This window comes from Prunus avium, chromosome 7 (assembly GCF_965620075.1).
Source record: "Prunus avium chromosome 7, drPruAviu1.hap1.1, whole genome shotgun sequence".
In the NCBI taxonomy this organism is placed as follows: domain Eukaryota; kingdom Viridiplantae; phylum Streptophyta; class Magnoliopsida; order Rosales; family Rosaceae; genus Prunus; species Prunus avium.
The window spans coordinates 8,549,175-8,621,263 of record NC_142290.1 but is presented as its reverse complement, the minus strand read 5'-3'; the positions used below and the strand labels follow the sequence as shown (position 1 = coordinate 8,621,263).

Here is a 72,089-nt window from a genome sequence, read left to right as displayed (position 1 = left end):
TGGGTTTTATGACATTTTTCAGAATTTTTTTATTTTTTGATTTTATTTTATTTTTTGGTTGAGAAAAACAAAACGAAAACAAAACAAACAACAAAATAAAAACTAAAAGTTGAAAGGAATTGAAAATCAATAAACAAAACTGCAGTTCTGACCCAGGCGCAAAGAATTACACGTATCTCACAAAATACTTGGCCAAAGTTTACGTTCTTTATATGGTTGGATTCAGAACGAAAAAACAAAGAATATAGCGCGGGCCAAAATACAAAAACAGCAGCAGAAAAGAACAGAATTGAAAACAAAGACAGAGGACTGCTGCATGCATTATGAAACCAATGAACTCAATCACCCACAACTTAAAACAAACATTGTCCTCAATGTTTAACACAAAGAAAACTAAGTCATGCAAAATCAATTAAAGAGAGAGAGAGGGGGTGAGAACTTCCCGGGTTTGTGTAGGTGTATGGATGAGCAAAGCGTAGAATATGTCGAAGTGAGAGAGAATAGACAATGCGACGAACTTAAACACCCACAACTTGCTTCTTGGCATGTCACGGACCCGTAATAGGTCCTAAGAGTCTCGGAATGCGATGAAATTGGAACGAATTTGAGCTGGATATGTAATCATAAAAAATCTGGAAATCCAACTTTTAGCGACGAAAAATCTTATGAACACTGCTGCTAAAACCTCTTTGATGACGAAAAATCCGATGAACACTGTCGCTAAAAGCTCTTTGGTGACGAAAATCTTCAAATTCTGGGCAAAACAGCAGCTGCCTTTTTTTTGTGTTTTAGGTCCTTTTTTGAGCTTCAAATCGTCCTAAAACATAATGTAGGCCACCAGAGACCCCCAAAACTGGTCCAAACATCATAATAACCATTCTAAACACGTCGGTGGCTTCAGATGGACCTGAAAAACAACAAAAATGACATTAGGAAGAAATTTTGATTTGGACCAAAATAAGAACCTACTAAGCTATTTTGCTATTTTCTGGCATTTAACTTCAACCAATGACCAAAAAAACTTCTGGAACACATCTGAAACGCGCTGCAAACATCCTAGGGCTAGAAAAATGCGAAAATTTTTCTTTGGAACACAAAATCCTATGTTTGATGATGCAAAACTTAACAAAAACAACAAAAACAAAAACATGAAAAATGCAAGAGAAATCACAGAGAAACTAAAGACCAAAACAAATGAAAACAAAGGTGAGAATGCTTGGGTTGCCTCCCAAGAAGCGCTTCTTTATAGTCATGAGCTAGACTTTTCGAATGTCTATGGTGGTGCGGAAGTAGCAAAGAATGCTACTTCTTCCATGTAGTGCTTGGGCTGTTGTCCAAACTTCTTGCGAACAATAGCCTTGCCATGCAATGTCTTGGTGTGATCCTTGGCAAGGAGATGCCATAAGAGCTAGCTCATCTTGGAAAAGCTTTTGATAAAACATTGATAAATTCCGGCATGTCCAAGAGAAGTGGGTATCCCCAAAGGTTCTTTCTGAACTCTCTAACTTCCTCAGCTTTCTCTCTTTTATTCTGAAAATCTTTCCCTTGTTTAGTGGTCTCTCGCTCGTAGACACAGATGTTTCTTTCTACCGTTCAAAAATTCTCGAGCCTTCAGTCGATTCCTGGGCTTCCAGTTTCGATTGCTGGGTTTTATCTTCGTTCTTCCATCAACCCTTCCCCTTCAATTTTAATCCGCTCTAATGACCTCTACAGCGGCCTCTCCAAGGCCGGGACCAGGCCCTACCCGCTGAACCTCGCGGCGTCCAGATGGCCCCTCTTCCCCCGCTGTCCACCAACCGTCTCTCGTCTTGGAAAGCCAATGTGAGCCAAGGTCATGATGTGGCCGAGATTTCTTCCCAGCCCCGGAGGGGGATGACCTTTCTCTCTTTGAGGTCGTGGAGAAGCTGCAATGCAATTGATGAAGATGGACAAGAGTCCCACCGGGTGCGCCAAAATGTGTTTGGCTATAGCAAATCTCACGGCCTGGTGCTCCGGGCCGAGGGGATATGCGACGACACGTGACGTCCTTCTTTTGGATGCAGTGCAGTTGTGCGCGAGCGTGCCAGAATGGTCTACCCTGCGTTGAGAGGGTGATGTGTTTGGGTAAATGGTTAAGTGGTGCGCCTGTTTGAGTTCGACTTCTAATCAAACGATTGTGGCCGAGAGAGGAACTGATCTCGGCCGTCAGGTTCATGGCCTGAGCTACAAGGCCGTTTAGTGGTGGTGTTGATAGTGGGTTTTGGGCGGTGCTCCGGCGCGATGCTCAGAGAGCGACGGTCGTATGATATATGGGGTGGATGAGAGAGTAATAGAGATGGTGCTCCAGCGCCTTGAAGATCAAGGGTCGTATGATATATTGATGAATGGATTTTCCTTACAATCTATCACTACTCCTAGGAAAGCAAGTAAAGGTATTGAAAGTGCATTACAAGAAGATAAATGACAGGAAAATGTAAATTGCTCCGTCGGAGGCTTTTGGTTTGGTGTTTCAACCCTTTGAATGTTGTTCGAGCTTGGTATTTATAGGAAGAGCTCTGGAGGAGTGATCGAGGCTGAAAATTTGCATGGTGGAGCCTGATCAGAGCAAGTGGATAGTCAAATCGGCATTTGGGATCGTGAAGCATGGTGGTGAGACCTCATAAATCCCGGTTAATCTCGGCCACCGCCCTGATCGTGGGTTCTGCACCCTTGGCCGTGGAGACGCATTTAATGCTCTGATAGCTGGTGACCTAATCTCTCAAGCTGTACGAATATTTGTGAGAATGTTTGTGCCTAACCACTCTGATTTCCATCACCAAAACCCTGACTTCAATCACTTCCCATCTTCCTTCGTGCATTAAATGTTTTTTTGCGGCTAGTGGGTTTGCTGCCATAATCAGAGGCATTACTTCATTAAATGAAGTGTGGGACCCTGTCGCCCACGTGGCGATCTATCCTCAATCTCTCTGGCCGTGTCTCTTTCGCCCCTCAGTCTCGCCCTATAAAACCGCGGTCGCAAGGCCGAGAGGAAGTTCTTTCGGTCAGTCCACGACCGAGATTTCTTAGGCACAAAGAAAAGGGAGTGGTTGGTGTATTTCATAGTTTTAGCGATTACATTTCACTCAAAACTCAACGAATGACTCCTCCCACCATATGATGATGTTGCCCAAGTTTTGGGCTCGATCCGAAATCAATAGGTGTAAGAAATTGGACAGTTCAAGTTCGTACTCAGTTTGTGCCTTAAATGGAGTGGTTGGTGTATTGCATAGTTTAAGCGATTGGATTTCACTCAAAACTCACCAAATGACTCCACCCACCATATTATGATGTTGCCCAAGTTTCTGGCTCAATCTGATATCCATAGGCCATAGATATTGGACAATTCAAGTTTGTACTCATTTTGTGCCTTACATGGAGTGGTTGGTGTATTGCATAGTCTTGGCGATTGGATTTCACTCAAAACTCAATGAATGACTCCTCCCACCATATTATGATGTTGCCCAAGTTTTGGGCTCCATCCGAAATCAATAGGTGCAAGAAATTGGACAATTCAAGTTCGTACTCAGTTTGTGCCTTACATGGAGTAGTTGGTGTATTTCATAGTTTTAGCGATTGGATTTCACTCAAAACTCACCGAATGACTCCTCCCACCATATATGATGTTGCCCAAATTTTGGGCTCGATCCGATGTCCATAGGCCATAGAAATTGGAGAATTCAAGTTCGTACTCAGTTTGTGCCTTAAATGGAGTGGTTGGTGTATTGCATAGTTTTAGCGATTGGATTTCACTCAAAACTCACCGAATGACTCCTCCCACCATATTATGATGTGGCCCAAGTTTTGGGCTCGATCCGAAATCAATAGGTGTAAGAAATAGGACAATTCAAGTTCGTACTTAGTTTGTGCCTTACACGGACTGGTTGGTGTATTGCATAGTTTTAGCGATTGGATTTCACTCAAAACTCAATGAATGACTCCTCCCACCATATTATGATGTTGCCCAAGTTTTGGGCTCCATTCGAAATCAATAGGTGCAAGAAATTGGACAATTCAAGTTCGTACTCAGTTTGTGCCTTGCATGGAGTAGTTGGTGTATTTCATAGTTTTAGCGATTGGATTTCACTCAAAACTCACCGAATGACTCCACCCACCATATATGATGTTGCCCAAATTTTGGGCTCGATCCGATGTCCATTGGCCATAGAAATTGGAGAATTCAAGTTCGTACTCAGTTTGTGCCTTAAATGGAGTGGTTGGTGTATTGCATAGTTTTAGCGATTGGATTTCACTCAAAACTCACCGAATGACTCCTCCCACCGTATTATGATGTTGCCCAAGTTTTGGGCTCGATCCGAAGTCAATAGGTGTAAGAAATTGGACAATTCAACACTACTACAATTATTCAAAAAGACAACGCTGAATTTACAATGGTTGGCTCCAAAACCGTCGTAGTTGTTTCTTCCACAACGTTTATTCCGTAACCGTTGTTAAAGGGGGTTTTTAAGCGTTGTGGGTTAGGGTATGTGGTTTTATTTATTTATTTGACAACCTTACACAACGGTTTTCATTTCAACCGTTGTAATTGAAGCTGTAAAAAAAAAAAACCACGGAGTGAACAGTGACTTAATATTTTTTCTTAAGCCTCGATAGTTGTCATTCTCTCTTATCTCTCTTCTATCTCTTGTCGCTAGCGTCTCCCTCTCTCCACAGTCTTGTTCTTCCCACCTCGTCTCCTTGCCTTCGCCACGGCCATAGACAGAGAGACTCTGTCTCTCGCGTCTCCCTCTCTCTCTCTCTCTCTCTCTCTCTCTCTCTCTCTCTCTCCTCCCTCCTTCTAGTTCAGAGAGATTTGGGTTTTAATTTTAGGGTTACTGATTTGGGGTTACTGATTTGGGTTTTAATCTAACCATTTGGGTGTTGGCTTGTGGTCGCTCTCCCTCGATCAACAAAGGGAAAGAAAAAAAATATTTAGGGTTTCAATTTATTTCGACACTGTTGTGATTTGGGTGTTAACCATCTCTCTTTGTTTCCTTTGCAGGTGCTTAGCTTTTCCATCTCTCTTGCCCTCTACAACTGTTGCGCTCACACTGAAGCTTTGATAGGTGTTTACACCCGAATTAAACAGCCAATGAGAGCAAGACACCTGGAGGAAATTGGGCTAGGTCAGAGGCGCCCTCGGCACTCTACCTACCGATCTCTCCATTAGGGCATCACCCTCACCTGGGACACGTGGCACGCTCCCGAGCGACGTCCACAGTCCCACATCGAAATTATCAACAAAATGCACACCTCCCAAGGCCTATAAAAGGAGGCCAACTATCCCAAAATAGAGGTAATCAGAACTTACGGCATACAAGCCTATTGATCTGTTAGTTGAACTTTCTATTCCCGAACTTACTTAAGCATCGGAGAGCCTTCGGCCGGTACCACACCGGTGCCCTAGGTCCTACCGTGCATTTGCTTTTATTGCAGATCGCACAGTCTACCGAAGCATCAAGGCTACCGAAGACACAAATTTACTAAGTTGACCCTCAAAGCTAGGAAACCACTTTTTGGCGTCAACAGTTTGGCGCCGTCTGTGGGAAATCGATAAAATCGACCCTTTATCCCGAACATATGGGGACCACTGAAAAAACTATGTTCGTACAACGAGAGGGGATGCCGTTCGGCATGCCAAGCGGGGTTAGCCCTGCGCCAGCCCCTTACACACCGGCAACTAATCCCCCTGTGATCCAATCCGCCGAAAACGCGGAGCTTTTAGCCCAAGTTGTGTCCCTTCGGCAGGACATGGCTAGGATGCAAGAACACAATAATCTCCTCTCGACCAGAGTGGAAGAAACACAACTGCTGTTGAACCAGCAGCAAACGCAAAACATGCCGACAGATCGATCGTCCGAAAGCCTACAGACCCCTCGCCGGCAGAAGAAGGGAAAGAGGGCGGCAAAGGCAATGCCTGCGCCGGCGCCTGCGCCATCTAAACAATTGGTGGTCCCGGCACCCAAAAATAGGCCCATGTGCCGAAGAAGGTCTATTCCGATTGCCGACACAGGCTGCTGGAGCGGGAAGTCGAACGGCAGTCCGAACGGCAGGAGTCGCCGATCAGGATCAACGCCCGCCTGGACGATCCCCGACTGAGGAGCATGGGGAGGAAGTCTCCGATACGGAGGATATCGGTCCTGGAATCCACGGCAGAGTCTGACCAAGAGTACACTCCTTCCACCAACCGGTCATCTTCCTACCGTTCGGCAACCCCGACGAAGTTCTCGGAGGTCAATCCTGTTAGATCCCAGCAGCGATCGGCACATCAGATTTCAGAGGAGATACCGGACAGGGACCCTATCATTCGCCTCCTCCTTCAAAGGGTACAGAAGATGGAGGACGATCGGACTCGTTCACAGGAGCCAGACTGGGGAAGGCTTCGGCCAGGACCCTTCACCGAGCGCATAAGGCACTCACGGCAGGATAGGGACGTACAGCCCCTCAGCATAACCCCTTACACAGGGGTGGAGGATCCACTGACACACCTTCATTCTTTTCAATCGGCAGTGGGGTACCGAGGGCTAAGCGACGAAGGCCTGTGCCTTATGTTCCCTTCCTCACTCACGGAAGCAGCTCTGAATTGGTTCTACCGTTTGGAACCGGGGACAGTCGATTCCTTCGACGAGCTGAAGCAAATCTTCCTGAACCACTTCATGATTCAGACGGACAGACTGTACTCTGCCGATGACCTGTATACCATCCGGCAGAGGGATGACGAACCATTGCGTGAATATGCCGCACGATTCAGCCATGAATACTCGAGATGTCCGGATACCGATGACAGGGCAGCCTACGGCGCCTTCAAGAGTGGCCTACGGTCCTCACACTTTCGGTATCTGGTGCACAGCAGCAATTGGCGAACGCCAGCAGTATGTCAGGGCGGCACAGTACCCCCAAGTCCTCGGCATTGAAAGCAGCCGGCATACAAAGATGCCGAAAGTTAGGTGGGAACCCATCACCTTCTCCGAGGAAGAAGAGGAAGGGATCATCTACCCGCATAACGACCCTATGATCATTCGAGCCGAGATTGCCGAATTCGATGTCGGCCGAATCCTAATCGACAGTGGGAGTTCGGTAAACGTCATCTTCGCCGATGCATTTAAAGAGCTCGGAATGGATGACAGCCAGGTCAATCGGCAACTCTCGACCCTCCTTAGCTTTTCAGGGGACCTGGTCCAGCCAATCGGCAGTGTCAGCTTGCCAATCGCCTTCGGCACAGCCCCACGAAGGACCATGGTCTACGACCAGTTCCTTGTGGTAGACTGTCCTACGGCGTACAACGTTATTGTCGGCCGAACGACGCTCACGGCAATAAAGGCCCACTTATCCCCCCACATGCTACTCATGAAGTTCCCAACCTGCTACGGCACGGGGGCAATCAGGGGCGATCAGTTGAGCGCTCGGAACTGCTACGCCACAGTGTTGAAATCGGCAGCTTCGCACAAGCAAAAGGAAACCTTCACGGTCGCAGACTTGCCGAACGGCAATGAACCAGTGGACGATCCAAGGGAGGAAACGCCCACTCCAGTGGCACAACCTGCTGAAGATCTCGAAACGGTGGTGCTGGACGAGAGCCAACCGGACCGGTGTGTAAGAATCGGTACCATGTTGAACGCCACCCTCCGTGCCGAATTCATCCAGTTCCTTCGGCAGAACTCAGAAGTCTTTGCTTGGTCCTACAACAACATGCCGGGCATATCCCCCGACATCATCAGCCACAAACTGAGCATCTCGCTAGCATTCAAACCTATCAGGCAAAAGCGCCGATCCTATGATGCCGAACGGTATGAGGCCATGAAGAACGAAGTGGACAAACTAATGACCATCGGTTTCATACGGGAAGCCATATACCCGGAATGGCTGGCAAACTCAGTCATGGTTCGGAAGGCAAAGGGCGGATGGCGAATGTGCCAGGACTATACCGACCTCAATAAGGCCTGTCCAAAGGATAGCTTCCCGTTGCCACGCATCGATCAGCTGGTTGACGCCACTGTCGATCATGAGCTGCTCAGCTTCATGGACGCATACTCTGGATACAACCAGATCTTCATGCACCCTGCCGATAGCGAACACACGGCGTTCATAACTGACAAAGGCCTATATTGCTATAACGTCATGCCGTTCGGCTTGAAGAATGCAGGGGCAACGTACCAGAGGCTGGTCAATCGAATCTTCGCTGAGCAGATCGGCAGTACCATGGAGGTCTACGTGGATGACATGCTAGTAAAGAGCCGAACGGCAGGAGAGCATCTGAAAAACCTATCGCTCATGTTCGGCATCTTGAAGGATTACCGAATGCGACTCAACCCGACGAAGTGTGCCTTCGGCGTATCTTCCGGAAGATTCCTCGGTTTCATGATCAGCCAGAGGGGTATTGAGGCAAACCCCGATAAAATCAAGGCCATAATCGACATGGAGGTGCCAAAGACACAGAAGGACATCCAGAGCCTTACCGGACGAGTAGCGGCCCTCACTCGTTTCATCTCCAAAGCCACAGACAAGTGTGCACCGTTCTTCAAAGCCTTGAAAGGGGGCAAGCACCATATAGAGTGGACTGCCGAATGCGATAAGGCGTTTCAAGACTTGAAGGACTACATGGGCCGAGCACCGCTACTGTCAAAACCCCTCCCTGGAGAAACACTCTCTCTATATCTATCGGTATCCAGCACTGCCGTCAGCTCAGTACTGATACGGATCCCAGAGAAGGCAGAGCTGCCGATCTTCTACGTCAGTAAGGCCCTTCAAGAGGCAGAGTCTCGGTACCCCCCACTCGAGCAGCTGGCTTTAGCTCTGGTCGTTTCTGCCCGGCGGTTGAGGCCCTATTTTCAGGCCCACACCATCGTCGTTCTGACCAACCAGCCCCTTCGGCAAGTTTTTCAAAAACCAGAAACATCCGGAAAGCTGGTGAAATGGGCGATCGAGCTAGGAGAATTCGACGTGCTGTTCAAACCTAGGCCTGCCGAAAAGGGACAAGTCGTAGCGGACTTCATCGCTGAACTGACACCTTCGGAGGTTTCAGAAACTGAGAAAACCCCTCCACAGGGAGACCTACCGAACGGCAGTCGTCTCAACCAGTCAGTTCCCTCCTGGATCCTACACGTTGATGGCTCGGCAAACCAACAAGGATGCGGAGCTGGTCTGGTACTCACCGCTCCCGATGGAGCCAAAATTGAATATGCCATTAGTTTTGGCTTCCGAACGTCCAATAACGAGGCCGAATACGAAGCGCTTCTGGCCGGCCTATGGCTCGCCAGAAGCATGGGGGCAATTCAGATCAGCATCTACAGCGACTCGCAGCTAATAGTGAACCAGGTGATTGCCGATTTCGCAACAAAGGACGCGTCAATGACGGCGTATCTCACGGCAGCGCACCAGCTGTTAAACAAATTCCAAGCCTATGAAATTCGGTAGATACCAAGAAACGAGAACAGTCATGCCGACGCCCTCGCCAGACTGGCTTCGGCAATCAACGACAAGGTAGGTCGAAGGGTCCCCGTTGAGATACTGGCCCTTCCGAGCACCGCCATCGCCGAGATCTGCGCTGTAGAGTACAACGACACATGGATGTCGCCTATTCATGCTTACCTAACGAACGGCACCCTCCCTGCGGAGAAGGCCAAGGCCAGACAGCTGCGCTACCGATCGACGAGGTACATTGTCATCAACAACATTCTGTACAAACGTGGCTACTCGACCCCCTACATGAAATGCATCACTGAAGAGCAGGGCGAATATGTCCTTTGGGAGATCCACAGTGGTGTCTGCGGTGATCACTCCTGTTCTAAATCCCTGGCCCACAAAGCCTTTCGGCAGGGCTACTATTGGCCATCCATGCACAGGGATGCAATCGCGATGGTAAAGAAGTGCGACAAATGCCAGAGGTTCGGTAACATCCCGCACCTACCTGCCGAACCCCTCACGCCGATCGTAAGCCCATGGCCATTCGCCTAATGGGGACTCGACCTAATTGGGCCAATGCCGCAAGGCAAAGGACAGGTCAAATACGCGATCGTTGCCGTGGACTACTTCACGAAATGGGTTGAGGCCAAAGCCTTAGCCACCATAACGGCAGCAAGAGTCGAAGAATTTATCTGGACCAACATCTGTTGCCGCTTCGGCATTCCCTACGCCATCATCACTGATAACGGCAGACAGTTCGATTCGGAACTCTTCAGGCAGTTCTGCACTCGCCTCAAAGTCAACCTGTTTTTCGCCTCGCCAGCTCACCCTCAATCGAACGGCCAGGTTGAGGCCGTAAACAAAATCATCAAGAAGCTCTTGAAACGGCAACTCAACCATGCCAAGGGCGCTTGGCCAGAGAAGCTTTCCGAAGCTCTGTGGGCCATACGAACATCCTACCGGACCTCCACGGGGGAAACTCCCTTCAGCCTTGCGTTCGGCTCAGAGGCCGTTGTCCCAGTTGAGATCGGTGAGTCTTCTTACCGAACGGAAAGCTTCAAGCCGAAGGCAAATGAGGCGGCACTCACATTAAGCCTGGATTTGGTCGAGGAGCGCCGAGCGGTAGCCAACCTTCGGAATGAAGCATACAAACAGCGCGTCTCTCGGTACTACGACTCAAGGGTCAAACCGCGCTCTTTCAGAATCGGGGACTGGGTTATGCGCAAGGTCTCGCTTGCAACCAAAAACCCAACGGAAGGAACCCTCGGACCTTCCTGGGAAGGACCCTATGAAATCATCGGCATCCTACGTTCCGGTACTTACAGACTCAGAGGCACAGATGGGAAGACCCTCGGTCACCCATGGAATGTGGACCATCTCAAGAGTTATTTTAAATAAAGCCCCCTAGCCAACGGCAGGGAGGAATTTGTATTTTTGCCTACGGCACTTATATATAAAATGAGATTATTCAGTTATGTTTGAAACATCATAGCCTAAACGGCACCCTTTTCAAAAAAAATGTTTCGGTAAGGGCTCATTAGTCACGAGCCACAGCAACATTGCCTACGGCAATCAAAAGCTACACTCTTTACTATAACTACCGATTCAGAGATGCCTTGTCCATTTTTTACATTTTTGGCAACAAGCATTGGGTACGAGCCAACGGCAGTACCACGCTCTGGAATTACCTACGGTATTCTCATCAAGCAGACTACAAAGCTATACGGTATCCTAGACATGCCCACGGCATCTCCATAGACGAAAGGCTATTGGGACCTTGTTCCTACCGATGCGCGTAATACTTGGGTTCTGGCAAATAGTTATGAGCCAACGGCAGTATTGCTACTTTGGTTTGTATACCGAAGGTAAGGGCACTTTGGCTAAATCCAAAGCAAACAAATTCCTAAGTGGCCAACGGCCCAAATCGGTAATTATCCTAAAAACGGTTATTAGCCTACGGCAGTAACAAACATGGATAAAATTCAAGTAAAACAAACAAAAGGTAACTTGAATTAAAAAGATGCCCTCGGCACCAATATGTTCATACATTTTGCCAACGGCAATTAAAATACATAAAAAAATTATTACAAAAAACGCAGCTCAAGCGTCGGCAGCACGACCTCCCTGGTCTTCGGTATCCTCAACCACGGCATCGATGTTGGCGTCAGGGGCATCCTCGGCATCAGGACCCTCGGCATCTTCAGGGGCATCTTCCCCCTCATATTCCTCGATCATCTCTTCTGTGATGCCTTCCGGCAGGGGAGGAGGATCGGCAGCGAAGTTCAGGTTCAGCTTCTGGCCCGGATTAAACCGCTTGAAACGGTAGATGAGGTCCGCCATCTCCGAAGCCACTTCATTATCCACCAAGGAGGTGAACTCAGAGGAGGAACGGTATCCCCCGATGGCTTCGTTAACGGCAGCCTCTATCTCTGCTGCCTTCGACCTCTCGGACACCTCCAGTGCCGTCTGCGCCGCCGCCTTCGCTCCTTCGGCATCCCTGGCCGCCTGCTCGGCGCCATCCAGAGCCTCGCGCATCTCGGTAAGCTTCGCCTCGTGCGCTTGGATCTGCCGTTCGGCAGCGTGCATGTCCTGCACGAGGTTGGCGTGGTCCTGGAGGGCCTTGGCTGCGTCGGCAACCTTGGAACGGCCATCCTCGTATAGCCGTTTGGCGCGCTCGGCAGCGTTGATCGCCCTCCTCATGCACAGCCACATGTCCATCGATGCCTGAAAGGTGAAGCCACAAGTTAGTACCGAACGAAACATAACAACAACAAAAACACAATGGGAATCAGAAGGTTACCATGGCCTGGAGACGGAAGGCACGCCCCGCCTCTTCCCGAAGAGCCCTCTTCGGCAGCTCGTCGATTTCAGACAGGTCCATCTGCGAACCCAGGATCATGTGGTTTGCAAACTGAACTGTCTTGGATGGACAGGCAAGTGTCACCGCTTCGGCAGGGCCCTCCTCGTCCTCAACCGCGAAGATGGCCCTCTGGGAATCGGGAAGTCGGACCAGCTTGGGAGTCGAAGCGGCATCCAGGTCCACCGTCACGGGCCGTTTCCCGGACGCCTTGGACGAGGTGGCATCGGCACCCTGGTTCGGAGCGGGTGCCGGCTCGTTGACAGGCGCCCTTCTGCTCATGGGCTCGGCAGGGCGTTGCCTTTGCCATTCACCAAGGGGCTGCTCCTCAAGGACTGCCTCCGAGACCCTCTCCGCCGAGGCCTCGGGATGTCGTTTCTGCTTCTTCCCCTTTGCAATCACCCCGAGGCGCCGCTTCGAGGTCTCGGACATTTTCTTTGCCTCGGCAGACTTCCTGGCGTCAGACACTGCAAGGACGGAATGGAGGCGTTAGCAAACGGTGAAGTGAACTTACTCTCGGCAGGGTTCGCAAGACGGGCTCTGATGAGGTTCTCAGTAAAGAGGAATTGTGGGTATTCCCTGTCACCGGTAGGAACTCTCAGCCGAACTCTGTCAATCTGCCGAAGCTCTGACTGTGTTGCCGATGGTTGCTTCAGTTTGCCTACAAAAAAAGGCAAGAGGTTAATTCCTTGAACAAAGAAAAATTGACCTACCGATCTCTATGGTAAGGATTCCTCGAAAAGTTAAGGATTAGTAATTCTTTTTAGAAATCGAATGGATTCGGTCTTATACATACGCGAGGAAGGTAATCAAAAAAGAAAGAAGAAACCTACCGGCAATCTGGAAAGTGGTTGGGATATGGAAGCGAACGGGAACTCCCGAGGGCGATTCCCAATCGCCAGAAAGGAGGACCCGCCGATTCCTCCAAGACTTCTGGGAGGTCGGCACAGCCGTAAGAAAATGGCCCCTTTTGGAAGCCCTGAGACAGTTCGCCTGGACCCAGCCACCATGATCGGTACTCTTCGATTTGGTGATGCTGTACAGGTGGGAGAACTGCTCGTAGGAAGGCCCCTCCTCATCGGCAAGCCCGAACGCTCGTAGGAACGGCGCTTGATTCCCGGGTATGCGAAGCGGTCTTAGCCCAATTCTTCCTTTCACGCATTGATGGTAAGTGGAGACTACGAGCTTATGCTTGTTGAGCCACGGCCTTCCGAGTAAAGCATGGTAAGCCACATCCACATCCACCACATAGAACTTGGTAAGTGACCTGATCGACCCCACCTTCAGGTTTACTTGCATGTACCCGACGGTAACTTCACTCTTATTTCCGAAGCCGCTGATGCTCGTCTGGGATTGCACGATTTTAGATAACAGAATACCAGCTGCCGTAAGCACAGACAGAGGTAATATGTTGACAGAGGAGCCCGTGTCCACCAAAGCCCTTCTTATAAACACATCATTGATCTGTCCCTCCAAATAAAGTGGTCTTCTATGATCCGGATATGGAACTTCCATGTCTTCGTCTGTGAAAACGATAGCGTTGTCATTTCCCAAGAATGACCTTTGTGGTTGAGCAGCGAAACAATAAGGATCCGACTCCGCAGAGATGTTCATGAGAGCTACAGCAGCTGCTTCTCTTGCTTGAGGCCCAAAGCCGAGTTGGTCAAAGAGTGACTTGAATTTCGGATTCCTTTGGAGGACTTGTGAGGCTGTGGGTCCCTGCTTCAGACCTAGATAGCGCTCCATTACGCTCGCTTCGGCCTCCGTAAGATTGTGAAAGGTCACGGCGGCCGTTTCCTGCTGCGAAGCCCCCAAGTAGCATTCTTCCGGCACGTCCATCGGAAATACTTCATCACCTGTGCTATCATCCCATCCACCAGCGAGGGGCCATGGGGTATTATAGCTTGAAGGCCTCGAATATTTGCACCAATAAGCTTTCTCCATATTCCCGCAAGGCTCCCAAACAGCTTCAGGTGGCTTCGGGTCATTCCTCCATGGGTGGCATGCCTCATCATCGTCGAGCAAGTCGCCGGAACATGTGATAACAGCGGCTACTTCTTTTCCCCTTCGTTTTGGCAAGGGGTCCTCGTCAATAGTTTGCTTCCTAGAGGGAAGCTCGAGGACTCCCTCATGTATTTTGGCATGTAAGATCCTCCTTAGGCTCTGACAAGCCGTGGTTGGGTGCCCCACAAATTGGTGGTAACGGCAGTACCTAGGATCATTTTTCTCTTCCCGGGTAGGAATTTTGTAAGGTCTGAGAGGCTTGATTGCACCATCAGCGATCATTGTGTCGAGGATAGCATGAAATTCTTCGTCTTTGCAAGGTAACGGCGGGTACGTCTCCCTATCCTTCCGCTTGCGTGAGTTGTAGTCACCCGATGACTTATCATCCACAGCCAACGTCTGATGCGTCTCCTTCTTCTCACTTCTCCAACTTCTCTGGCCAGCTGGTTTGACAGACATGCTCGTCTTTCTTACTGCTTCCAGCAGCCGAGAAAATTGACTGATGCCAATATTCTCCAAATAAACTCTGTAATCTGCAACGATATTGCTGATACAAATTTCGACCAGCGCCTCCTCGTCCTTCTCGTCATAACAGTCCAAGGCCAAGTCCCGGAACCTGCGCACGAAGCCCACAGGATCCTCCCCGTGTTTTTGGCGAGTGTTGTTGAGCTGAGTAGTAGTGACTCTTTCCTCGTGCTGGAAATATTTCTTGCAGAACCTGCTTGCCAAGTCTTCCCACGAGCGAATGGAGCCTGGTGCTAAAGTGGTGTACCATGTGTAAGCACGGTCAGTGAGGCTTTTTGAAAACTCTCGGAGCCGAAGATTATAATCGCCAGCATGTGGCCCCAGAGCGTCAATGAAGCGATTGACGTGCTCCTTTGGACTTCCTTTCCTTCCGTCAAAAAGAACAAAGCTTGGCGCCTCGTAGCCTTTAGGGTATGGCTGCTGGAGTAAGCTCGAGGGATATGGTGGCTGAGGGATGTACTTCCAATCTTCCTGACTTCGATTAAGCTCTCTTTCCAGCATGGCAACGACGTCCTCCTGAGTAACAAAAGATGGTCCTTTCCGTTCAGATCCTTTTCCAGCAGCGACAGCAGACTCCTCCTGTGGGTGTCCATTGTTTTCCTCGGTCGGCTTAGAGACAGAGCCCTTCAATTCCTTGATGGTGTCCATCATCTCCCTTTGGGTTTCCCCCATAGCCTGAATGGCTGTAATGAGGTCTGTGAGGGTGAAAGCTCCCTCACTTGCACGTTCTTGCTCTCTAGAAGAGGCGTTCTGTCGTGATTCAGAATCACCATGGCCGAGCCCATCTTGGGAAGCCATGGTATTACTTCTGGTCTTCTTCTTCGGAGGCATCAGTGGAAATGGCAGTCTGGTCCCCAGTGAAGTCGCCAATTTATGTGGGGGTCTTTTTGTTCCAGCAGCCTAACGAATGGGCTTGGGCCGCTGTGAGAAGAAAGCGAACAAAAAGATCCTCCTGAAGCCTGAGTTCAAGAACCAGACTCCCGAAAGAATTTTTAAAAGACTTACTGAAGCCTTAGAAAAATACGTTCGGGTTCTTTTCACCAACACCCAAAGGAACGCATGAAATTTGTTAATGACTTGGCATGAGGAGCATGTGGCATGGGAGCTGAGCTTTCACAGGTTTAGCAATTTGAGAGAGAGAGAGAGAGAGAGAGAGAGAGAGAGAGAGAGATCAGAGCATGAATTTCTTGGGGAGAAACAGGTTTTAGAGTGGGAGAGGGGAGAATTAGGATGGCTTCTATCTTAGAACAGAGAGAGACGTTGGGAGTAGAAGATGGGAAAATTCCAGTTCGCTTGACAAAGCTTGGTCTTGCTCTGGAATGGTCTGTGTTGCTGGGTAGAAGAAGCTCTGTTTTATAGGCGTTTGGAATCCTAATTTCGTCGATCATCCATTCCTACTTTTTCTTTCCCTTTCTCCAATTACTCCCTTTCTTGTGCAAAATCATTGACCAGAGCGCCTGAATCAATGGCTTCTTGTGGTTCCAAGGCTTCGTGCGGCTGAGCCTTTCCATGGGGGTAAGGCGCCACTTGCTTTCTCCCTTGGTTTTCAAATCAGAGCTTACAAAGGAAAACTGAGGACAGAGGAAGTTGTTTGTCCACTGGGTATTTCTCCTACACTTATGGATTTCCTATGGTCCTTGTTTTGATTTTGGGTTGACCACATGGGAGCTCTGGTATGGGTGGAGCTCGATGTTTGGATTTTCTAAGAGAGGCTGGGCTGGGCTTCGAGTACAGTTTTGAGCTTATTGGTATTTTCCCTTCCAGCGGCCTGCACGCTTTCGTCCAGCTGCTGGAAGTGGTTTTGCTCGTTCTTGGGCATTCTAACTATCATGGACTTCCCTAAATGCTACAGCAGCCCATGGGATGTTCTCCTAAGGCTTTGGACCCCATTCTTCTCTCTCATGCTAACCCATGTATTTGGGCCCGAGGAATGGGCCTGAGCTTTAGTGCTCCCAAGTAGCCTAAAGCTTTCATCCCTCGTCCCCTCAATGGGCCCTGTGAGTGCCCGTACCCATCCATGCCACAACCTTCTCAGCAAGCCCCGGGTGATTACGTGGCTTGGGCCCACTTGAGCTTGTAGCATGGCGTGATGGCATTGCATGTTTATCCGTTGTGCTTGTGCTTGAGTTTAATTGTGCTATAATAAGCCGAGCTCAAATTAAATAACACCGGATAGATTCATGAGCGTGAACTTATATAGCCGTTGCGTTTTTGGCATGCTTTCTTGGCGTGATGTGTGACCCGTGGCTCGCGTAGGCGTCCTACAATTCCCTATTATGCCCCGATCGAGTTTCTTTTGTAATTAATTATTTGCACCGGGCTGACAATAAGCTTGGGCCTAACCCCCTGAATTTTTGGGCCTCAACATTAGCCCCCTTGATTATTGGGGCCATGAGCGGATCTTGAGATGGGCCTAATAATCAAACCCGGCCCAAAAGTCAAATCGATGTCAGACGATATGACCTTCTTGTTTCCCGCGTGAGCGTGCTGTTGTCATGATGGTCTTCCAGCAGCCTTTTACGTTTCCCAGGTACGCTTCCTTTAAGTCTGTTTTATTCCACCCGCCTTTTACTTCTTCTTCTTCCTTTCCCCTTTTCGTCTTTGGTTTCTCCTCTCCGTGCGTGCGCATCCCAACTCTTCACTCTCATTTCTGGATTTTGCTGGTTCTTCCTCAAACCCAGGCTTGGAGACTTTCTGGGGCAGGAAATTGCTAAGGGGCGTCCTTCATAACCGCCAGTTGGTTAAGCGCAGAGAAACCGTTCGCAATTGCTGGGAGGGGCCACCGTTCCCTTTTAAAAACCCTAACCTTTCGATTTTCTTCTCCAATCCGCCGAAGGCTAGGCTCAGCGCGGTTATTTCTCAGAGCAAGAAGCGATTTGGAGAGAAAATTGCAAGGCACTTCCCCCTCCTTCTTCGTCTCCGTCAAGCCGCTGGAACAAACACCATAGAGGGCAGGGGTAAGTCTCGCTCCTTTATTTCTTTCTTCAGTCGCTGTTGCTGTTTGCTTGCTCGATTCCCCTTCCCCTTTTTTTTTCTTTTTCCTAGAAAAAATGGGCACCACCCCGAAGAGGAAGAGAAGCGGTGCATCTCCTGTGGCTCCGAAACGTCGTAGCATGCGTATTCTGCAAACAAGGTTCAGTGGGGCTCGCACAAGTAACAGCGGAGCTTCTGGAGTTGGTACTGTTGTGTCTATTGATGATGATAGCGACGACGAGGATGCCGCTGAGACCGAGGCTAGTGTCCCAGAGCAAGAGGATACTTGCGATGATCCTGGTGAGGGTGATTACCATGATCATGCTGAAGATGCATTTGTGCTTCCCAGCGGCTACCCGGAAGAGCAGGGCGGCTCGGATGCTTTCACAAACAGCAATGCGCGTCGCATCAACATTGAATCGGTATCCATCTCATGCCCTGTTTTGCTTTTGTTTCTTCGTTCCATGAGCCGCTTATTTACCTTTTGCCTTCACTTTGCAGATTGTCGATGTTACTGATGACCAAAAACTTGCTGCTGCTGTTGCTGCTTCTGTACAGAGTACCCAAGAGGTATCCATCGTTCGCTTTGCTTACATATTCTTTTCCTATTTTCCATTCTTCTTTAGTCGGGCAATCCTTCTCTTGCCTTCTAATGACGTAGCTCGCCAAACGCCTCATTCTTATCTTGCATACTCTCTCCCTTTTTTTTTTTAGGTTGGGCATGCTGCTCATGGTATGGCAATCGTGCCTGTGGTACCTTCTTCCTCCAGCACATTCGACTCGCTGGTTGAAGCGGCCCTTGCCGAATCTTCTTCGACCATAGTACCAGCAAGCTCTCCAGACAAAGCATCCATGTCTCAGGTCGCGAGTCCATTGTCGCCCATCATCCGGCACTTCCTTCGAAGGGACCTGGAGCCCGACCTTTCACCCACTCTTCCAGCAGCTTTCCGGAGTAAGACCCTTACTTTTCATGGTACACTGCCCGCTTCATCCCACATTCAACCGCTTCTCCGGATACCAGGCTCGAGTTCCCCAGCGCCACCTCCATTGATTCCATTTGATAATGTCGTTACCAATGAGGAGGCCTCGGCTAATGATATTGTTACGGAGGTCATTCCCGCAAGGCACCCATCCCACACATCTTGGCTGGAGTGGGAACGGTCCTTTATTGCATTTAGGGCCTTCTTTGATAGTGGAGTCCAGGTCCTTCGATCCGCAGATGAGCTCCTGCCACTTTGTCACCGATTTAATGGCTACGCGATGTTTCGTGGAGCTCTTGTTTATCCCGAGACTTCATGGATAGTACTAGCATCACCTCTTCCTTCTCGCGGTGTGCTGCCTTCCAGACCCTTGGCCTAGTGCTCCATGGAATGGATACCGTGCAATTGCTGGATATTACGGACCACAGACTTCTTTGCTGGCGGGATGCGGTTTGCGAGGCCATGACCTTGGGCTTTCGGGTAGATTTTCTTCTGAACTTGGTGCGAGATTTGGCACGTGCTGTCTTTGGAGCACGAGCTGTTCATAGCATGGAGTTGTCTTCCAGTCATGACAAAATAAGAGCAGCGGCGGAGGCCCTGAGTCTTAAGCAACGTGAGCTGGAAAGTCAGCATGAGGAACTGCGCGCCCTTCTTCTCACCCAAGGTGTTTCCGCCGATGGTGCTGGCTGCGTGGCAGAGGCAATAACCAGCTCCTCCTGCAAGGCTTCTGCTATCCTTTTTTAGCTGTATCTGATGGTTTCGAGGTGCGTGGCCTTCCTACTCATGCTCCTTCCTTGTTTTTTTTTTTATACAGTAATTTTCTAGCACCTGCCTATTTTCTTCTGACATTCACGCTTGCCTTGCAGGTTGCTCTTTTGCTTTACATGAAATTGACCAGCCCAACATGTTGAAGAACATATTAGCTCCAGCTTGTATAACTTAGTTGTGTTTAGGCCGTATTTTCTTTTGATGTTCCAACACCTGTACTGTGAAATCCTTGTATTGTAACGCTGTTGTGATCAAGCTGCTGGAACCTACGTTTTATTTTCTTTTGGATGCTAGAGACACATTGTAACCTCTGCTTGGTATATTCTCTTTTGGCAGAGCATATGTTGTCAAAAAAAAAATTTTGGTAGCATTCCCAAACTTTATTTGCATGGCTTGCCTAACTACTAAGCTTGAAAAATACCTTCTCATCATGCTTTGAAGGGACCAGACACGATTTTCCCCGTGATTTTTATAAAATTCACAGATACTTCGCATATCCCGACTGCTTGCCAAAAGAGAATCATGATTTTGTCGTCCCAGCATTCCAAGAATGAATGCCTTAATAGCTTGGCCTCGCATACTGATGTTATTTTGCTTGGGCTTGATAGTTCGGGATCCCATCCAAGTGGCTTTGCTTGGCATGTTTTACTGCTAAGTAGCATGTGTTTATCATTTTTTTTTTTTTCGCGTACATATATATAGTGTTTGGTGCAAAGTAAGTTTGGGGTACGTAAAGTAATATTTCAGAGGCAAGTTTTCTTTTTCAAAATACTTCTTCATTTTCATTGCAAAGTTCATGCTACCATAGTGGTGCATTGTACAATAATTTTCCAAAATACCAAGTGAGATCATAGAAGGAGTTCATATTTGAAATGAAAAGAAATGCCATAATGAAAGTGCAGAATATAAAACTAACTTAGCAGTAGTACGGTTTGAGCCACTTCCCGTTGATGGGATCCGTTAGCATGCCTTCTTTAAGAGAGATCAAGCGATAATAGCCGCTGCTGTAAACTTCTTTGACTGCGAACGGCCCTTCCCATTGCGGAGCAAATTTGGAAGGCCCCGATACTTGTCTCCTCACATGCTCGACGACCTTTAGCACAAGGTCCCCTTGCTCGAAGGCTTGTAGCTTGACTGTTCTATTGTAAGCTTGTGCAATGGTTTTGTGGTAAAGCGATGTTCTTCTTTCGGCTTCAGCTCTTTTTTCATCAACAGCTTCGAGGTCCAATAGGCGCCAATCTGAGCATGACTTCATATCCCATTCGAGATCATTGACAGCCGATACTCTGGCCGTGGGGATGGTGATTTCTACGGGTGAAATGGCATCAGACCCGTACACAAGAGAATAAGGCGAAAAACCTGTAGCGCTTCTTGGAGAGGTGCGGTAAGCCCACAGGGCATCCGGCAGGTGGACGCTCCAACCTCCTTCGTACTCGTGCACCATTTTGCTCAAAATCCTCAATATGGTCTTGTTTGTAGCCTCAGCTTGACCATTCCCCTGCGGGTAATAAGGCGTGGAGCGGCGATGCTTGATACCATAGCCGCTAAGCGTCGAGCTCACTTGTTTGTTGACAAAAGGGGTGCCATTGTCAGTGACCATTTTGTATGGAATTCCAAACCTACACACGATATATTCCCGAATAAAATTTGAAATAGCAGCTCCCGTGGCCTTCCGAAGTGGGATCGCTTCAACCCACTTCGTGAAATATTCCGTGGCAGTGAGAATCCATATGTAACCGTCGGAAGGAGGATGGATCGTTCCAATTAAATCGAGCCCCCAAGTATGAAAAGGCCAAGGAGTGCGCATGTCCTGTAGCAACGTGGGAGGCTTGTGACTTAGGTTGGCATGAATTTGGCATGTGTGGCATCTTTTGACGAAGTCGTGCGCATCTTTCTTCATGGTAGGCCAATAATACCCAACACTCAGCAGCTGCCGGTGAAGCCTCTTCATTCCCTGGTGCTCTCCACACTCTCCAGCATGTATTTCTTGCATGACCTGACGTGCCTCTGACTCTCCCAAACATCTCAATGGTTCGCCATTAAACCCCTTACGGTAAAGTGTCGACCCGTCTATGAAATACCTTTTTACTGTCTTCTTGAGCTTGTAGGCAAGCTTGGGATTGGTTGGTAGAGTCCCTTCGACGAAAAATGTTAAGTAAGGAGCTCTCCAATCCTCTGCGAGTGAAATAGTGAAAGATTCTTCGGTGGAGGGTATTGTAGAACACCTGGGGCAATTAGATTGGATTTCAGCCGCTTGCTTCTTCATCTCCGGCCAGTAGTAGCCCTTGCGTTGCAGGCGCCTATACAAACTGACCACTGGCTCCAAGCTGCAGGTGGCGTCGTGAACTTCTTGCAACCTTCTTCGTGCTTCTGTTATTCCTATACACCGAGTCAAAATACCCCCGGGGAGGCGCCTGTATAGCTCTCCAAAGATGATCGTGTAATCTTTTAATTCTTTGATGTCGCTTCCCTTGCTCATCTTCTCCTTCACAGCTTTCCTCCAATCACCTTCTGCTTCCGGCAGCTCCTCCTGGGACATTGCTCCGACTACAGACACATCTTTCTTTATTACAGTGATGTTAGGCTGTTCCTTGACAAATGAGAGCTTCAATCCCAATGTAGCCAGTGCATCAGCATATCTATTGGTGACTCCGGGAATGTGCTCCATCACGACTTGCTTGAAAGAATTAATGATTTTTTCGGCCGTTGTACGATATGGTGCCAGTGTCGCCTCCTTCACAGCAAAATTCCCTTGTAATTGACTTAACACCAGGTTTGAATCCCCAATAACCTTGATTTTCTCTACACCCATCTCTCTTGCTGTAGACATTCCCATAATAAAAGCTTCATATTCTGCCGTGTTGTTTGTGCATGGAAAATTTAGCTTGAACGAGAGGGCTGTAGCTTGTCCCTCCGGATTAATGAGCACCACACCTGCTCCTCCACCTTTTGACGTAGAAGACCCATCAAAGTAAAGGGTCCATGGCTCCCCTTCTGTAACTGCAGCAACTACTTCCGGCAGCTCCCCCAGAACCTCCTCAGAAAGGGTCGATTCCTCTACTTCGGGAAATAGAGCCAGCATGTCAATTACAGCCTGCCCCTTAATCGCCTTGGGAGCTGCGCATGTGATATCGAACTCGGATAGTTGTAGCAACCAGCGTGCAAGACGTCCAGATAGCACCGGCCTCATGAGCAAGTATCTTACGGGGTCAGATTTCACCATGAGCTACAGCTTGTGAGCAAGGAAATAGTGTCGCAGGCGTTGCGCAGCATAGACAAGGGCAAGGCACAAGAGCTCGGTTTTTGGGTATCTTGTTTCAGCACCTCTCAATTGTCTACTCACATAATAAATGGGACCTTCTTCGCCTTCATGATCATCCTGGGCAAGTAAGGCCCCTACCGCTGTGTTTGTTGCAGCTAGATAAAGCTTGAGGGGAAGTCCCGGAATAGGCGCTCTCATGGTGGGCAGCTTGGTGATTATTCGTTGTACCTTCAAGTAGGCTTCCTGGCACTCCTTGCCCCATACATACGGCTTTCCTTTCTTGAGCAAAGGAGTGAAAGTGCTCATTGTGGCAGCGAGGCCGGGGATGAAGCGTCGAATGTATGATAGTCTTCCCATGAAACTCTTTAATTCCTTTGGGCCTTTAGGCGGTGCGAGAGAGTTTATAGCTCTGGTCTTCTCGGGATCCACGTCTATGCCGCGCTGGTGCACCTGGAACCCTAAGAATTTCCCGGATGATACCCCAAACGCGCACTTCTTCGGATTCATCTTCAATCCGTAGAGTCGACACCTTTCCAGCACCTTCCTCAAAACTTCCCGATGGCCCTCTCTGGTTTTTCACTTTACCACGAGGTCATCCACATAATCTTCCACCTCATTTCCCATCATGTCGTGAAACACAGCTGTCATGGCTCTTTGGTAAGTGGCCCCGGCATTTTTAAGACCAAATGGCATGACTGTGTAGTAGAAATTCCCATATGGTGTTCGAAAGGCTGTCTTCTCAGCATCTTTGGGTGACATTTTAATCTGATTGTAGCCGCTAAACCCATCCATGAATGACAGCAAACCTTGACCCGAAGTTGAGTCAATTAGGATATCCATGTTGGGCAGCGGGAATTCATCCTTTGGGCAGGCTCGGTTGAGATCTCGGTAGTCCGTGCATACCCTGATTACACCAGTCTTCTTTTTCACGGGGACAATGTTTGCTAGCCATGTTGGATGCTTGATGGGTTTGATGAACCCAGCGGCCAGCAGCTTCTCGATCTCTACCTTGATTTGCATTTCAATTTCAGGATGAAAATTCCTTCTTGGCTGCACGACAGGCTACGTACCAAGCTCGATATTCAGAGTGTGGCTGACCAGGTTTGGGTCTAGGCCGGGCATTTCCTCGTAGCTCCAAGCGAACACATCTCGGAATTCTTTTAATAACGACACCAAAGCTTCCTTTTCCTCTTCTGTCAAGCGAACACTGATGGAGATGGGCCTCTGGACAGAGGGATCATCACTTAAATTAATGGTTTCCAGCTGCTCAGCTACCGCAGTCGAGCCATCTTGCATATGCCTAGGTGCCATCATAGGTTCCTGAAAGGCACGAGGCGCGGGTACCCTGTCCTTATGGTCACTCGTCTGCCTTACTTCTTCTCCATACTCGGGGCTTTCCCACAAGACATGGTTAAGCCCTCAATCCCGTCATAAGCGATACACAGTACGCCCATCTGGCAGCGTCACTTTCGAGCATTGAGGACGGTCGTAAGCGTGGGTGTTGACTTCCGAGTGCCTCTTTCTTTCTCGATCAACGATGGTGATGAGTTCCTCGTTGCTCAAATCACGAATTTCGGTCCATGATGGTAGGTAGGTCCCGAAATCCCTAGATGGGCCACTTCCAGCACCTGTGCATTCCGTGTAAAATTCTGCCTCGGAGTAATGAGCCTCGTCTTTGTTGAACGGCGCTTGATTCCCGGGTATGCGAAGCGGTCTTAGCCCAATTCTTCCTTTCACGCATTGATGGTAAGTGGAGACTACGAGCTTATGCTTGTTGAGCCACGGCCTTCCGAGTACAGCATGGTAAGCCACATCCACATCCACCACATAGAACTTGGTAAGTGACCTGATCGGCCCCACCTTCAGGTTTACTTGCATGTACCCGACTGTAACTTCACTCTTATTTCCGAAGCCGCTGATGCTCGTCTGGGATTGCATGATTTTAGATAACGGAATACCAGCTGCCGTAAGCACAGACAGACGTAATATGTTGACAGAGGAGCCCGTGTCCACCAAAGCCCTTCTTATAAACACATCATTGATCTGTCCCTCCAAATAAAGTGGTCTTCTATGATCCGGATATGGAACTTCCATGTCTTCGTCTGTGAAAACGATAGCGTTGTCATTTCCCAAGAATGACCTTTGTGGTTGAGCAGCGAAACAATAAGGATCCGACTCCGCAGAGATGTTCATGAGAGCTACAGCAGCTGCTTCTCTTGCTTGAGGCCCAAAGCCGAGTTGGTCAAAGAGTGACTTGAATTTCGGATTCCTTTGGAGGACTTGTGAGGCTGTGGGTCCCTGCTTCAGACCTAGATAGCGCTCCATTACGCTCGCTTCGGCCTCCGTAAGATTGTGAAAGGTCACGGCGGCCGTTTCCTGCTGCGAAGCCCCCAAGTAGCATTCTTCCGGCACGTCCATCGGAAATACTTCATCACCTGTGCTATCATCCCATCCACCAGCGAGGGGCCATGGGGTATTATAGCTTGAAGGCCTCGAATATTTGCACCAATAAGCTTTCTCCATATTCCCGCAAGGCTCCCAAACAGCTTCAGGTGGCTTCGGGTCATTCCTCCATGGGTGGCATGCCTCGTCATCGTCGAGCAAGTCGCCGGAACATGTGATAACAGCGGCTACTTCTTTTCCCCTTCGTTTTGGCAAGGGGTCCTCGTCAATAGTTTGCTTCCTAGAGGGAAGCTCGAGGACTCCCTCATGTATTTTGGCATGTAAGATCCTCCTTAGGCTCTGACAAGCCGTGGTTGGGTGCCCCACAAATTGGTGGTAACGGCAGTACCTAGGATCATTTTTCTCTTCCCGGGTAGGAATTTTGTAAGGTCTGAGAGGCTTGATTGCACCATCAGCGATCATTGTGTCGAGGATAGCATGAAATTCTTCGTCTTTGCAAGGTAACGGCGGGTACGTCTCCCTATCCTTCCGCTTGCGTGAGTTGTAGTCACCCGATGACTTATCATCCACAGCCAACGTCTGATGCGTCTCCTTCTTCTCACTTCTCCAACTTCTCTGGCCAGCTGGTTTGACAGACATGCTCGTCTTTCTTACTGCTTCCAGCAGCCGAGAAAATTGACTGATGCCAATATTCTCCAAATAAACTCTGTAATCTGCAACGATATTGCTGATACAAATTTCGACCAGCGCCTCCTCGTCCTTCTCGTCATAACAGTCCAAGGCCAAGTCCCGGAACCTGCGCACGAAGCCCACAGGATCCTCCCCGTGTTTTTGGCGAGTGTTGTTGAGCTGAGTAGTAGTGACTCTTTCCTCGTGCTGGAAATATTTCTTGCAGAACCTGCTTGCCAAGTCTTCCCACGAGCGAATGGAGCCTGGTGCTAAAGTGGTGTACCATGTGTAAGCACGGTCAGTGAGGCTTTTTGAAAACTCTCGGAGCCGAAGATTATAATCGCCAGCATGTGGCCCCAGAGCGTCAATGAAGCGATTGACGTGCTCCTTTGGACTTCCTTTCCTTCCGTCAAAAAGAACAAAGCTTGGCGCCTCGTAGCCTTTAGGGTATGGCTGCTGGAGTAAGCTCGAGGGATATGGTGGCTGAGGGATGTACTTCCAATCTTCCTGACTTCGATTAAGCTCTCTTTCCAGCATGGCAACGACGTCCTCCTGAGTAACAAAAGATGGTCCTTTCCGTTCAGATCCTTTTCTGTTCGATTAATTAGAACAGAGAGAGACGTTGGGAGTAGAAGATGGGAAAATTCCAGTTCGCTTGACAAAGCTTGGTCTTGCTCTGGAATGGTCTGTGTTGCTGGGTAGAAGAAGCTCTGTTTTATAGGCGTTTGGAATCCTAATTTCGTCGATCATCCATTCCTACTTTTTCTTTCCCTTTCTCCAATTACTCCCTTTCTTGTGCAAAATCATTGACCAGAGCGCCTGAATCAATGGCTTCTTGTGGTTCCAAGGCTTCGTGCGGCTGAGCCTTTCCATGGGGGTAAGGCGCCACTTGCTTTCTCCCTTGGTTTTCAAATCAGAGCTTACAAAGGAAAACTGAGGACAGAGGAAGTTGTTTGTCCACTGGGTATTTCTCCTACACTTATGGATTTCCTATGGTCCTTGTTTTGATTTTGGGTTGACCACATGGGAGCTCTGGTATGGGTGGAGCTCGATGTTTGGATTTTCTAAGAGAGGCTGGGCTGGGCTTCGAGTACAGTTTTGAGCTTATTGGTATTTTCCCTTCCAGCGGCCCGCACGCTTTCGTCCAGCTGCTGGAAGTGGTTTTGCTCGTTCTTGGGCATTCTAACTATCATGGACTTCCCTAAATGCTACAGCAGCCCATGGGATGTTCTCCTAAGGCTTTGGACCCCATTCTTCTCTCTCATGCTAACCCATGTATTTGGGCCCGAGGAATGGGCCTGAGCTTTAGTGCTCCCAAGTAGCCTAAAGCTTTCATCCCTCGTCCCCTCAATGGGCCCTGTGAGTGCCCGTACCCATCCATGCCACAACCTTCTCAGCAAGCCCCGGGTGATTACGTGGCTTGGGCCCACTTGAGCTTGTAGCATGGCGTGATGGCATTGCATGTTTATCCGTTGTGCTTGTGCTTGAGTTTAATTGTGCTATAATAAGCCGAGCTCAAATTAAATAACACCGGATAGATTCATGAGCGTGAACTTATATAGCCGTTGCGTTTTTGGCATGCTTGCTTGGCGTGATGTGTGACCCGTGGCTCGCGTAGGCGTCCTACAATTCCCTATTATGCCCCGATCGAGTTTCTTTTGTAATTAATTATTTGCACCGGGCTGACAATAAGCTTGGGCCTAACCCCCTGGATTTTTGGGCCTCAACAAGAGGTAATCAGAACTTACGGCATACAAGCCTATTGATCTGTCAGTTGAACTTTCTATTCCCGAACTTACTTAAGCATCGGAGAGCCTTCGGCCGGTACCACACCGGTGCCCTAGGTCCTACCGTGCGTTTGCTTTTATTGCAGATCGCACAGTCTACCGAAGCATCAAGGCTACCGAAGACACAAATTTACTAAGTTGACCCTCAAAGCTAGGAAACCACTTTTTGGCGTCAACAATAGGTAAGAACTCTGGAGTGCTTTTCTTTAATAAGAACTCTGGCCGGTCTCCTTTCTCAGTGTCTCAGGCCCCTTTCTTTCATAAGACGCTCGATTGGTTTCAATATTTAATTCCAACTTGTTATCTCTGATTTTGGTTCAATTTGCGATGGATTTGGGGTTCAATTTTGACTCGGATAGGGTTTCTCTCTCAGATAAAGGGTTAGGGTATCCATGTGTGTTCAGATTTGTTCCGTTGGGTATCCATGTGAATCAAATCGTAATGCCTGAGTGAGGTTAATGCTCTAATTTGTTGAAGGTAAAAGCTCCAGCGTTATTGTTGAAAATGGTCTTTGTGTAGTTGTAACTTATTTTGTCTTTAGATTTAACATGGTATTCTTTGTTCCTTTAGCTAGTATTTATGTCACTGGATGATGGTTATTGTCCATTTGTTAAGGTTTTTGAATTTTTATTCTTGCAAATCTTATATGCAAGCATCTATTAATCAGGACCGAGCTGCAATCTTCATTCCCCTGTTATTTGGATGCTCTGATTGAGAGTGGTAGAGAGTGATTCTGCAGCCATATTTGTGACCAAGACTCTCAGACAAATAGCTTCTCCCGCAACTTTGCATCTGCAAACTCATCTCAAATCCCCGGACTCAAGCATGACCCTAATGGCACAATGTTTATTTCATCTGGGATACCAGACCTTGATAGTAATCTTCTATCACAAATATTTCTATGGAATTAGTTAAACTGATTTGGAGAGATTAAGATGGAAATGTTTTATCTTTTTGTTTGACTCATTTTTGCAGCTAATGCAAGGAAATGAAATTATCACACTCCTTTTTATTTATCTAACAATTATGTTTAAGTTATAACCTCTCTGATCTTAAAAACTCATATGAGATTGCCGCCAGTTTTTTTGCTAGTTTCATTCAGTTTTAATGGCTTCTTGTTGATTTCTTAAAAAATCTAAATTTGAGTCGTTAAGAGTTCTCATTAAAAACGCACTAGTTGGCTTGTAATGAAACTATTGATAAGGCATTTTAGATGGTCATGGTCATATGTATATTTTTTTATTTTTATCTACTTTTTCTCTTAAACTTGAGCTAGCTTTTGTCGTACATACCACATGGTGCCGTTACAAAGTAAAATGCAGATGTTAAGTTATACTTTTTGTTTTTTTAGTTTATACATCATCAACACCGTGCATTTGGATTTTCTCATCCATAGTTTTAGCTATTCTAATAATATTTTTGCAAACATGTTATTGTGAATGCAGTTACTATTTTGCTGAGAAGAAAATTCCTTCTATCCCTAAACCCTAAATACAATGGGAGTAAAACTACAGCAGTTCATATTTGATGCGTTTCCATACGCACCTTCAACTCCACTTTTTGAGGTGACTTCATTTCCCCCACTCCCCCCTCTCGTTTTTTTTTTTCCATTAATCTATAATTTACAATTAAGTTTTCAGACTGACCTGGGCTTCCTAAACCACAAAATTTACAACCCAAAAAATGTTTGAATATTTGTGCCATTTCCGGATTTTTTGTATGACATTTTCTGCAATATTGACTAAAGTATTGCATTACAAAATTTGCAACTAATGCCATCTTCACTAAAGTTGTTGTGCTGGTTTGCCGAAAGAAGTCTGAAGGTGGCGGGGGAAACTATAAATTTCATCATGGAAGCGAAAGTGTTTGGGTCGCCTCGTTCAACCCATATTTTACATGAAGACATTCTACAATTTAGTGAAATGTCAGAGATATCAGGCACATGCATAGTGATATACATGAGGTAATAGGCTACATTTAATAAAATATATATTTTCTGTAACAAACTAATTTTACAATGCACAGGTACTTACATGAGGTGCTGAAAATGTCAAACATGTTAAGTATGATTGGGTTTGTTGACCTTGCTGTAATTGGTGCTCTAAGGTGTGGAGACGTTAGTCAATGATCACGTGTCTTAGCAACTCGGTTTTCATCAGCACATCCTCCTGACCAGATTTTCTTACTTCCTTACAACTCCGGGTTAGTCTAAAATCCTATCTAAGAGGTTTATCTAATTACTTAGAAATAAAATAATGTGAAAAAGTGAATTGGTTGCCTTATGATGGATTTATTTCATATTCTACTACGTTGGCAGAAATCATTGGATGTTGACTATTGTTAATGTGGACAAAGAGACCATTTATTTCATGGATCCCCTAAATAGGATCATCATTGACGAGGACAAGTTGTAAACACGTATGTTTGTCAAAGTTATTTCTATTTAATTCGACTTCAATTGAAAGTTTTATGAAATTATTTTTTCTATTTAATCATTAAGTCTTATTTTTGATATCTTGTTACAGCGGAGTAAAACAAATTATTGTACATATACACAAAATCAAATTGATGAAGTATGGTGTGAGTGGGCAGATTGTGTGATGACCAATTCTGTGTAGCTCAGACCTCAAAGCGAACAAGGTTTTTTGGCTCAGAATAGTAGACAAGGTTATCAACCACTGTTTTGGTTTCTTTTGAACATGATTACGTGACAATCACTTTGATTGTCATTTTGTGAATGGTAGAATTTTCACATAGAATGTACAAAGTTTTAGATTCTGTGGTTGGTAGCTTTGGGATGTAAGTACTAAATTCAAAGATTTAGATTGCCTGTAGACCTCAAATTGTTGTAATTGAACAGGTTCGAATACTTTTCATATTGAAATATGAATACATCATTGTTCTGCCTATATTCGTTAATTTTGGAATGCAACAATATTAATTTTTTTATAAATCATATTCAGTACTGAAGGAATATCATTAACTACAATGGTTACCCATTCAAACCGCTGTAGAAATCCTCTTATTACAACGGTTAGAACCAATAGCCATTGTATAATAAGAAAATTTACAACGGTAATTCTGAAAACCGTTGTGCAAAATTATCAATAACCATTGTGGAAAGAACCATATTACAACGGTTATTGAACAAAACCGTTGTTGAAAGTGACATACAACAATGGTTAGCATAAAAACCGTTGTTAAAAGTTAAATTTTACAACGGTTATTTTGAACAACTGTTGTAGTAAGCGTAATACTACAACGGTTTTTCTCAACAACCGTTTTAGTAAGTCACTTTCAACATCGGTTTTGTTCAATAAACGTTGTTGAAAGGGTCATATTACAACGGTCGTTCTTGTATACATGTTTTATATGTGAGAATTGACAACGGTTTTTCTTAAAAACCGTTATTGAAAGTGACATATTACAACGGTTTTTTACCGTTGTCATAAAAAGGTAGAAAAGACGACACTCCTAACCTCAACGGTTTTAGAAGACTTTCAACAACGGCTAAAAACCGTTGTCTATTAACTTTATTGTAGTAGTGCAAGTTCGTACTCAGTTTGTGCCTTACATGGAGTGGTTGGTGTATTGCATAGTTTTAGCGATTGGATTTCACTCAAAACTCACCGAATGACTCCTCCCACCGTATTATGATGTTGCCCAAGTTTTGGGCTCGATCCGAAGTCAATAGGTGTAAGAAATTGGACAATTCAACACTACTACAATTATTCAAAAAGACAACGCTGAATTTACAATGGTTGGCACCAAAACCGTCGTAGTTGTTTCTTCCACAACGTTTATTCCGTAACCGTTGTTAAAGGGGGTTTTTAAGCGTTGTGGGTTAGGGTATGTGGTTTTATTTATTTATTTGACAACCTTCCACAACGGTTTTCGTTTCAACCGTTGTAATTGAAGCTGTAAAAAAAAAAACCACGGAGTGAACAGTGACTTAATATTTTTTCTTAAGCCTCGATAGTTGTCATTCTCTCTTATCTCTCTTCTATCTCTTGTCGCTGGCGTCTCCCTCTCTCCACAGTCTTGTTCTTCCCACCTCGTCTCCTTGCCTTCGCCACGGCCATAGACAGAGAGACTTCGTCTCTCGTGTCTCCCTCTCTCTCTCTCTCTCTCTCTCTCTCTCTCTCTCTCTCTCTCTCTCTCTCTCTTCTCTCTCTCTCTCTCTCCTTCTAGTTCAGAGAGATTTGGGTTTTAATTTTAGGGTTACTGATTTGGGGTTACTGATTTGGGTTTTAATCTAACCATTTGGGTGTTGGGTTGCGGTCGCTCTCCCTCGATCAACAAAGGGAAAGAAAAAAAATATTTAGGGTTTCAATTTATTTTGACACTGTTGTGATTTGGGTGTTAACCATCTCTCTTTGTTTCCTTTGCAAGTGCTTAGCTTTTCCATCTCTCTTGCCCTCTACAATTGTTGCGCTCACACTGAAGCATTGATAGGTAAGAACTCTGGAGTGCTTTTCTTTAATAAGAACTCTGGCCGGTCCCCTTTCTCAGTGTCTCAGGCCACTTTCTTTCATAAGACGCTCGATTGGTTTCAATATTTAAATCCAACTTGTTATCTCTGATTTTGGTTCAATTTGCGATGGATTTGGGGTTCAATTTTGACTCGGATAGGGTTTCTCTCTCAGATAAAGGGTTAGGGTATCCATGTGTGTTCAGATTTGTTCCGTTGGGTATCCATGTGAATCAAATCGTAATGCCTGAGTGAGGTTAATGCTCTAATTTATTGAAGGTAAAAGCTCCAGCGTTATTGTTGAAAATGGTCTTTATGTAGTGGTTGGTGTATTGCATAGTTTTAGCGGTTGGATTTCACTCAAAACTCAACGAACGAATCCCCCCATCAAATTATGATGTTGCCCAAGTTTTGGGCTTGATCCAAAATCAATTGGTGTAAGAAATTGGTCAATTCAAGTTCGTACTCAGTTTGTGTATTACATGGAGTGGTTGGTGTATTGCATAGTTTAAGCGATTGTGTAACAACCCGGTCCTAAATTAATAGTTAAATATTAATTTATTCAGGAAAATGACAATTTTACCCCAGGAATGATGAAATAATTAAAATAAGAGGAAATAAGTTTAAGTGAGAAAATAAGTTGAAATAAATAATACAGTAAAATAGTTTGAATTAATTAAAGTGTTTGAAAAGTAAAATATTATTTAATATTAAGAAAGGGCAAATAGGTTGTTTGTGCAAATAATCTCACGGGAGAATATTCGCTTCTGGATCCTTCAACCTTCGATCTTCCTTCTCTCTCCTTCTTGATTCCTGTAAAAAAGATTGGAGTAAATAGACTACACCCGGGGGGTGTTGGCCAAAGGCCCTCCGATGCCTAAGTTAGTTCGAGTGTTTGTAGGAAAACAATAGCTAAGCAAAGGGTACGGAGTTGTATGTATGGTGTGAACCGAGCGGCCGGAGCCGTTTGTGGTGGCCGGAGCCATGTGGAGAAAATAAGGAGAGTGGAGAGGGAGAGAGAGCTTCAGGTATTTTCTCGGGTATCAGGAGTAGGTTTAGATGTAGGGTTTTTGAAGTACCTTGAATGATGACTGAAGTCATCTATTTATAGGAGCCTCGGGGCTAGGGTTTCGTAGAGATTGAGTCGGACTTGATAATATCTGAATTATCTCGTTAATTATAAGATAATATCCTATAATTAGGATATTATCCCTTTGATATGATAATACTCGAATTCTTGATATTATCTCATTAATTATAAGATAATATCCCTTTATTATGATAATATCCCAATTAATGATATTATCTTTATTAATTATGAGATAATACCATATAATTAAGATATTATCCAAATTAATTAATTATCCCAATAAATGGTTTAATTAATTAATTTAAGGGATAATCTTCTTTTCCACATGGCGTGCTCTGATTGGAGACGAAAATATTTGCTCCCACAAATGCCCCCCATCTTCTGCATGGCGCTTGTGTGGCATATAGGAGATGAAATTATTTTTCGGACTCTCCAACTGTGTCTGGACTTTCTTCTGTGAGTTGGACTCCTTTTGCAGATTGGATTCCTAGTTGGAGTGGGCTTTTGACTGTTCTTGGAGTTGGATTCCTAGTAGGAATGAGCTTGCGATTCCTTCTTGAGCCGGGTTCTCCAACTTGTATAAATACAGGGCTTCTCTTCACTCTTTCCCACATCGCAAACTTAACTTCTTTACTTTCTAGCTTGAGAAAGATCTTAGAGAATTTGTACTGCTTGTCGAAGAGAGGAGTTGCCGTGCATCCCAAGGTAAGTCGAGCACGTATATTTTTTCTTCGTTTTCTCTTTTTCACTGTGAGGACCAGCTAGGTAGGACTAGGCTACGTCTCCCGAAGGACGCTTCCGGTCGTTGCCCTGCGTCTCCCTTAGGACGCTGCTTATGGACAACTGTCTGACTATCCTACCCCCCTTAGGAAACAGATAGGAACCTGGATACCTCCCTTAGGAAATTCCTGGCGCACCCTGTAGCCCCCTTAGGATGCTGCTTTGCGGGCTGCGTCTCCCGAAGGACGCTTCTGGTCGTCGCCCTGCGTCTCCCTTAGGACGCTTTTTATGGGCAACTGTTTGGTTATCCTGCCCCCCTTAGGAAATGGATAGGAACCTGGATATTTCCCGCAGGAGGCATGGTGACCTCCTTTTAAGAAATTCCTGGCGCTCCCTGCGTCTCCCTTAGGACGCTGCTTTGCGGGCTGCGTCTCCCGAAGGACGCTTCTGATCGTCGCCCTGCGTCTCCCTTAGGACGCTTTTTATGGGCAACTGTATGACTATCCTGCCCCCCTAAGGAAACGGATAGCAATCTGGATACTTCCCTTAGGAAATTCCTGGCGCACCCTGCATCTCCCTTAGGACGCTTCTTTGCGGGCTGCGTCTCCCGAAGGACGCTTTTGGTCGTCACCCTGTGTCTCCCTTACGACGCTGCTTATGGGCAACTGTCTTTTGTTGTGGCACATTCTGGAATTTGCAGTAGTTGCTTCTCTTCTTCATAAATGTGCAGGGCTCAGTCATCTACTTGTCGATGAATTGTGAGCCATTGTCGGTAACAGGTGATTGTGAGCAATGCCCCATATTCTACCTCGTTGTTTGAAGCAGGAAAGCCTAGTGTGATGGCTTGTTCCAACAAAGTTCCATCTGGGGTGATTATGACGACGCCTGCCCCCGCTCCTTTGTGATTTGACGCGCCGTCTACATGTAACTTCCATATGTCGTTAGGTAGGTTTGAATCAGTGGGGGAGGTATCGCCTGCTTTTTCCTTGCTTTTCATGACCGGCTTCTCTTCTTCGGCTGTTGGAGTAAACTCTACAACAAAACCTGCTAAATCCTGACTTTGTAGCAGTATGTACCTCTTTCGATGATGAAAGAGGTATTTGCCTTGTCGTCTTCATGCATCATGATTTGATTGTAGCCAGAGTAGGCGTCCATAAAGCTTAGCCATTGATTGCCGGAAGTTGAATCGACGAGCTGATCAATTCTTGGCAGTGGAAAGTTGTCTTTAGGGCATGCCTTATTGAGGTCGGTGTAGTCAACGCACACTCTCCACAATTCTTTATCTTTCTTTGCTACTAGAACAACATTCGCCAGCCATTCTGCGTAGGAGACTTCTTCAATGAAACCTGGGAGCTTGTCGATCTCGGCTTCAATGATGGCAACTCGCTCGAGGGCGAAGTTGTGTCTCTTCTGCGCTACAGGCTTGATTGCTGGGTTGACGTGTAGGAGATGGCAGATGATCTGGGGATCGATGCCTGGCATGTCGGATGGCAACTATGCGAATACGTCTTTGTTGTTCTGGAGGAAGGCTACAAGCTCTGCTTTTTCCTCCTGGCTTAGGCCCGAGCCGATCCGCGCTTTTCTCTCTGGCTTGTCAGGATCAAGGGGTACTAGCTCGACGTCCTCTTCGGGCTTCCATCCTTCTTCAGGAGAGACCTCTGGACGGATTCCCTCAACTTGGTCCTGATTCTTTGATTGCTATTGGGGAGTAGCTATTCCCTTTCCTTTTTGGTCTGCTCGGCTGTCAGGAACGAGATTTTCCTTCTCCTCTGGTTGCTCTACTCCCTTCATATCTGCCTAATTTACGAGGAGGAACTGTGTTTGCTTGCTTCTCTTCAGCCCTTGAGCTGAGCATTTCCTCGCCATTGCCTGATCACTATTGATCTGACTGATACCGCCCCCAGGGATAGGGTAGCGGATTTTTTGATGTGTAGCGGAGGTGATGGCGTTGATCTTGCTGATCCATGGTCTGCCCAAAATGCCATTGTAGGGTGAGACTTCGTCAATGACCATGAATGTTTGCTAGCTGATTACAGGTGGGGAGTAGACGTCGAGATCTATCGTGCCCACGGTAACCGTTGTTGCGCCATTGAAGCCGGTTAGTGACCTAGTAGATTTGTTAATCTTTGTCTCTGAGCCCATCTGCTGGATGACTACCAATTGTAGGATAACGGCCGCACTGCCCTCGTCTGCATGGATTCGATCGACCATGGCCTGAGCGATTTGAATGCTGATGACAAGGGCGTTGTTGTGTGGCAGATTGAGGCCGGTTAGATCTTTCTTTTGGAAGCCGATCACAGGATCGTCTTCTGCCAGTGGGAGACTAGTGGAGACCTGGGAGATCACAGTGGCCTGTTTGATCTTCCTCTTCTTTTCCTTGCTGGTCAGCCCAGGCTCCTCGGAGTCAGCTAGGATTATGTTAATCCTTATGACTTTTTGAGGTGGTTCCTTGGCGGCATCGCGGTCCTCGATTCGCTGGATGGCCTGCTTCGCGATGAATTCCGTGCAGTGACCTTCTCTTACGAGTTCTTCGAGGTGCGCTTTCCAAGCAAGGCATTTATTCGTATTGTGCCCGTGCGTCGCATGGAAGGCACAATTTTTTCTGGTATCCCTCTTATCCGGATCTCCTTTCAAGGGTGGCGGTCTTCGTACCCAAGGTTTATCCTTTACTTGGGCTAAGATTTGATGTATAGGGATTGAGAACTTGGTGTAGTTCTCCTTTGTCGTAGCGTCTGCTTGTGGGCGCGACCTATGTTTGTCTTTGTCCCTGCTGCTAAACCTGTTGCTTCTTTGGCCTACCCGCTTGGTCGATTGATCTTCCTGCTCAGTGGACTTCTTCACGGCGATTCGATCGTCATCCCAAAGCGCGTAGCGTTCCGCGGTCACGAAGACCTCTGCCAGAGTCTGGCTGGGAGTGATAGTCAGCTTGCGGTATAAGTCGTGCTCAGCTGGAAGACCTTTCTTGAATGCAGAGGACGCGATTCGGTCATCGCATCCTACGATGTTAGCCTTTTCTGCTTTAAATCTCTTGATGTAATCTCGAAGAGATTCGTTGGGCTTCTTGCGCAGGTTGTACAGGTGGTTAGGATTCTTCTTGATCGTCCGGTAAGAAGTGTACTCTTTGGTGAAGACATAAGCAAGCTCCTTGAAGCTGCTGATCGACCCGGAGGGCAAGGTATGGAACCAGTCCTGAGCTGCTCCTCGCAAAGTCATTGCAAACACCTTGCACATTAGCGCGTCTTCGGCTTTGTAGAGGATCATAAAGCTCTTGAAATGCTTCAGATGGATTTCTGGATCGGAATCTCCTTTGAAGCATGTGAAAGAGGGCGTTGAGAATCGTTTTGGAGGAGTAGCCTGCTCGATTTTGGCAGTGAAAGGTGAGGAATTTGCTCGGTCTATTTCCATGCGTAGTGTATCTTTGAAATTTCCACCAATCTTTAAGTCTTGAAGTCGGTTATTTACAAGCTTCTCAACGTCTTCCACACGCATGGCTAGTTGGTCACGTGGGTGTCCTTGGCGATTTGAACAACGCTGATTGACTTCTTCGTTGGTTTGCAAGGGTCGACCTTCTTGGCTACGCTGCTTAGATGGCGTGTTGGTGGATTGCACTTGCGAGGGATCCTCTGTAGCTTGGTAACAAGAATTGGATCTTCGTGAGCGGGCAGCGGAGCGCCTTTCTTCACGGTTCTCATTATGAGGGTTATCTGGTTGACCTCCCCGAGGGCCTAGCCTTTTGTGAACATTTTTCTATGAGCGAGCAGCAGAGCGCCTTTCTTCACGATCCTCATTACGATGGCCGTCAGGTTGACCTCCCTGGGAGCCTAGCCTTTCATGAACGCTTCCCTGCGGGCCTAGGCGAGCACGGATGCAAGGTTGTGGGCCTAGCCTTTCGCGCACATTGGTCCTTAAATTCAGTCCGGATGGGAGACTTCGTCTGCTCTGAGTGTGGCTCGCAGATGCTTGCGACATGTCGACAAGCTGACCACGTTGTTGTCCATCTCCTTGTCTGCTTACCCCTGCTTGACTTGCTTGGTGCCCATTGAACTGCATATCGGCGCGTTCGTTCATCCTTCTCTCTTCGCCCTGTGGTCCAAGGTCAAGGTTTTGAGCCAAATTTATTTGGTTGAGGAGTTGCCTCATCAAATTATTTTGGTCGTCCATTCTCTGAGTCAGCTGGTCAACCCTCATATTAAGGTATACTTGACTTCGTGGATCGGGAGGAGAGAAGTGTGTGGAGCCCAATTGCACACGGGCTAGGGCTTCATTAGAGATGTGAGCGGGAGCATGCGTCGAGCGTGGAGGCAATGGAGGGAACGACTGAAGTTGCTCCAAGATTGGGCCAAAGTCGGCGATGGTAGTGAGCCCACCTTGATGGGAGGTTCCATCATGCTTGGCGGCAATGCTATGAAGGTGGCTAGATCCGGCCATGGGGCCTTGAGATGGTATGACGACGGCTAGTGCGGTGGTCCCAGCTGCGGGTCCGGCAGGTGGCGCGGCAGTTTGTTGCGGGTTCATGGCGGCTAAAGGTGGTGGTGCCACCATGTCGATCACGGGATCATGGGAGGAGTAGCTTTGGGCCGTCACGGATTGAGCCATCGCGGCGGTCTTGCTCCTCGTGCGCTTGCTTCCAACCATGGTTGTTTGGAAGGCTTCGGTGGATTGGAAAATAGGAGGAACAAATTCCTTGAGCACGCGTTGAGTATAACTCGTGCTCTCAATGAAAGCACCAAATGTTTGTGCAAATAATCTCACTGGAGAATATTCGCTTCTGGATCCTTCAACCTTCAATCTTCCTTCTCTCTCCTTCTCGATTCCTATAAAAAAGATTGGAGTAAATAGACCACACCCGGGGGGTGTTGGCCAAAGGCCCTCCGATGCCTAAGTTAGTTCGAGTGTTTGTAGGAAAACAATAGCTAAGCAAAGGGTACGGAGTTGTATGTATGGTGTGACCTGGGTGGCCGGAGCCGTGTGTGGTGGCCGGAGCCATATGGAGAAAATAAGGAGAGTGGAGAGGGAGAGAGAGCTTCAGGTATTTTCTCGGGTATCAGGAGTAGGTTTAGATGTAGGGTTTTTGAAGTACCTTGAACGATGACTGAAGTCATCTATTTATAGGAGCCTTGGGGCTAGGGTTTCGTAGCCTCGGGGCTAGGGTTTCGTAGAGATTGAGTCGAACTTGATAATATCTGAATTATCTCGTTAATTATAAGATAATATCCTATAATTAGGATATTATCCCTTTGATAAGATAATACTTGAATTATTGATATTATCTCATTAATTATAAGATAATATCCCTTTATTATGATAATATCCCAATTAATGATATTATCTTTATTAGTTATGAGATAATACCATATAATTAAGATATTATCCAAATTAATTAATTATCCCAATAAATGGTTTAATTAATTAATTTAAGGGATAATCTTCTTTTCCACGTGGCGTGCTCTGATTGGAGACGAAAATATTTGCTCCCACATAGGTCATATTAAGGTTGGGAAGGAATTTGGAAATTTTAATTGGACCGTTACGTAGAGCACGTCGAAACGAGTCCGTAGACACGTATTGGACTCGAATCGGAGTTGTAACGAAGAAATGGCGATCAAAAGAAGTTCAATGGCATAACCGTAAATATTTCGAAGTTCAGTTTTTTTAAACCCGGAATTTCTGCAGTTTGGGGGGGGCTCGACCAGCCGACTTCAAGAGGGGATTTCTCCCAATTCTGGTGACCGTTTCAAGCATGATCAGTTCCAAACGAACCACCTCACTTTCCTCTTTGAATTCCAGCCCATCCCAGCCTCGATCCGCCGCTGTAATCGACGGAAACCACCACGGAACAGGGCGGTTTGGACAGATTTTGACGGCATTTCACGGAGCTCGTTCTCCCTCCTCCGGCCACCGTTTCATGCGAGTGAGGTATGCTTTCTCACCTAATTTTCATGATCTAGCTGATGGTTGGGTAGGAATCTATCAATTTTGAGCCTAGGTAGTTCGATTTTCGAAGTGGGTTTCAGCCGGTTTTGGGGTAGGTCTATGAAGAAAAGTGGTTCCAAATAGGGTGCTTTACCTAGGGTAGGAAGCTGGGTTTCCAGTTTTGAAGATTTCCGGTTGCCGGAATTTGATCAAGCCACCCACACGCTTCCGGCGCGTGTGGCGGTGCGTGGGCAGCATAGTGAAGTCACTTTCAAAACCTAAAAGGATCTCTTGGTCCTCACGAGCGCATAGGAATTCGCGGATATTAATTCGGATAACGTTTGAACCCCGAATGGATCTCGCATATTGTGCGATTTCCTGGTTCAATACGTTTGAACCGTTGGATTGTAGTGAATTTTATATAAGTTGATATAAATGAAGGGTTATGGTTTTCAAACCCACCACAAGGGTGCCCCCTAGTTACTTTGAAACAGTTTGGTTATTTTGATAATGTCCCACGAGTTTTGAGGACGCTTGAACTGTGTGGTGCGAGGAATGCAGCTCGGATTGAAGTGGTATCTCCGAGACCTGCGAGTATTGCGGCTCAGATTGAAGTGTTATCTCTGAGACATGCGAGGAATGCGGCTCGGATTGAAGTGGTATCTCCGAGACCTGCGAGGATTGCAGCTCAGATTGAAGAGTTATCTCTGAGACCTGCGAGGTTTGCGGCTCAGATTGAATAGTTATCTCTGAGACCTGCGAGGATGGAATTGACGGTATTAAAGGAATTGACGGATCAGAAATGGGGGTACACCTAGGTGGAGAGAATTTAAGCTTTGAAACGCTTTTAAAGTAAAAGTGAGGAACTTTATACAGTTACTATCATTTTCTTAATCGATATACTTATGTCACAAGAGAAAGACGGATATATATACATAATTAATTATTTATGAACCTTACATGAGTTCGATACCACGGTATTCGGAGCTTGTTTATTTTATTTTACTTTATTTTAATCCGTTTTGCTTTAATTTATCTCATTTTATTTTATTTAAGTTGTTTGTCTTGATCTTTTTATTATTAGATATGGTATTAAATAGCTCAAGTATTTTTAGCATACTTTGCCCCCTGAGTTTTTGAGATATCCGTACCGGGGGAGTGAGGATTGCGGATCAGGTTGACCAAATGTCTCCTGAGTCCAGCGAGGATTACAGGGCAGGACGTGTCACCAATGGTGTCACGAGGATTTAATAGTTATGACTTTCCAAGAATGATTACTTGAATCTAAATGCTTTTATTCCTTCATTTGAATATTGTTATTGCCATGTGAGCAATGCCAGTAAGCTGGGAACAGAAAGCTAAAAGGGAATAGAAGAGCTACGTGTGGCTTGATCCCTTAGTAAGGGTACATAGGCAGCCTTTTGTTACAATGTGCAGCCACGAGTTGGAGTCTTTGAGATTGTTAATGTATTATTGATATTTTGAGAGCTGAGATGAATTTTATTAGCTGAATGATTTATTTGATTTATTGAGGCCTGACGCCAGAATAATACGATGCTTGACTTTTGATATAATTTGATACATGCTGGCAATTGGGTTATATTCGTACATGCTTATTTGACAGGTGGAAGTTTTTGGGGAAATGTTCATTTTATAGGGGAGACTCCGCCGAATTTTCAGTAGAAGACGAGTTTGAAATTCTTTAGATTTGGTTTATAAGGGTATTTCGGTGGTTTGTTCCGGCACCCGCCAGGTGTCGGACACGCACAGGGTTCGGCTCGAATTCCAAAGTGGAATTTGGGTCGGGTCCTGTCAGATTGGATTTCACACAAAACACACCGAATGACTCTCCCACCATATTATCATGTTGCCCAAGTTTTGGGCTCGATCCGATGTCCATAGGCCATAGAGATTGGACAATTCAAGTTCGTACTCAGTTTGTGCCTTAAATGGAGTTGTTTTGATATTGCATAGTTAAAGAGATTGGATTTCACTCAAAACTCACAGAATGAGTCCACCCACCATATTATGATGTTGCCCAAGTTTTGGGCTCGATCCGAAATCAATAGGTGTAAGAAACAGGACAATTCAAGTTCGTTCTCAATTTGTGCCTTACATGGAGTGGTTGGTGTATTGCATACTTTTAGCGATTTGATTTCACTCAAAACTCACCGAATGAATCCTCCCACCATATTATGATGTTGACCAAGTTTTGGGCTCGATCCAAAATCAATAGGTGTAAGAAATTGCACAATTCAAGTTCGTACTCAGTTTGTGCCTTACATAGAGTGGTTGGTGTATTGCATAGTTTTAATCACTGGATTTCACTCAAAACTCACCGAATGACTCCTCCCACCATATTATGATGTTGCCCAAGTTTTGGGCTCGATCCGGTATCCATAGGCCCTAGAAATTGGATAATTCAAGTTCGTACTCAATTTGTGCCTTAAATGAAGTGGTTGCTGTATTGCATAGTTTTAGCGATTGGATTTCACTCAAAATTCACCGAACGACTCCTCCCACCATATTATGATGTTGCCCAAGTTTTGGGCTCGATATGATATCCATCAGCCATAGAAATTGGACAATTCCAATTCGTACTCAGTTTGTGCCTTACATGGAGTGGTTGGTGTATTGCATAGTTTTTGCGATTGGATTTCACTAAAAACTCACCAATCGACTCCTCCCACCATATTATCATGTTGCCCATGTTTTGGGCTCGATCCGATATCCATAGGCCATAGAAATTGGACAATTCAAGTTCGTACTCAGTTGGTGCCATACATGGAGTGGTTGGTGTATTGCATAGCTTTAGCGGTTGGATTTATCTCAAAACTCACCGAATGACTCCACCTACCTTATTATGACGTTGCCCAAGTTTTGGGCTCGATCCGATATCTACAGGCCACAGAAATTGGACAATTCAAGTTCATACTCTGTTTTTCCCTTACATGGAGTGGTTGGTGTATTGCATAGTTTTAGGGATTGGATATCACTGAAAATTAACCAAATGACTCCTCCAACCATATTATGATGTTGCCTAAGTTTTGGGCTCAATCCGAAATCAATAGGTATAAGAAATTGGACAATTCAATTTCATACTCAGTTTGTGCCTTACACGGAGTGGTTTGTGTGTTGCATAATTTTAGCGATTGGATTTCATTCAAAACTCGCCGAATGACTCCTCCCACCATATTATGATGTTGCAAAGGTTTTGGGTTCGATCCGATATCCATAGGCCATAGAAATTGGACAATTCAAGTTCGTACTTAGTTTGTGCCCTACATGGAGTGGTTAGTGTATTGCACAGTTTTAGCGATTGGATTTCTCTCAAAACCCACCAAATGAATCCTCCTACCATATTATAACGTAGCCCAAGTTTTGGCCTCGATCCGAAATCAATTGATGTAAGAATTGGACAATTCAAGTTCGTACTCAGTTTGTGCCTTACATGGAGTGGTTGGTGTATTGCATAGTTGAAGCGATTGGATTTCAAACAACACACACAGAATGATTCCTCCCACCATATTATGATGTTGCCCAAGTTTTGGGCTCGATCCGATGTCCATAGGCCGTACAAATTGGATAATTCAAGTTCATACTAAGTTTTGTTCCTTACATGGAGTGGTTGGTGTATTGCATAGTTTTAGTGATTCGATTTCACCCAAAACCCACCAAATGAATCCTCCTACCATATTATGATGTTGCCCAAGTTTTGGGCTCGATACGACATCAATTGGTGTAAGAAATTGGACAATACAAATTCATACTCAGCTTGGGCCTTAAATGGAGTGCTTGGTGTATTGCATAGTTTTTGCGATTGGATTTATCTCAAAACTCACCAAATGACTCCTCCCACCTTATTATGTTGTTGCCCAAATTTTGGGCTCAATCCGATATCCATAGGTGTAGGAAATTGGACAATTCAAGTTCGTAGTCAGTTTGTGCCTTACATGGAGCGGTTAGTGTATTGCATAGTTTTAGCGATTGGATTTCACTAAAAACTCACCGAATGACTCCTCCCACCTTATTAAGATGTTCCCCAAGTTTTGGGCTCGATCCGATATCCGTAGGCCATGGAAATTGGAAAATTCATTCTCGTCCTCAGTTTGTGCCTTACATGGGGTGGTTGGTGTATTGCATAGCTTTTGCAATTAGATTTCACTCAAAACTCACCGAATCACTCCTCCCACCATATTGTGATGTTGCCCAAGTTTTGGGCTCGATCCGAAATCAATAGGTGTAAGAAATTGGAGAAATCAAGTTCGTACTTAGTTTGAGCCTTAAATGTAGTGGTTGGTGTTTTGCATAGGTTTAGCAATTGGATTTCACACAAAACACACCGAATGACTCCAACCATCATATTACGATGCTGCCCTAGTTTTGGGCTTGATTCGATATCCATAGGCCATAGAAATTGGACAATTCAAGTTCGTACTAAGTTTGTGCCTTACATGGAATGGTTAGTGTATTGCATAGTTTTAGCGATTGGATTTCACTAAAAACTCACTGATTGACTCCACCCACCATATTATGTTGTTGCCCAGGTTTTGAGATCGATCCGAAATCAATAGGTGTAAGAAATTGGACAATTCAAGTTCGTACTCAGTGTGTGCCTTCAATGGAGTCGTTGGTGTGTTGCGTAGTTTTAGCAATTGGATTTCACTCAAAACTTACCGAATGACTCCTCCCACCATATTATGATGTTCCCCTAGTTTTGGGCTCGATCCGATATTCATAGGCCATAGAAATTGAACATTTCAAGTTCGTACTCAATTTGTGCCTTACGTGGAGTGGTTGGTGTATTGCAAAGGTTTAGGTATTGGATTTCACTCAAAACTCACCGAATGACTCCTCCCACTATATTATGTTGTTGACCAAGTTTTGGGTTCGATCCGATATCCATAGGCCATAGAAATTGGACAATTCATTCTTGTATTCAGTTTGTGCCTTACATGGAGTGGTTGGTGTATTGCATAGTTTTGGCGATTGGATTTCACTCAAAAATCACTGAATGACTCCTCCCACCATATTATGATGTTGCCCAAGTTTTGGGCTCGATCCGATATCCATAGGCCATAGAAAGTGGACAATTGAAGTTCGTACTCAGTTTGTGCCTTACATGGAGTAGTTCGTGAATTGCATAGTTTTAGCGATTGGATTTCACTCAAAACTCACCGAATGACTCCTCCCACCATATCATAACGTTGCCCAAGTTTTGGGCTCGATCCGATATCCATCGGCCATAGAAATTGGACAATTCAAGTTCGTACTCAGTTTGTGCCTTATATGGTGTGGTTGGTGTATTACATAGTTTTCGCGATTAGATTTCACTCAAAACTCACCGAATGAATCCTCCCACCATATTATGATGTTGCCCGAGTTTTGGGCTCAGTCCGAAATCAATAGGTGTAAGAAATTGGACAATTCAAGTTCGTACTCAGTTTGTGCCTTACGTGGAGCGGTCAGTGTATTGCATAGTTTTAGCGATTGGATTTCACTCAAAACTCAGCGAATGACTCCTCCTACCATATTATGATGTTGCCCAAGTTTTGGGCTCGATCAAAAATCCATAGGTGTAAGAAATTGAACAATTCAAGTTCGTACTCAGTTTGTGCCTTACATAGAGTGGTTGGTGTATTGCATAGTTTTAATCACTGGATTTCACTCAAAACTCACCGAATGACTCCTCCCACCATATTATGATGTTGCCCAAGTTTTGGGCTCGATCCGGTATCCATAGGCCCTAGAAATTGGATAATTCAAGTTCGTACTCAATTTGTGCCTTAAATGAAGTGGTTGCTGTATTGCATAGTTTTAGCGATTGGATTTCACTCAAAACTCACCGAATGACTCCTCCTACCATATTATGTTGTTGACCAAGTTTTGGGCTCGATCCGATATCCATAGGCCATAGAAATTGGACAATTCATTCTCGTACTCAGTTTGTGCCTTAAATGGAGTGGTTGGTGTATTGCATAGTTTTGGGGATTCGATTCACTCAAAAATCACAGAATGGCTCCTCCGACCATATTATGACGTTGCCCTCGTTTTGGGCTCGGTCCGATATCCATAGGCCATGAAAATTGGACAATTCAAGTTCGTACATAGTGTGTGCCCTACATGGAGTGGTTGGGGTATTGCATAGTTTCAGCGATTGGATGTCACTCAAAACTCAACGAATCACTCCTCCCACCATATTATGATGTTGCCCAAGTTTTGGGCTCGGTGCGAAATCAATAGGTGTAAGAAATTGGAGAATTCATGTTCGTACTCAGTTTGACCCTTAAATGGAGTGGTTGGTGTATTGAATAGGTTTAGCGATTGGATTTCACTCAAAACACACCGAATGACTCCTCCCACCATATTATGATGTTCCCCTAGTTTTGGGGTCGATCCGATATCCATAGTCCATAGAAATTGAACATTTCAAGTTCGTACTCAGTTTGTGCCTTACATGGAGTTGTTGGTGTATTGCATAGTTTTAGCGCTTGGATTTCACTCAAAACTAAACGATTGACTCCTCCCACCGTATTATGATGTTGCCCAAGTTTTGGGCTCGATCCGAAATCATTAGGTGTAAGAAAATGGACAATTCAATTTCGTAATCAGTTTGAGCCTTAAATGGAGTGGTTGGTGTATTGAATCGTTTTAGCGATTGGATTTCACTCAAAACTCACCGATTGACTCCTCTCACCATATTATGATGTTGCCCAAGTTTTGGACAATTCAATTTCGTACTCAGTTTGTGCCTTACGTGGAGCGGTTGGTGTATTGCATAGTTTTTGCGATTGGATTTCACTCAAAACTCACTGAATGACTCGTCCCACCAAATTATGATGTTGCCCAAGTTTTGCGCTCGATCCGGTATCCGTAGGCCCTAGAAATTGGACAGTTCAAGTTCGTAGTCAGTTTGTGCCTTACATGGAGTGGTTGGTGTATTGCATAGTTTTAGCCATTGGAATTCACTCAAAACTCACCGAATTACCCCTCCCACCCTATTATGATGTTGCCCAAGGTTTGGGCTCGATCCAAAATCAATAGGTGCAAGAAATTAGACAATTCAAGTTCGTTCCCAGTTTGAGCCTTAAGTGGAGTGGTTGGTGTTGTGCATAGTTTTCGCTATTGGATTTCACTCAAAACTCACGGAATGACCCCTCACACCAAATTATGTTGTTGCTCAAGTTTTGGGCTCGATCCGAAATCAATAGGTGTAAGAAAATGGACAATTGAAGTTTGTACTCAGTTTGAGCCTTAAATGGAGTGGCTGGTGTATTGCATAGTTTTAGCCATTGGATTTCACTCAAAACTCACTGAATGACTCCTCCCACCGTATTATGATGTTGCCCCAGTTTTGGGCTCGATCCGATATACATAAGCCATAGAAATTGGACAATTCACGTTCGTACTCAATTTGTGCCTTACATGGAGTGGTTGGTGTATTGTATAGTTTTAGCGATTGGATTTCACTCAAAACTCCCCGAATGACTCCTCCCACCATATTATGATGTTGCCCAATTTTGGGTTCGATCTGAAATCAATAAGTTTAAGAAATTGGACAATTCAAGTTCGTACTTAGTTTGAGCCTTAAATTGAGTAGTTAGTGTATTGCATAGTTTTAGCAATTGGATTTCACTCAAAACTCACCGAATGACTCCTCGCACCATATTACGAAGTTACCCAAGTTTTGGGCTCGATCCGATATCCATAGGTCATAGGAATTGAACATTTCAAGTTCGTACTCGGTTTGTGCCTTACATGGAGTTATTGGTGTATTGCATAGTTTTAGGGATTGGATTTCACTCAAAACTCACCGAATGACTCCTCCCACCATATTATGAAGTTGCACAAGTTTTGGGCTCGATCCGATATCCACAAGTCGTAGAAATAGGGCAATTCAAGTTCGTACTCAGATTGTGCCTTACATGGAGTGGTTGGGGTATTGCATAGTTTTAGGGATTGGATTTCACTCAAAACTCACCGAATGACTCCTCCCACCACATTATGAAGTTGCACAAGTTTTGGGCTTGATCCGATATCCACAAGCCATAGAAATAGGTCAATTCAAGTTCGTACTCAGATTGTGCCTTCCATGGAGTGGTTGGTGTATTGCATAGTTTTAGGGATTGGATTTCACTCAAAACTCACCGAATGTCTACTCCCACCATATTTTGAAGTTGACCAAGTTTTGGGCTCGATCCGAATTCAATAGGTGTAAGAAATTGGGGAATTCAAGTTCGTCCTCAGTTTATGCCTTACTTGGAGTGGTTGTTGTACAGCATAGTTTTAGCGCTTGGATTTCACTAAAAACGCACCGAATGTCTCCTCCCACCATATTATGATGTTGCCAAAGTTTTGGGCTCGATCCGATATCCATAGGCCACAGAAATTGGACAATTAAAGTTCGAACTCAGTTTGCGCCTTACATGGAGTGGTTAGTGTATTGCATAGTTTAACCGATTAGATTTCACTCAAAATTCATCAAATGACTCCTCCCACCATATTATGATGTTCCCCAAGTTTTGTGATCGATTCGAAATCAACAGGTGTAAGAAATTGGACAATTGAAGTTTGTACTCAGTTTGAGCCTTAGTGTTTGGTGTATTTCATAGTTTTAACAATTGGATTTCACTCAAAACTCACCGAATGACTCCTCCCACCATATTATGTTGTTGCCCAAGGTTTGGGCTCGATCCGAAATCCATAGGTGTAAGAAATGGGACAATTCAAGTTCGTACTCAGTTTGAGCCTTAAATGGAGTGGTTCGAGTATTGCACAGTTTTAGCAATTGGATTTCACTCAAATTTCACCCAATGACTCCTCCCACCATATTATGTTGTTGCCCCTGTTTTGGGCTCGATCCGATATCCGTAGGCCATAGAAATTGGACAATTCAAGTTCGTACTCAGTTTGTGCCTTACATGGAGTGGTTGGTGTATTGCATAGTTTTAGAGATTGGATTCCACTCAAAACTCACTGAATGACTCCTCCCACCATATTATGTTGTTGCCCAAGTTTTGTGCTCGGTCCGAAATCAGTAGGTGTAACAAATTGGACAATTCAAGTTCGTACTCAGTTTGAGCCTTAAATGGAGTGGTTGGTGTATTGCATAGTTTTAGCGATTGGATTTCACTGAAAACTCACCGAATGACTCCTCCCACCATATTATGTTGTTGCCCAGGGTTTGGGCTCGATCCGAAATCCATAGGTGTAAGAAATGGGACAATTCAAGTTCGTACTCAGTTTGAACCTTAAATGGAGTGGTTCGAGTATTGCAGTGTTTTAGCGATTGGATTTCACTCAAAACTCACCGAATGACTCCTCCCACCATATTATGTTGTTGCCCCGGGTTTGGAAATCCCTAGGCCATAGAAATTGGACAATTCAAGTTCGTACTCAGTTTGTGCCTTACATGGAGTGGTTGGTGTGTCGCATAGTTTTAGCAATTGGATTTCATTCAAAACCCACCTAATGTCTGCTCCCACCATATTTTGAAGTTGCCCAAGTTTTGGGCTCGATCCGAATTCAATAGGTGTAAGAAATTGGAAAATTTAAGTTCGTACTCAGTTTGTGCCTTAAATGGCGAGGTTGGGCTATTGCATAGTTTTAGCGATTGGATTTCACTCAAAACTCATTGAAAAACTCCTCCCACCATATTATGATGTGTCCCAAGCTTTGGGCTCGGTCCGAAATCCATAGGCCATAGAAATTGCACAATTCAAGTTCGTACTCAGTTTGTGCCTTACATGGAGTGGTTGGTGTGTTGCATAGTTTTAGCAATTGGATTTCACTCAAAACTCACCGAAAGACTCCTCCCACCATATTATGATGTTGCCCAAATTTTGGCCTCCGTCCGAAATCCATAGGCCGTAGAAATTGGACAATTCAAGTTCGTACTCAGTTTGTGCCTTACATGGAGTTGGTGGTGTATTGCATAGTTTTAGCGATTGGATTTCACTCAAAATTCACTGAATGACTCCTCCCACCATATTATGATGTTGCCCAAGTTTTGTGCCCAATCCGATATCCTTAGCCCATAGAGATTGGGCAATTCAAGTTCGTACTCAATTTGTGCCTTACATGGAGTGATTGGTGTATTGCTTAGTTTTAGCGATTGGATTTCACTCAAAACTCAACGAATGACTCCTCCCACCATATGATGATGTTGCCCAAGTTTTGGGCTCGATCCGAAATCAATAGGTATAAGAAATTGGACAATTTAAGTTCGTACTCAGTTTGTGCCTTAAATGGAGTGGTTGGGGTATTGCATAGTTTTAGCGATTGGATTTCACTCAAAACTCACCGAAAGACTCCTCCCACCATGTTATGATGTGTCCCAAGTTTTGGGCTCGGTCCGAAATCCATAGGCCATAGAAATTGGACAATTCAAGTTCGTACTCAGTTTGTGCCTTACATGGAGTGGTTGGTGTATTGCATAGTTTTTGCAATTGGATTTCACTCGAAACTCACCAAATGACTCCTCCCACTGTATTATGATGTTTGCCAAGTTTTGGGCTCGGTCCGAAATCAATTGGGCTAAGAAATTAGACAATTCAAGTTCGTACTCAGTTTGTGCCTTAAATGGAGTGGTTGGTGTATTGCATAGTTTTAGCGATTGGATTTCTCTCAAAACACACAGAATGACTCCTCCCACCATATTTTTAAACACATAATTATTACAATTTCTATCCCTAATCTATATTTGTTGTTACTTTGTTTTATTGATTTTTGCACCAATTAGAATGTTCCATTGCATTTTACGAATCCATTTGGACTTCATTGAAACATAGGCCAATTCATTTGAATTCTCTATTTGGTTATCTCTCTTTGAAGTGCCTCCCAAACTCTTATCAATTGGGCAATAATTGTTACATTGTAATATGATGATTTTATATAGGTACATGCTGGAGCTATTAAAGAGAAAGAATGTGCATGCATGTGAAGCAAAAAGAAAGGAAAGAAATGAAATGAAGTCAACTCCAGTCTATTTTCGGCAGTCAACTTGCAGGGCCCAAAACGTACACTTGTACTGCTCAGATGGGAATACATTCTTCATAAAAGTTGTTCCAATGGGTGTCTATTATGACATATCCAAAGTTGAGCCCCATTGGATACATATTGAAACCTCAGGCCTTCCTACACCAAGCCTGGTTCAGAAGAATCGTTTTTTCCAGCAACCAAAAGAAAACCCACATGGGTTGGCAGCAAAAGGCAAACTACTACAAAAAAGGCAAAAGACTACGGGAATTCACCGTCGTGTATCCGGTTTTCAAACCGTCGTGAAATCGACCAACATCTTTTCCAAAATAAAACCACGACGGTAAATCACCGTCGTTGTTATAACAAACAACGTCATTAACAAATAACAACCGACGTTTGTATATTGAAAAATGAGCCAAAAAAATTGTCAAGGATAAGAATAGACGACTATTTTAACAAACAAAAGTCGTTTAAATAAATAAAAGAAACGTGAAATACAGTTATGACGTCTTTAAATAAATAAAAGACGATGTTATTAAAACATACTACGTCACATCTATTTATATCACCGTCATGAAATAAATATTCCACTTCATTTTTTCCATTAATATTGACGTGGAAATAGCGGTTAGGGTAATTACTTATGACACATGTATTTCTATAAACGACGTTATATTTAATAAACAACGTCGTCCACAAATAAAAGACAACCGTGTTTCAGAATTTATACGTCATCTTTAAACACAATACCGCCGTATAATATATTTTAAACGGCACAAATTTCCAGTCGATCGCCGTATAAATTTATATTAATGACATGATCTGAAAATAAACGACGTGGAAAATATGTTAGGGTCATGACTTACGACACATTTATTTCTATAAACGACAAGGTATTTGATGGACAACGTCGTCATCATGTAAAAGACAGCCGTGTTTCTAAATTTATACGTCGTCTTTACCAAAATGATAGTCGTCTAATCTATCTGAGACGGCAAAGTTTGTCAGCCAATCACCGTGGAAAATATTTTTAACGACATAGGAATAAAAAAGAGACGTGGATATTCCCATATAACTATCACTTTACGTCGACAAATTTACCTCTGGATTTCAAATAACGTCGTGAATTATTCATTTTCCACTTCGTTTATGACATAACAAGCGACGTGGTAAAATTTAAGACGACGATTTTTGAGTTGTTACGGACGAGTTCATGATCTAAGACGTCGTCTTTTGTAACGTCCAGGTTCGATATCTCGCCTTTTAGACGTCGGTATTATGGTATTGGAGTCGTGCTATTTGTAATTACATGTCGGCTCTTTATGCTTCTCCGACGTGATATCGTTAATAACTGTTTCACAAGACCGTCATGGTTCTTCATTTTTACTTTGCTTTTAGACGTCCGTAAATACGTTGCCGTCGTTGAATGCTCCAAAACGTCGTTTTTTATTGACAATTTTATTAAAACAGACGTCTGTTTTTCACAGTTTTATGAGGACCGTCGTTTTATAATATTGAACCAGTATTTTATGTACTGATTGTTTTGTGGCCAAAACCTGCATAATGAAAGTGAAGAAAACACATTACAATTTATTACAAAATTAATGTCATACAATAGTGCCGTTTAGGGCATAAGTAATTTCATAAATTACAAGAGCATCATTCAATCCATATATCTTCACACTCATCTCGAATATTTTGACTCCCAAACTCACCCACCAGTTAATCAAATGTGTCAACATTTGGCATTCCTCTAGTAAATGGCTCACACTCAATTCTCACATCACCTAAGACATCATCACCAATAACATCATTATATTCTCTATTAGGCATTGATAACACTACCAACCAACCACAATGCATCGGGTCGTCAACAAAAAATACTTGTTTGACTTGAGAAGCCAAAACAAATTGGTCATTCCTATGTCCAATTTTACTCAAATCTACAAGGGTAAATCCAAGTTCGTCAACTACAAGGCCGGAAGTACTATCTATCCAATCACACCTAAAGACTAGGATTGTAAACTTTTGGTAGTCAAGGTCCCAAATTTCTTGAATGACACCATAAAAACCCATATTTGAGAGAATTGGGTTTTTATCCTTGGCACTAGCAACTTGCATGGTATGTGCAAGTAAATAAACTCCACTATTTTGAACTGTCCGCACATCATCTTGTGCCTTGATGTTAAATTTAACACCTTTAATAAGATAGCTCCTATATAATGGCACTGCCATGTTTGGACCAGCTGCTAGCCACCTTCAATTTTCTGATACGCCATGATTGTCTCCCTCATTAAGTTCACTTTGAACCTGCAAATTAATCATATCTTAATTCAATCTAACATAGAAAGAAGAAAATTAAAAGTCCAATATGTTATTGAATAACATATACCTTGAAGCATAGCCATTGAATGAAAGTGCTATTGTGCTTATCTTGCAGCCACTTTGTTCTCTTTCTAAATTTTGGATAAGCGGTCTTGATGTGGATCATATGTTCCCTACATGACATGAAAAATTCAAGCATTACGGTCCCAACCATATAAGATAAACATAAGGAATAATTTAAAATGGAAACTTAAAGAATAAAACTCATACTCGATATAAGGTAGGACTTCCTCTGTATTCTCCAAGACATATAGATGTGCTTGGTTCAACAGGTCCCGTTCAACTAAGCTCACTGTGCAACCTGATAATGGCTTTGAAACTCCTATCTTTTGACTTGATGGCACTCCAATTGTACTAATATCAAATAATGTTCGGTGCAAAATTCTACAGCTTCTTCAGCTATATAACGCTCACCAATGCAACCTTCGGGATGAGTACGGTTCTAAACATACCCCTTTCGAACTTTCATATATCTTTCGAACGGATACATCCATCTAAAATATACTGGCCCGCATAGATGAACTTCTCTGACAAGGTGTACTACTAGATGAACCATGATATCGAAGAATGAAGGTGGAAAGTATTTTTCTAGCAAACACAAAGTAACTACTACATATTCTTCCAACTTATCTAGCTTGGAAACATCAACCGTCTTTGCACATATAGCATTGAAGAAGAAGCACAAACAAGTTATTGCATACCTTGTAGGCTTCTCCAAAATAGAACGAATTGCCACAGGGAGAAATTATTGCATTAAGGTATGAAAAATTCCAAGGCCCTGGGACCTTCATACCATAGAAAGAATTGCAAACCGCTCTCTTCTCTGCTCTTGAAAAATTCCAAGGCCCTGGAGGCAAACGAGTATGTCTTTCTCCATACTACGGTTGCAAATCAGTTTTGACCCCCATGTTCATAACTCTAACCGAGCAGCAATCCCATCTTTATTTTTTCCAGGGATCTCCAGCAATGTACCAATGATACTATCACAAACATTCTTCTCAATGTGCATAACATCTAGGACATGCCTCACTGGAAGGTATTCCCAATACTTGAGATCAAAGAATTTTGACTTCTTCTTCCAACAAACTCTGTCACCATCATTTTCACCTCCACCTCCCCCCCTTTTCGAGCCCCATATGTAATTAATATCTTCAACCATATGCAGCACTTCTTCTCCAATTAATGGCTCGAGAGGCGTGCCATATTCAGGTTTCCCATTAAAAGCTGCACGTTGCCTCCTATATGGATGATTGATTGGTAACCATTGTCTATGCCCAACGTAACAAATTTTGTGGCCATTTTTCAACCTGTGACTAGGTGTATCATCGCCGCATATTGGACAAGCTTTATATCCTTTAACAACACAACCAGATAAGTTTCCATAAGCGGGGAAATCATTAATTGTCCACAGTAATGCAGCTCTGAGTGTAAAGTATTCTCCTATATGTGCATCATACACTCCTCTAATCCCATCCCACAAAGATTTTAAATCATCAATCAAAGGCTCCAAGTAGACGTCTATATCATTTTCGGGTTGTTTAGGACCGAAAATCAATAAAGTCAACATCATGAACTTTCGTTTCATGCACAGCCATGGTGGGAGATTATATGTAACTAAGATAACTGGCCAGCAACTATATCTGCTACTTAGAGAACTGTGGGGATTGAATCCATCAGATGAAAGAGCCAATCTCAAGTTTCTCGGCTCATTACCAAACTCGGGCCATTTATCATCAACAAGTTTCCAAGACGGGGAATCCGCCGGATGAGACATCTGATCGTCAATTGATTTTCTAGCAGCATGCCAAGTCAAACTCTTAGCTGTCTCATGTGATTGAAACATCCTTTTAAACCTTGGAATTGGAGGAAAATACCACACCACCTTCGCTGGCACACCCTCTTTCAAGATTGAATCTTTGCCTTCCTTCCACCTTGAGATACCACAAGTAGGACAATTAGTTGAATCTTCATACTCCTTCCTATACAAAATGCAATCATTGGGGCATGCGTGGATTTTCTCATAATTCAACCCCAATGCACACAAAGTCTTTTTTGCCTCATACATAGAGGCTGGTATTGTATTTCCTTCTGGAAGCAACTCGCCCTGAAGTATCAATAATTCTGTAAAACAGACATCACTAATCCCATGTTCTACAACCAGGATACAATGGTTGATCTCCATCCCCAATCACATTAGCAAACTCATAAGGATTGGATCCAAAATCACCAAAATCATTATCATCCATCTCTATTTCTTTAGACACAAAACTGTACCTACTATGGTCATCATCTTCTTCAACATTTCTACTAGCATTAGTAGTTGCTTCCCAAGGTTCTCCGTGAAATGTCCAATTCTTATAGCTTTGGTCAACTCCATTAAAGTATAAGTGATCCCTTATAATTCCAATCCCAAACAATTTCAAATTCACACATTTAACACATGGACAATGGATATGCGTTGTAGTTAGAAGATTTTCTACAGAAAATTTCAAAAATGCTTCCACCCCTAACTCATATGCCTTCGATCTTCTATCCGAGTGCATCCATGACTTATCCATCTCTAACACTATACCCTATTATCTATAATAAAGTGAAAAGACAAGCAATGACCATCACTATAGCAGATTATATAGGGTTTTAATAGCAATGACCCCTAACAACAACAGATGTATTGGACATATATAGACGACGAGTTGTCAAAAAACGTCGTCTAATTCTAGCAAAAAACAAAGGCCAGCGAAATTGAACCACGATGGTTGTTAAAAAAACTGTCATGTATAAAAATACAGACGACGGTTTGTTAAAAAACCGTCGTCGTATGCCTAAAAAAGATATCGAAATCCCAGTTTATTTTCAAGAACCCAAAATATATTAAGAACACAACATATACATTAATTTTTATGTTGGGTATTAAGAACACGTATACTAAGCACGAAACCAACATGTATTAAGCATGAAAACATTGAATCCATTCCCGATTCATAATAACAGAGAGTGATTAAAAGACCCGACAACATTAAATCCATTCCCGATTCATGAAAACATTAAACATTAAATCCATTAACCCATACCTCCGACAACATTAAAAAATCACAAAACCCTTTACCACAGAACTGAATATCATTCAATGAATTTACAAGCATGAGATTAGGGTTTGTACTTACAGGTAGGCAGAGCTCACAGATTATGGCCAACTTGGATTTGACGGAGAGCCCAACTTTGAATTAGAGTTGAAGTGAGAGAGCGGAGCGAAATGTTTTAGGTCAAAGACTATGGCCAACTTGGTTTAGGGTTACAAGTATAAGAGTTAGAGCGAAATCTGAAAATTTTAGGTCGCGGTGAAATTTTTAGAAAGTGCGCTCTTTAAAAAACATCGACGGAAAACAAAACAACCGTTGTTAAAATTTCAACCTAAACATGACGCTTATTACATTAAAGACGTCGTGGTAAATATCCTTACGATGCAAAAACAAACTACCGTCGTTAAAATGTCAAAAGAAATATGACGCGTATTAAAATAATTGCGTCGTGGTATCTCCACATGACACCAAAAAAAAAAACTGACGTATTAGAAACTAAGTATTTATGTGGTGTTTGGTTTTGCTGGGATTCGAACTCATGTGTGAACAGGTTTAGGGTTTAGGGTGGAATGAACAGAAAATTAAATAGACAAATATACCCTAAACCCTAAACCCTAATAAATAAAACCTAAATTATATATATATATATTTTTTTTTTAAATTTAGAAAAGGGATTAGGGTTTTAGGGCCTAAAATATCTCGTCCATAAAACCCTAAACCCTAATCCCTTTTCTAAAATTATTTAAACCCTAAACCCTAAACCATTAAAGTATAAGTGATGTTGTGACTCATGAAAATATTTTTCTTTTTGGTGGTCATTTTAAATTTGTATAACTCAAACTGCATTTTTTAAAGCTTAAGGGGGAAGAAAATATCTCAATGACTTCATAGGAGTTGATGTTGCATTTTTGGGATTTATTTTAAATTTATTATGAATATTTCAAATTAAATATAATAAAATATTATTACAAAAACCAACAAACCACGTCGGCGTTAAGAAAGTAAAGACGTTGTAAATCATAATAAATGACTTACTTTTAAAAACGATGTCGTTTAAAGGCAAAGCCATGGCCATTTTTACACAGAAAACAACGTACAAACAATATTCCACGACTTAAACTCTTAACTTCTCGCCGTCTAATATTAATCAAACGACGTCGTCTATAGAACCAAGAGCGTCATTGGAAATATCTTTTACGTCTCTTTTTAAAAAACTATGACGTTGTTATGTGTGTACAACGTCATTTTAAAGAAACGACGGTTTAGAAAGCGCTCTTTGTAAATCATCGACGGAAAACAAACAAACCGTCGTTAAAAATATAAATAAACATGTCGCTTATTACATTAATACCCTAAATCCTAAACCCTAAACCCTAAACCATAAAAAATAAACCCTAAATTATATATATATTTTTAAAATAATTTTAGAAAAGGGTTTATGGTTTTACGGCCTAATATATATTAACCATAAACCCTAAACCCCAAAAATAAACCTTTATCCCCCCTAAACCCTAAACCCTAAACCCTAAACCATTAAAGTATAAGTGATGTTGTGACTCATGAAAACATTTTTCTTTTTGGTGGTCATTTTAAATTTGTATAACTCAAACTGAATTTTTTAAAGCTTAAGGGGGAAGAAAATTTCTCAATGACTTCATAGGAGTTGACGTTGCATTTTTTGGATTTATTTTAAATTTATTATGAATATTTCGAATTAAATAGAATAAAATATTATTAATAAAACCCACAAACCACGTCGGCGTTAAGAAATTAAAGACGTTGTAAATCGTAATAAACGACTTACTTTTAAAAAAGACGTCGTTTAAAGGTAAAACCTTGGCCATTTTTACACAGAAAACGACGTACAAACAATATTCCACGACTTAAACTCTTAACTTTTCACCGTCTAATTTCAATTAAACGACGTCATCTATAGAACCCAAAGCGTCGTTTGAATAATCTTTTACGTCTATTTTTAAAAAACTATGACGTTGTTATGTGTGTACAACGTCATTTTAAAGAAACGACGGTTTAGAAAGTGCCCTTGGGTTTTTCACAACACGAAAACCTCAACAAATTTACAGGGAGGTTGATGGTGCATTTTTTGGATATATTTTAATTTTATTATGAATATTTTGAATTAAATAGATATAAAGACAAACAAACCACATCGGCGCTAAGAAAAGAACGACGTTGTAAACTTATAAACGACTTACTTGTAAAAACAACCGTCGTGTAATGGGTATCGGGGACGTACATACTATATATCACGACGCAAACAATTAATTTAGCGTCGTCTAAGTTCCTTTTACGTCGGTTGTAAATGTACAGTCGTGTTTTTTTATTCCTTTATTTTATTTATTAACCACGTTTGTACTCCATAAGACGACGGTGTTTGATATAATTATGTCATTGCAAGATTTATTACACGTCGGTCACGCAATTTCCTTTTTTTTTAAATAATGAAAACCTATTTTAAATTCATAGGGAAAAAAAGAATGTATATTATACATAAAATTTGCACAAAAACTTGTCTAATTCTAACAAAATTTGTACATTTTATAAAATGTTTAAGTGTTCTAAAAATCCTCTACTCCATATGAACACAAACAAACTCTGCCCATTCTTTCCTAACTTCTTCAATGGCTTCTTGGGGGTATGGCGCTTGATCCTTTCCCTTCGCAAACTGCAATCCATAAACAATGATTATTCTAACAGACGACGCTATTTTTCATTTACCAATGTAGTATATATATTCAACGACGGTATTTTTAATTTACCATCGTTCATAATACAAAAAACCACATAAAATAAATCTGAAAATTTTCTTCTTACCATCTTCTCAAATTCTAGGGAAGTATCCAAGATGATGTCTCTCATAAAGCGCATGACATAATACCCGCATACTACACTGCTTAGTTGCTTTGGTGTGCCGGACAGAGTTTTCCAAAGAGGTGCTTTACGGCCTACTCTGCCTATGTGTGTATTATACATTTTTAGAGCACTGTTCACTATGTTTTTTCCGTCCTCATCCACAACTCGATTTCCAGGCAGTGGATCCAGAAAATAGACGGTCTCCTTCTTTGATCTCACAATGATCAAGACCCAATGACAGCTGCACAAAATAAATATAAAGGTTAAACAGTTTTATATGCAGTGCATCATACAAACAAAATCCTGTTTTTTGTTTGGAGACTAACCCTGGATCGTAAGTCATCAGGAAAATCTGTTCACTATCTCTTTTTTGAAGTCGATTGGCTACGACACGTGATCTTTCAGTTAATGAACCAGTGTCGGCACTAACTAGAGCAAGGTCGATAAAGCCAACCATGTTCACCATATTTGCAGCTTTCAAACTATCAAATAGGCACCTAAATATATGAAATGAATATTTGATAAGGACAAACCTCATATATATTGCAACCACAGTAGCCCCAATTTCTTCCATGCCAGCAAACTGTGTAATATCTTCATGCAAGACGAAGGTAGTACGATCTATGCCAAACACCTCCTTCTCAATTGTAAAGGTCATAGTCTTCTCTTGAGGCTTTAGTGTCATTTCCGCATAACGACAAAGGGATTGTAAAGAAGATGGCAACTCCAGCTTTGAATAATCTGGTACTTCAGTATTCTGTTTGAAGAAATAAAGCAACATAAAGTGATGTGGTAAATCAATAAACACGACGGTTTAAATAAAAAAACGTCGTCTGAAAATAAGTTACACGACGGGAAAAAAAATACCGTCGTAATGAATAATTTATTACGTCGTATAAAAAAACCGACGTCTAATTCAAATGCAAAATTCATAGATAATGAATTTACCTTTTCAATTTGCTTTTCTCCAACCCTGGATTGCTATTTTAATAAATAAAGAGATATATATATATATATAAGAAACGACGGTTTAAAGAAAATATCGATGTCTGAAAATTGAAAAACAAATGAAAAAGGCAAAGTTATGAGAATTTACCTTTTCATCTTGCTTTTCTAGATCCCCGGATTTCTGTTATAAGAAATAAAGAAATATATATAAGACATTGTACAAAAAATTAAAAAAAATTAAAAAGTAAAAAAATTAAATTAAACCGTCATGGTAATAAATAACAGAAGACGGTATGTAAGAATTACAGACGTCTAAAATGAATTAAATGACGGTAAATAATAAACGTTGTGGTGATTCATCTATTACGACGATAAGAAAGCTTGTACAACAATTTAAACATTCAATTAAAACCAAAACTGTCGTGGAAATCCACGTCTGAAAATTAAAAAACAAATGAAAAAGGCAAAGTTATGAGAATTTACCTGTTCATCTATCTTTCCTTCTATCTTTTCTACTATCTTTTCTACATCCCCAGATTTCTGTTTTAAGAAATAAAGAAATATATAAATGACATTGTACAAAAAGTAAAAAACATTAAATAAACCGTCGTGGTAAAGCATAACAGAAGACGGTATGTAATAATTACAGACGTCTAAATATCATTAAACGACGGTAAATAATAAACCGTCGTCTAAATCACATAAAAAATTTCAGAAATTCAGATTCCAGAGAGTACCAACCTTTTTTTAGAAGAAACACATATAACAGCAATTTCAGAGAAAAAGAGTGAGAGAGAGAGAGAGAGAGAGAGAGAGAGATACAGAGAGTGGGATTGTCTAAGTGAAAACTCAATCCTTTCCACCGTCGAGGTATGAAACACAAACGACGGTTTATTAAAAAATGCGTCGTGGTATAACTTTTAAAATAGCGGTAAATGTAAACCGTCGTTGTTTTTAAATTTGAACGACTGTGATTCACAATAACGACGTCTAATGTATTTTTGAAAAATAGAGAATTCAAAGTTCAGAGACGTTACCAATTCTTCTTGCTTTTCCCCATTCTTGGCAGTATCCTCCTCAAACTGTAGGGCTCTAACATCAAGAGCCCCAGAGCAGCTTGCTTTGTCCGACATTGGATTTTTGGGACTTTGCCCTTGGATTTGACCGGGGTTAGTATTCAGTTTCAGCATGCTTGGATCAAAATTGGGGATGAGTTTGGAAAGCTGACTCAGCAAATTTTCCCTCTCAGCTTCTACCAATTGCTTGGTTCTAGCCTCCATCTTTAAAGTCTCTTCTCTTGATCTAGCCTCCATTTTCAAAGTCACTTCTTGAAGGACAAGTCTTACACTTTCCTTCAATTGATCGGCAAACTTTACCTTCTGTTGTCTAGGTAAATGGAAGTATTGCTTAGGGGAAATCCCAGCCCCTACCCCTCTAGCTCTTCCTGGATGCTCGGGACCCAAAGCCAATGTCAACACATCATTACTTCCTGACACAGTAAGAGTGCCTTCAGAGACTTGTTTTGCAAATCATCCTAACACAAAGACATAATAAAAAGTCAGCATAAGAAAACACACGACGGTTATTTATAAAAAATCGACGTAATATAATATTTCACACAACTCAATAACATAACAATCGATGTAATAAAATATTTCAGACGACGCTACCTAACTACCGACGTGGTTAATTTATTAACACGACGTCAATAATAAACCACCGACGTCTTATGATATACTTACAAAAACAGAGTAGTGATTCCAGATTCAGACCTTTAACGACGTGTTTTAAAAAATTTCGACGTAGTAATATTTATCACACGACGCAAAAATATAACAGAAGACGTAATAAGACTTATCACGGCAATACAGTTTAATAAAAATTTAAAATAGAGTGAGTAGGCTTATAATTAATTTTGCTTTCTCTGCAGCCTTTGGATCCGGGATGTTACTATGTTTGTCTTTTCTAGCTTTCTTCCATAAGGTAGATCGATCAATATCTACCCCGGGCATGGTTTCCACCAAGTGATCCTCCAAACCAACATATCCTTTTCGAGACAATCGATGATTATACTCAAGTTTCTCCCTCCTCTGTGATTGTTCAAAATGCACAGACACAAATTTTTCAGATAACCTTGAAGCTACAAAGGCATCCCAGTCAGCTTTCTCTATGAATTTGTATATTTCAGGGGGTTGCCTTAATTTCTCCTTCTCCTTGATGAATGGAAGGATATGATGCCTCGTTAGTGTAGACTTGAAATCCTTCCATTTCTTGGCAGCAGAAGATAACACCATTTTCTTGCCCCCTTGACCAACCACAAAAGCCATGTCAACGGCTTCCCAAATCTGCTCTTTTATATCCTTGGATATTTCAACCCATTTCTTGTCCACAAGTGGGACTCTGGAGCGTGCCAATACACCGATGTAGGACTGCATCTCACTAGGTGCAGGGCCATATGCTTTCCCCTTTTTATTGTACTCAACAACAGGCTTGATTTTCTGAAATTTTCTCTTCACAACACGGGGCATTGTGCTTATACCCCGACCTCAGAAAATGTTGTCGTGCTGCCTGGTTCTGTCTCAGCAGATGAAACAAACTTCATCTTCTTCGAGGACTTGACTTGAGGATTTACAACTCTAAGCTCCTTACATTCATTTTTTTTCAAGCCAGAGTCCTTACTTTGGGATTGAGAAACCATGGTTACAGACAAATCAAACCTGCAAGCGAAAATATTTCAGTGAAATTAAGAAAAAACACAACGGTTATTTATAAAACCCGACGTATTATAATATTTCAAACGACGTAAGAACAAAACAATCGACGTAATAATAAATTTTCACGACGGTAATTAACCACCGACGTGATTAAATATTACAACGACGTTAATAATAAACATTCGACGTGGTATTGAAATTAAAACTACGTAAATAATAATATACCGTCGTCTCTACCACAGAAAAACAAATTAGGAAAAACGTAAAATATTTTCAACAGAAAAATAATTAAAATGATTTTCAACATAAAAATAATTAAAATGATTTTCAACAGAAAAATAATTAAAAAGATTTTCAAAACAAAAACCATTGTTCAGAGAAATCAAACCTGCGATGAATATATCCTAAAAAATCAAATACAAAAAAAGAAGATTATTTTAAAAAACAATGAAGAACACTTTCACACGGCGCTAGGATGACTGACGAACCGTCGTGGTCTAGACATCTAACCACGTAAATAACAAGCCACCGTCGTCTTATTTAGTTGAAGTAAAAGAAACAGAGTAGTGCTCAAACTTGAAAACTTTCCTTCTTTGTCTGCAAATTTTATCAAACTTAGAAAGAAAAAATGTAAAAATATTTAAAAAAAACGAAAATGATATGCGCATGCAAAACAGGAACAAAAATAGTGAGAAATGCTTACCCTTTGCGTGCAATGAAAGTTTTCTCCTGGAGTTTGGTGTTTCAGTTCAGAGACGAAGATGAAGAGGAGAGGAAGACGAAAAGTTTTCTCTCGGAGATAAACTTGAAAGTTTGAAACAGCGCTTTGAGAATGAAAAATGAGAGAAGCTTGAAAGTTTTTCTCGGGTTTGGAAACAGTACAAGTGTAGGTCAGGTAGGCGAAAAGTTTAAAATATTAACAGACCGTTTCATAAAACGACGCTATTAATATAATGCGCCCTAGTATGCAACATTATACGGCACTATAGGTTTACACCGCCCTATTACATTAGTTTCCACGACGCCTAGTTTTAAGTAAACGCTGCTTTTATATCCAATTACATGATGCAAGTTTCTTCAAAAAGATATATCCCATCATTTTCAAATTTACCCAACGACCTTATACTCAATAATAACGACGTGAAAAATATATACCACGTCGTTTTAATTACGCATACCGACGTGTAACTTTTTTAATTACACAATAAATTAGTTTTCCAAAAAATGACCTTATTTTAGCGTCATTGTTAATTAATTTATATAACGTTTTTTTATATAGCGTCATTGTTAATTAATTTATACGACCTTATTTTAGGTTTAAACGACGTTTATGTTTTCATAAAAACGTCGATAATTTAATATAACCAACGTGGTATATAAGATTTGTTTATAAATAAGGGTTTTTCTATCTTTCTTACGTCTTCATTTTTCAATTAGGGTTTCAACTTCTTCTTGCCCTTGGCTCTGTCTCACCTCTCTGGAGGCACATCACATCTCTGTCTTACCTCGCTTTCATTTTTCAGTTTGGATGTTGATGTGTGTTTAAACGACGTTTATGTTTTCATAAAAACGTCGATAATTTAATATAACCAACGTGGTATATAAGATTTGTTTATAAATAAGGGTTTTTCTATCTTTCTTACGTCTTCATTTTTCAATTAGGGTTTCAACTTCTTCTTGCCCTTGGCTCTGTCTCACCTCTCTGGAGGCACATCACATCTCTGTCTTACCTCGCTTTCATTTTTCAGTTTGGATGTTGATGTGTGTGCGCGTTTGTGTATCTGAAAGACACAAACACGCACACATCATCTAAAAAATTGTCTTTATGCTGCAGCCGTCATTTTTCTAAAAGCAAATGTTTTGGATGTGGATGTGTGTGTGCCTTTGTGTATCTCAAAGACACAAAGACGCACACATCATCCACTTCTAAAACATTGCCTTTGTGTGTTGGTTCGATTATGATGAGGAACAGAGTTCATTCTGGTAAGACTTCACTTTAATTTGATAGTGACGACGGTTTCCTATATAAACCGTCGTGGGTTATCACAAATCTTGTCATACTGTTTATCTACCGCCGTAGGAAAAAAAATCCAATAAATAAATCTTAAAAACCAATTAAAATTAAGACGACGGTTTATAAATAATGATAGACGTATAATGGTAAAAAATTTGTACGTCGTTAATTTAACAAACCGTCATGGTTAGTACAATTATGCGGACAGTAGAGTTATGGATACCGTCATAGTATTCAGTAATTAAAAAGTCGATAAATTTATATTTATAGTCGTGGTAACTTAATTTAAACCGGCGAATTTTTTTGTAATTAACCGTCGTAGATTTCTTTGAATTTATGCGTCGCTGACTAAGAAAATTGGGTCATTTTTATTAATGAGTTAACACGACGTCTTATTTTTAAATCGTCGTCTTTACTTTCTACGGCGGTGATTTCATAGCTGCAGTCGTTGTTTTTAGGTTTAGATTTTAACTCGGAACAATACCTTTGTAATAAGACCACGCTTTTTTAATTTGGTGCGTCGTGGTTTAAAAGTATCTATGCGTCTACCGGTTTTTTAGGTGTTTAAGTTATGTTTCCACGACGGGTTTCTATTACCGTCGTCTTTTAAAAAACGACGACCGTTTTTTGATCTACCGTCGTTGTTTCCTGGTCGTCTTTTGCCCTTTTGTAGTAGTGGCAGCCATAATTGAACACCTTTGAAAACCCATGTGAAGAAAGCTTGAGGTGCAGCAGCAAAAGAAGTATGGGATGGAATTGATTCCAACCACACTAACATAGACAAGATGAAGTGGGAGTTATGGATTGTATTAAAAGAGGAATGGTGGTGTTGGAATTTATCATGATGTTCCTCCCTCTTAGCCCTATAAATAGAGAAGTCTTCAAGTTTCAAAAACACACACCAAGCTCCCAATCTTCTCTTGAGCTCTCTCTCCTTCCTCCAATTCTTCTAGTTTTAATTTGTTTTACTTTTATTTTATCGGAGTGTGTAGTTTTTGTTCAAATGGAATTTGTAGTTTTCTTTTTAATTAATTGATGAATGTTTGATAATCTATTTCATGGGTTCAATCATGTTTTTCCCATTGTGTAGTAAAAACTTTCATGCTTTTAAAAGAGAAGAGAACTACTTAGATTAATAGAATTTTGACGAAGATTATTTTTTGATAGTTTGTTGCCAATGGTACAAGTTATGCTTAGAATACTTCTAAAAGAAATTAAAAAGAGCTTTAATTATTTTGAACAACTACAATGGAAAATATTTTGTGGATCAAATTAATAAGAGTTGCCTGGTTATGTTAAAAGTGGAACCCCAATGCCTTAGTGTTTTAATCAATTAAATTTTTTCTAAATCAAATCTTGCAAAAATCTACCTATCAATCAAACTTGTTCTTTTTCATCTCTGTTATTTTCCTTACACTGCCCTCGGTGGATACGACACCTGGACTTCCGAGCTACACTACAATACGATACCTTCCCTTGGGTTTTCCAAAGTGGTACAAACACATATTATGATGTTGCCCAAGTTTTGGGCTCGATCCGAAATCAATAGATGTAAGAAAGTGTACAATTCAAGTTCGTACTCAGTTTGTGCCTTACATGGAGTGGTTGGTGTATTGCATAGTTTTAGGGATTGGATTTCACACAAAACTCACCGAATGACTCCTCCCACCATATTATGACATTATCCAAGTTTTGGGCTTGATCCGAAATCAAAAGGTGTAAGAAATTGGACAATTCAAGTTCGTACTCAATTTGTGCCTTAAATGGAGTGGTTGGTGCATTGCATAGTTTTAGTGGTTGGATTTCACTCAAAACACATTGAAAGACTCCGCCCACCATATTATGACGTTGCCCAAGTTTTGGGTTCGATCCAAAATCAATAGGTGTAAGAAATTGGACAATTCAAGTTCGTACTCAGTTTGTGCCTTAAATGGAGTGGTTGGTGTATTGCATAGTTTTAGCGATTGGATTTCACTCAAAACTCACTGAATGACTCCTCCCACCAAATTACGATGTTGCCCAAGTTTTGGGCTCGATCCAATATCCATAGGCCATAGAAATTGGACAATTCAAGTTCGTAATCAGTTTGTGCCTTACATGGAGTGGTTGGTGTACTGTTTAGTTTTAGAGATTGGATTTCACTCAAAACTCACCGAATGAATCCTCCCACCTTATGATGAAGTTGACCAAGTTTTGGGCTCAATCTGAAATCAATAGGTGGAAGAAATTGGGCAATTCAAGTTCGTACCCAGTTTGTGATTTACATGGAGTGGTTGGTTTATTGCATAGTTTTAGAGATTGGATTTCACTCAAAACTCACAGAATGACTCCTCCCACCATATTATGATGTTGCCCAAGTTTTGGGCTCGATCCGAAATCTATAGCCCATAGAAATGGACAATACAAGTTCGTCCTCAGTTTGTGCCTTACATGGAGTGGTTGGTGTGTTGCATAGTTTTAGCGATTGGATTTCACTCAAAACTCACTGAATTACTCCTCCCACCATATTATGCTGTTGCCCAAGTTTTGGGCACGATCCGAACTCAATAGGTGTAAGAAATTGGACAATTCAAGTTCGTACCCAGTTTGTGATTTAAATGGAGTGGTTGATGTACTACATTGTTTTAGCGATTGGATATGACTCAAAACTCACCGAATGACTCCTCCCACCATATTATGACGTTGCCCATGTTTTGGGCTCGATCCGATATCCATAGGCCGTAGAAATTGGACAATTCAAGTTCGTACTAAGTTTGTGCTTTCAATGGAGTGGTTCGTGTATTGCATAGTTTTAGTGATTGGATTTCACTCAAAACTCACAGAATGACTCCTCCAACCATATTACGATGTTGCCCAAGCTTTGGACTCGATCCGAAATCAATACGTGTAAGAAACTTAACAATTCCAGTTCGAACTCAGTTTGAGCCTTAAATGGAGTGGTTCGTGTATTGCACAGTTTTTGTGATTGGATTTTACTCAAAACTCACCGAATGACTCCTCCCACTATATTTTTTTGTTGCCCAAGCGTTGGGCTCGGTCCGAAATCCATAGGCCATAGAAATTGGACAATTCAAGTTCGTCCGAAGTTTGTTCCTTACATGGAGTGGTTGGTGTATTGCATAGTTTTAGCGATTGGATTCCACTCAAAACTCACCAAATCACTCCTCCCACCATATTATGTTGTTGCCCAAGTTTTGGGCTCGATCCGATATCCATAGGCCATAGAAATTGGACAATTCAAATTCGTACCCAGTTTGTTTCTTACATGGAGTGGTTGGTGGATTGCATTCTTTTAGCAATTGGATTTCACGCCAAACTCACCGAATGACTCTTCCCACCTTATTATGATGTTGCCCTAGTTTTGGGCTTGATCCGATATCCGTAGGCCGTAGAAATTGGACAATTCAAGTTCGTACTCAGTTTGTGCCTTACATGGATTGGTTGGTGTATTGCATAGTTTCAGCGATTGGATTTCCCTCAAAACTCACCGAATGACTCCGCCCACCGTATTACGTTGTTGCCTAAGTTTTGGGCTTGATATGATATCCATAGGCCATAGAAATTGGACAATTCAAGTTCGTACTCAGTTTGTTCCTGAAATGGAGTGGTTCGTGTATTGCATAGTTCTAGCGATTGGATTTCACTCAAAACTCACTGAATGACTCCTCCCACCATATTATGATGTTGCCCAAGTTTTGGGCTCGATCCGAAATCAATAGGTGTAAGAAATTGGACAATTCCAATCCGTACCTAGTTTGTGGTTTAAATGGAGTGGTTGGTGTATTACACAGTTTTAGCAATTGGATTTCACTCAAAACTCATAGAATGACTCCCCCCACCATATTATGATGTTGCCCAACTTTTGGGCTCGGTCCGAAATCCATAGGGCACAGAAATTCGACAATTCAAGTTCGTCCTAAGTTTGTGCCTCACATGGAGTGATTGGTGTATTGTGTAGTTTCAGCGATTAGATTTCACTCAAAACTCACCAAATGACTCCTGTCACCATATTAAGAAGCTGCCCAAGTTTTGGGCTCGATCCGATGTCCATTGGCCCCAGAAATTGGACAATTCAAGTTCGTACTCAGTTTGTGCCTTACATGGAGTAGTTGGTGTATTGCAAAGTTTTGGCGATTCGATTTCACTCAAAACCCACCGAATGACTCCTCCCACCATATTATGATGTTTCATAAGTTGTGGGCTCGATTTGAATTAAATAGGTGTAAGAAATTGGACAATTCAAGTTCGTACTCAGTTTGTGCCTTAAATGGAGTGGTTGGTATATTGCACAGTTTTAGCAATTGGATTTCACTCAAAAGTCACCAAATGACTCCTCCCACCATATTATGATGTAGCCCAAGCTTTGGGGTTGATCCGATATCCATAGGCCCTAGAAATTGGACAATTCAAGTTCGTCCTAAGTTTGTGCCTTACATGGAGTGGTTGGTGTATTGCGTAGTTTCAGCGATTGGATTTCACTCAAAACTGACCAAATGACTCCTCCCACCGTATTATGATGTTGCCCAAGTTTGGGTTCGATCCGAAATAAATAGGTGTAAGAAATTGGACAATTCAAGTTCGTACTCAGTTTGTGCCTTAAATGGAGTGGTTGGTGTATTGCAGTGTTTTAGCGACTGGGTTTCACTCAAAACTCACCGAATGACTCCTCCGAACGTATTATGTTGTTTCCCAAGTTGTGGTCTCAGTTTGAATTCAATAGGTGTAAGAAGTTGGACAATTCAAGTTCGTACTTAGTTTGTGCCTTAAATGGAGTGGCTGGTGTACTACATAGTTTTAGCGACTGGATTTCACTCAAAACAAACTGAATCACTCCACCCACCATATTATGATGTGGTTGGTGTATTGCACAGTTTTAGCAGTTGGATTTCACCCAAAACTCATCGAATGACTCCTCCCACCGTATCATGATGTTGCCCAAGTTTTGGGGTCAGTCCAATATCCATAGACCGTAGAAATTGGAAAATTCATGGTCGTACTCTGTTTGTGCCTTAAATGGGGTGGTTGGTGTATTGCTTAGTTTTAGCAATTGGATATCACTCAAAACACACCGAATGACTCCTCCCACCATATTATGATGTTGCCCAAGTTTTGTGCCCAGTTAAAACCAATAGGTGTAAGAAATTGGACAATTCAAGTTCGTACTCAGTTTGTGCCTTAAATGGAGTGGTTGTTGTATTGCATAGTTTTAGCAATTGTTTTTCACTCAAAACTCCCCGAATGACTCCTCCCATCATATTATGATGTTGCCCAAGTATTGGGCTCTGTCCGATATGAATAGGTGTAAGAAATTGGACAATTCAAGTTCGTGCTCAGTTTGTGCCTTAAATGGAGTGGTTGGTGTACTGCATAGTTTTAGCGATTGGATTTCACTCAAAACTCCGCGAATGACTCCTCCCACCATATTATGATGTAGCCCAAGTTGTGGGCTCGGTTTGAAATCCATAGGTGTAAGAAGTTGGACAATTCAAGTTGGTACTCAGTTTGTGCCTTAAATGGACTGGTTGGTCTATTGCATAGTTTTAGCGATTGGATTTCACACAAAACTCACCGAATGACAGGTCCCACCTTATTATTATGTTGCCCAAGTTTTGGGCTCGATCCGAAATCAAAATGTGTAAGAAATTGGACAATTCAAGTTCGTACTCAGTTTGTGCCTTAAATGGAGTGGTTGGTGTATTGTATAGTTTTAGCAATTGGATTTCTCCCAGAACAGACAGAATGACTCCTCCCACCATATTATGATTATGCCCAAGTTTTGGGATCGATCCGATATCAATAGGTCATAGAAATTTCAGAATTCAAGTTCGTACTCAGTTTGTACCATACATGGAGTGGTTGTTGTATTGCATAGTTTTAGCGATTGGATTTCACTCAAAACTCACCGAAAGACTCCTCCCACTATATTGTGATGTTTCCCTAGTTTGGGGCTCGATCCGATATCCACTGGCCGTCGAAATTGGACAATTCAAGTTCGAACTCAGTTTGTGCCTTACATGGAGTGGTTGTTGTATTGCATAGTTTTATCTATTGGATTTCACTCAAAACTCACCGAATGACTCCTCCCATCGTATTATGATGTTGCCCAAGTTTTGGGCTCGATCCAAAATCAAAAGGTGTAAGAAATTAGACAATTCAAGTTCGTACTCAGTTTGTGCCTTAAATGTAGTGGATGGTGTATTGCGTTGTTTTAGCGATTGGATTTCACTCAAAACTCCCCGAATGCCTCCTCCCACCATATTATGATGTTGCCCAAGTTTTGAGCTCGGTCCGAAATCCATAGCCCACAGAAGTTGGACAATTCAAGTTTGTACTCTATTTGTGCCATACATGGAGTGGTTGGTGTATTGCATAGTTGTAGCGATAGGATTTCACCCAAAACTCACCGAATGATTTCTCCCACCATATTATGATGTTGCCCAAGTTTTGGGCTCAATCCGAAATCAATAGGTGTAAGAAATTGGACAATTCGAGTTCGTACTCAATTTGTGCATTAAATGGAGTACTTGGTGTATTGCATTGTTTTAGCGATTGGATTTCTCCCAAAACACACAGAATGACACCTCCCACCATATTATGATGTTGCCCAAGTTTTGGGCTCGATCCGAAATCAATAGGTGTAAGAAATTCGCCAATTCAAGTTCGTACCCAGTTTGTTCCTTAAATGGAGTGTTTGGAGTATTGCATAGTTCTACAGATTGGATTTCACTGAAAACCCACCGAATGACTCCTCCCACCATATTATGATGTTCCCCTAGTTTTGGGCTCGATCCGATATCCATAGGCCATAGAAATTGGACAATTAAAGTACGTACTAAGTTTGTACCTCACCTGGAGTCGTTGGTGTATTGCATTGTTTTAGCGATTGGATTTCACTCAAAACTCACCGAATGACTCCACCCACCATATTATGAGGTTGCCCAAGTTTTGGGCTCAATCCGAAATCAATAGGTGTAAGAAATTGGACAATTTAAGTTCGTACTCAGTTTGAGCCTTATATGGAGTGGTTGTTGTATGGCATAGTTTTAGCGATTAGGTTTCTCTCAAAACACATAGAATGACTCCGCCCACCATATTATGATGTTGCCCAAGTTTTGGGCTCAATCCGAAATCAGTAGGTGTAAGAAATTGGACAATTCTAGTTTGTACTCAGTTTGTGCCTTAAATGGAGTGGTTGGTGTATTGCATAGTTTTAGCGATTCGATTTCACTTAAAATTGCCGAATGACTCCTCCCAC

The 72,089-nt window shown here is 43.0% G+C and overlaps 2 protein-coding genes across 2 annotated transcripts; one reads left to right on the top strand and one right to left on the bottom strand.

Moving 5' to 3' along the window:
- The first annotated feature begins 6,948 nt into the window (after positions 1-6,948).
- On the top strand, positions 6,949-9,969 carry LOC110749912 (uncharacterized). Its single transcript, XM_088244539.1, has 4 exons — positions 6,949-7,998; positions 8,062-8,333; positions 8,685-9,330; positions 9,430-9,969. Exons 1-4 carry the CDS (start codon positions 6,949-6,951, stop codon positions 9,967-9,969), a joined length of 2,508 nt encoding a protein of 835 aa, XP_088100665.1.
- Positions 9,970-20,440: 10,471 nt separating this feature from the next.
- Positions 20,441-22,747, bottom strand: LOC148292984 (uncharacterized). Its single transcript, XM_088244538.1, has one exon. It carries the CDS (start codon positions 22,745-22,747, stop codon positions 20,441-20,443), a length of 2,307 nt encoding a protein of 768 aa, XP_088100664.1.
- Between the last annotated feature and the right edge of the window lie 49,342 nt (positions 22,748-72,089).

Excerpts from the sequence above, each read along its gene's own strand:
- LOC148292984 (XM_088244538.1), bottom strand. The coding sequence starts at position 22,747 with ATGGTGAAATCTGACCCCGTAAGATACTTGCTCATGAGGCCGGTGCTA.
- LOC110749912 (XM_088244539.1), top strand. The coding sequence starts at position 6,949 with ATGCCGAAAGTTAGGTGGGAACCCATCACCTTCTCCGAGGAAGAAGAG. Across the intron at positions 7,999-8,061 it reads TGCCACGCATCGATCAGCTG|ATCTTCATGCACCCTGCCGA; the intron begins GTTGACGCCACT and ends GGATACAACCAG. Across the intron at positions 8,334-8,684 it reads ATGCGACTCAACCCGACGAA|CACTGCCGTCAGCTCAGTAC; the intron begins GTGTGCCTTCGG and ends ATCGGTATCCAG.